Consider the following 72,089-nt stretch of genomic DNA (forward strand, 5'->3'; position numbering starts at 1 on the left):
CCTGTGACAGGCAGTGGGGATACAGTGGTGAACAATAGTTTATTATCTGTCCTCACAGAGGTTTTACTGTAGGGGGGAAATAATAAAAACCAGGTCAACAAACATACCAATAAAATAATTGTGAGTTTACCAAGACAGATAAAAGAAAGATGAGGGTAAGATACAGAGTAACTGGAGTCAGAAAAGAGAGACTACATTAGATCAAGTATTACTTTAATCTAAGGCTTTGCTAGTCTCCATCTAACCAGCAGATTTCAGAGACACATTTCTGCCCTACTTTGGTTGTTTTCCACTCATATAGATTCTGGCAGGATCTCATAATTCAGCGTTTTGGAGACTTCCGAGCTTGGAATATTGCTGATAATTGATATCTGGCACTAGCCTATTCCCCCCCCTCAGGACACCTCTCGCGGATACGTGGAAAACTTCATTACAAGTGGCATCAAATGGAAAGAATATGCCTGTCTCTTTCCCTTCTGCACTTCGGAATGGAAATTTCTGTGATGTAACCAGCTGACTTGCATCCATTTTGTCTGAATAGTTGGAGAACTTCTTGGGGAATCTCTCTCTCTCTCTCTCTCTGTCCCCCCCGCCCCCCACCCCCACTTTAAATAAAAGATATTGTTCACCGTGGAATCATGGCTCTCAGAATCCTAAAAATATAAGGTTATGAAAGAATCTTAGAAATCATCTAAAATAATTTAAGATAATCATCTCCTAGTTCTTAAGCATGACTTGTTAAAAATCACATATGCCAGATTTACTGAATTAGGCTCTGGGGATGAAACAATGCCAGATATTTTTAAACACTTCTCAAGGTGATTTTGATTCAAACAGTGAAAGTCATCCACCGTTTTACAGAGAGATAACCTCAGTTCTATAGATGTTTAACAACTTAGCTGATGTTACAGGGTTGGTTTGGATGAGTGTGAACTAGAACCAGAACTCCGGACTCTTGGGTCAGTGAATGTTCTTCCTAAAACATCAACAAGTTAGACCATTTAAAATGTAATTTTGTCATCATTGTGAATGTACTAAATTCCACTGACCTTTACACTTTAAAGTGGTTAGTTTTATGTTATGTGAATTTCACCTTATAAAAACAATATTAAAAAATAGAAGAGGGAGGTGGGGTTATGAACATTGGGGAAGATATGTACTATGGTGAGTGCTGTGAAGTGTGTAAACCTGGCGATTCACAGACCTGTATCCCTGGGGCTAATAATACATTATATGTTAATAAAAAATAAAAAATTAAAAAAAATTTAAAAAAATTTAAAAAATAATAAATAAAAAAATGAAAGATATTGTTCATTTAAAGTTAAAGTTATCCAGCATAGAAAATAAGAAAATGATCCTAATGCTGATATAAATATTGGGAAGAGCATAACGTTGGTGCTATGAAAATAAATAACCTGGAAAACACTGCAGTGTTTTCTAGTCATTAATGCCATTTCTGAGTTTCTTGAGTTCTTTCCTTACCCAAAAGACCCTCCGCCTTTGTTCTCCATCAACTCAAACCCACCTCCTCTTTCATCTAATAGATCTCTGTCTCTGTCTCTCTTTAAATTTCCCAGCATTCCACAACTATTCTCTTTTTTTTTCTTTATTCCAGAAACACTCATGTAATTGCACGATTGGTTAAATACTACATCCTTAGTATTTTATAATCATTTCATCTCTGTTAAAAGAAGATGTTGTCTGGCTTACTCGACAGTCCCTTCCTTTCCCAGCCTCCCTTGCAGCTAAGGTTGAGAAAAATGACCCAGTTCTGGCCAGTGAGATGTAAGGGGAAATATACTGGTATCTTATGAGAAGATATATTCTCCATGACAAAGGAAAAAGCCGTCTCCTGGCCTTGGCTTCTCCCTTGTCCTTCCTTGGGATGAGGTTATGAAGGATGGAGTGCTTGGATCTGCCGAATATCTTGTGAACAAAATGGGAAACCCAGGAGACTCTTGGAGATGCCGAGCTAGTCCTCTTGAAAATGAACTGACGAACCAGCTCTGGAATGACCGCCCCTCTCATTATTTAATTTAATATCTTTATTATTTGTACCACTATTAATTAGTTCTGCTGTTCCTGGGGGCCAAACAGACCCTAGCCAACCCAATCTGAATATTGAAATCCCTCAAAACCATCCCCACCCTTTTAATTCGGTAATGCTGAGAACGTGGCCCAGTGCTCAGGACAGAGTCGTGCCTGAATGGAGAGATACAGTCTACCTGTTTACCTTCGTGGTTTCCACTTTCTCAAGTTCATCACCGAATGAACATCCAGAAATTAATCTCATGTGCTTGTATAAGAAACTGCTCCATTAGGACAAGGACATTGCTCCACGTGGGTCAAGACAAAACACATGTTATATCAGATGCATATGTGTGAGAGGGTAGTTTATGCTCAGTTTGCCATGGCAAATTTTAATGATAATGAGCTTCTGAAATACATGCTTTGAGAAGGGGAGGTTATTCTTTTTTTATTTATCTGCCAGCACCAACTCTGTTCCTAGTACAAAACATGCAGGCGGTGGGTGAATTGACTTGGGAGAGAGAGGAGGGAAGAAAGTTGGAGGCACTGGCTACAGACGTCGGCTACTTGGAAGGCTAGTTGGAAGTAGCTTTGGATTTGGCTACTTGAAAAGTCTGAGAGATTGCTGTAAGTTCCTTGAAGCAGAATTATCCTTTATTTGTCTTTGGATCTTCTATATTAGTGTTTCTTTTCTTTTCTTTTCTTTTCTTTTCTTTTTAAGATTTTATTTATTTATTTGACAGAGATCACAAGTAGGCAGAGAGGCAGGCAGAGAGAGCGGGGGAAGCAGGCTTCCTGCTCAGCACAGAGCCCGATGCACTTCTTGATCCCAAGATCCTGAGATCATGACCTGGGCTGAAGTCAGAGGCTTAACCCACTGAGCCACCCAGGTGCCCCATATTAGTGTTTCTAAACACTAGTCTGCTATATCTTCTAAACATTAGTCTTCCATATTTGTGTTTCTAAACATAGTCTGACCATTCAAAATCAACTAGAGCTTTGCTAAAATTCCTATTCCTGGACCCTATTCTGATACTACAGAAAGAAAACCTCTGCAGGCAGGTTTAGGAATCCATTATTTTACTCACCTGTGAATCTCTGCCCCACTTCCTGGCAAAGTGCTTCCCGTATGTTAGAATCTCAGTAAATCATAGAATGAAAACATGAATGATACAAAGATAAAGCAGTCTCTCAAACTCAGATCCAATCTCTGAAGCCAGTCCTTTAAAACCTAGTAATTACTGATAAGGCAGAATATTTCATTTAAAGTAGAAAAGCCCCCTTTTTAGATGGGCAAAATTTTTTCTGTGACAACCAAGAAGACAGACTATTTCAATGATTCTCTTGGTTTCAAATATAAATAAGTTGAGACCAAGAATAATATTTATTTAAAAATACTTGAGCACTTAGAAATGAAGACAAAACATTCTAGATCCACAACCCCTGGTATATCCTCGACTTCTTCTCTGTGAAGTTTTTCTCCACTATTCCTGAACCTGGGCACTGGGCATAACAAGATTTGGCTACCAGTTCACTGAAGGGTGAGCTCACTTTCTAGACAGGGATAGAATATACCTACAGCAAAACAAAATGGTGAGCACAGATTCCTCTTCCAAGTGGTAATCTGGCTGTCACTCTGCTCTTCTGAGCCCAGGGCGAGGCCGAATCATTGGCACGCCAGCCACAGCCCCATTTCCTTGAAAGCTGTGGTTCCAGAGACTGGTGCCTCCCTGCTCTGCTAACATGGGGTGATGCTACGTGTGATCCACCCTGGCATAACCAGGTCCGCTGTAGAAAGTCACAACATCTGGATTCTTTCAGGGCAGGAGGGGAGAAAGCTCTTGCTTAAGCAGCTGATGTTGAAGGATGTAGTGTGTAGATTCAGGGAACCGAGGAATCATCTGTTCGGAGGGAGTGAGACAAACTGGGTCATCTAACCCCACCATAGCTGTCCAAACTCTCTCTCCAACAGAGAGGCAAGCCAGTTTCCCCCTTTGGCCAACATGCCATACTCCTTAAAGACTAGTATGTATTTGCTTAAGATCTTTTAATTCAACTGGAATTTCTTATTCTCTTCTGGTCACCAATAAGAGTAAGGCTTCTCATAACCATGGAGTAGTTACTACGTGCTTTATATATATTGTTTCTTTGAGTGTTTGTTACAACTCCAGAAAGTAGTACTACTCCTATCCCCATTTTATAGATAAGAAACGGATGCCTTGGCAGCAGGGAGGGGGAGTGGTGGGTGGTGGTGCGGCGGGGCTGGGGTAAATTGCTTGGCTAAGGTCATCCAGCCAGCATGTGGCAGAGCTAGATTCAAATCCAAGTCCATCCTTTGACCCATCATGCACTCATTGGATTGTTATGGGGTTTTTTTTGTTGTTGTTGTTCGTTTGTTTGTTTTTCTGGGTTTTTTTTTGCATGCCATGTCTCTCATTTTCCATGAAGCCCTCTTTGACGTTTTACATCGATTATTATCAAACTATACATATTGTTACTTTAAATCATAACATTACAGAATGTCAGAGAAAGCAGGAATTCAGAGGTCGTCTAGATCACCTCATTTTTTTTTTTTAAGAGATTTTTATTTATTTATTTGACGTAGGCAGAGAGGCAGGCAGAGAGAAAGGAAGGGAAGCAGGCTCCCAGCTGAGCAGAGAGCCTGATGCAGGGCTCTATCCCAGGACCCTGGGATCATGACCTGAGCCAAAGGCAGAGGCTTTAACCCACTGAGCCACCCAGGCGCCCAATCACCTCACTTCTTTTACAAAGGAGGAACCTGAGGACCAGAGGAGGCTGTTCTTGTCAGAAGTCTTACAGAACTCAGCCATGTTTTAGGGCAGAACCTTGCTGATTCTGGGGCTTCCTCCTAGAGTTCCTGATTCATTATCAGGTGCAAGGGCCTGGGAATGTGCATTTTTTAAATATACTCATGACTGAGTTCAATCGTCAGACAAAGTCGGGAATCATTAGTATTCTATATCACTTGGTGTTTCAGTGGTGTTGGCTGTTTCATTTATTTTATCTACGTTATTTTCTCTCTCAAATCTTACTGTATTGAGACCTTATTCTATACTTCAGTGTACCCCTACCATGTCCAACCAGGAGCTAGACGTGTCTTAAGCGTCTAGTAAATGCTTGTGAATTGAAACGAAGAAAGTTTTAGATACTGAGTACTTGATGAGGAGGTGGCAGGGAAATGGATTATGGCAATTAGTTCCAAGGCCACATAGAGCAAACGCTCCGCGTGGGAGGCGAAATAGGTGGTGATTATAAGATTTGGCTTGTCTTATTTGCTTCGGCTCATAATGACTCAGAATCGTGGTTGGCCAAAGATTTCAGATAGTAGAGCTCGGATTTCTGATTTTTCTTTTGCCTTCTCAACTGGGTAGACATGCTTAATAAATATGATCCCCAGATGTTCAGGACATGTCATGTTCTGCTCTGAGCACATGGAATCAGGCCCCAGTGACACTCTCGCCGTGGAGCGGTAGTGCCTTATATGGAAACAAAGTGCACTTTTCGCTTTACTGGGGGATCTTTAAATAGCAGGGAACAGCAACTCAAAGCTTTTCAAAGAGCTACTTAAAGTTATTTTTCTCCATGACAACAGCCTGCCAATAAGGATAGAATTTAAAGAACTAGGACCCCAAGTAGAAAGAGAAAAGGAAAATTCCCCTGCAAAGCTGAATGCTCAGAGATGAACCACAGCCAGAGTGGAAGTTCCATACATTGACTCACATCTATCGAACAGATGAGATGAGCAATCAGAATGCACTCTTTAATTATCTGTGTGCAAAACCAGGAGGATATTTAAAGGTGTTCACTTGGCGGTGGAGATGGTGGAGGGTAACATGCACAGTCATGTTGTTGAAGGGATGGACTCATTTTCTTCTGTGTTACCCCTAGAGTTTTGGAGGGCTAATTTTGTTTTTGGTGCTTAAAGATCAACTTCTAAATAATCCTCTCGGGTTTCCTGGGCCTACACCTTGCAAACTCACCTTTTGCCCTGCTCCTGAAATCCGCCTCCCAGGCCAGACCATAGTGAACTCAACTCCCGATTTCCTCTTTTCCACCAAATGAAAATATTCAGATGTCTTCTCAGGGAGCCCCCACATTTGTTGTTTTTATTAAGACTTTATTTTTTTTTTTAGAGTAATTTCAAGGTCACAAGTTGGTGACAGGTTGGTACAGAGGTTTCCCATACATCCCCAGCCCCTCTCTCTGCATAGTCCCCCTCATTATAAAAGCCCCCACCAGAGTGGTACCTTTACTACAGTTGATGCCCTTACATTGACACATCATAATTACCCAAAGGCCATTGTTTGCCTTATGGTTCACCGTGGTGTTGCACATTCTGTGGGTTTGGACAATTGTACGATGACAAATTTCCATCATTATGCTGTCGTATAGGTATTTTCACTGCCCTGAAAATCCTCTGCGCTCCATTTTTCATTCCTCCCCCAATCTCCCAGCCCTGGCAACTGCTGATCTTTTTACTGTCTCCATAGTCTTGCCTTTTCCGGAACGTCATGTAGTTGGAACCATAAAGTATACAACCTTCTCGGACTGGCTTCTATCCCTTTGCATGTAAGTGTCCTCCATTTCTTTTCACGGCTTGATGGCTCCTTTCATTCCAGTGCTGGATAGCAAACTCTCCGCTGTCTGGATGGACCACCGTTTCTTTACCTGTTCATCGATGGTAGGACATCCCAGTTGCTTCCAAGTGTTGGCAGCTGTGAACCCCAACTGCTGCTATGAACATCTGTGAGGAGGTTTTGATAAAGACATAAATTTTCATCTCCTTTGGGTGAATACCAAGACTGGCAATTGCCAGCGCTGCTGGATTGTATGGTACGAATATGTTTAGTTTCACAAGAAACCGCAAACCGTCTTCCAAAGCGACTGTCCCTTTTCTGCCTTGTCCCCAGCCATGAAGGAGAGTTCCTGGCGCTCTGCCTCCCTGCAAGCATTTGCTGTTGTCCGTGCTCTGGATCTGGGTCATTCTAACAGGAGTGTGGCCGGATCCATTATTGTTTTAATTTGCGTTTCCCTGATGACGTGTGATGAGGAGCATCTTTTCGTAGACTTGCTTGCCATTTATCTCTCTTCTTTGGTGTGGTGTCTATTAAGGTCTTTGGCCCCTTTTTGTAAATCGAGGTAAAATTCGTATATAACATTATACACATTTCAGGCATACAACGTTATTAGTATCTGTATGTAGTATTTTCAGTTGGGTTGTTTGTTTTATTATTGTTGAATCACATTGGATTTTTATTTCTCTGCCACATTTATCCCCCACATTGGAGGGATTTATGTGAATTATCTTCTATTCCTCTTTGGCCCCAAAAAGGAGAATGGACTTGCCCTGACAACCTTCTTACCCTTCCCCTCCAGCCATGTCCTAGTCAGACATTAGCTTTAGAAGCGATCAATTTCAGAAATGGAGCACTGGGTGTGGTGCAAAAATAATGAATACTGTTATGCTGAAAATAAAAAATAAATTAAAAAAAAAAGAAATGGGGGCGCCTGGGTGGCTCAGTGGGTTAAGCCTCTGCCTTCGGCTCAGGTCATGATCCCAGGGGCCTGGGATCGAGTCCCGCATTGGGCTCTCTGCTCAGCAGGGAGCCTGCTTCTCCTCATCTCTCTCTCTGTCTGTCTCTCTGCCTATTTGTGATCTCTCTCTCTGTCAAATAAATAAATAAAATCTTAAAAAAAAAAAAAGAAATGGAATAAATACAGTTTGCCGTTATAGGGATACCTTCCACAGTGTTTCTTACAAAGGCTTGTCCAGACTTTAACCTGTGACAGATAGCTCTCTCGCTTGACAGTGGCAGGTTTCACCAGTGACCAGTATCAGGGATTACCATCCATCTAACAAATATTACTGGGTGCCCTTTATATGTCAAGCTCTGAGCCAGGCACTGGAGCAGTGAATCAGTCAGGCAATTACTAACATCTCCCTGATGGGGTAAAAGTGGCTTTTCCAGAATGACCAGCTCTAGTCCTGCCATTTGGAACCGCATGATTGGCCATCCCATTTCTCCAGAAAATTGAAGATGGCAGTCAGACCCCCTCAAAGCCCATTGTCATTATGGTCACCCCTTTCTTTGGACACACTCCACTTGGTCAATGATCATTTCAAAGGCGACTGCTCAGAATTTCTACTTCTGGGTTCTTCTGCCTCTGTTGGGATTCTCAGGTCTTAATACAGTTGCCGAAGTCTGTGGAGTTACATTGCTTGACGTGTTTCTGGAGTCTAGAGGGGCAAGCATGCGTATGTATATGTCCCTTGGGGAGAAGGAGTTGAAAAGATTAACTTCGACCTAGGGAGTTGTTTTTCTTCTGCTTTTTAACCAGAAGCGTAAATGCGATTGTAGCTTTGAAAACTGAAATGCTAGCTTTTAAACAACTTGCAAATAATAGACTTAGAGATTTCAAGGGGAAAATGGGCTCCATAAAAATTCTGTGATAGGAACCCCTACATTGTCCTTTTAGTTGGTAAATTGAGAGTAAATGGTAAACAGAAAGTAATCGCCTCTAACTACACTTCACTGGGAACTAATATCCCTCTGACCAGTCAATAATGTTAACTTACAAAAAAAGTGAGCCAGGTTTCTCCATGGTGACAACTTAAATCGGGAATGATTACAGTCCTTGAACTTTGCCCCCCCTCCTTTCCAGCTTGACTTTGCGGGAGCGGGGGAAGGAACTTGGGGCCAGGCTGTCACACTAAAGCCCACCGTGCTGCCCAGGACAAGGGTTTGTGGTTGAATTACCAAGGATGAGACAGTCCCTTTGCTCTCTGACTTGGTTTCTTCCAGGGCTGAGAAACATCCAGCTCACTCCGGGAAGAAGAGTCGACTGTTTTCTCCTACCTCAGAATTCGGAAGGAGTGATTGATTGTTCTCCTGACGGATTATTCTCTGCTCCCATTTCCCACCTTGCTCTCATCCCTGGATGTGTTCTCTGCCTTCTTCTGCCAGCTGCTAGCCCAGGACACCGCCCCACCCCCATCCCCTGCCTTGCTGCTCACTCGCGGTTTCCTTTGGCCAGTGACAGGCCTGGCCCGGATAAGAGGATGGGAAGAGAGTGAGATCAGTGTAGATCTTCCAAACCCTGTGCTTCTGCAGTGCCTTTAGCAGGAGCTGTGATTTGGCTTTAATGTCATAGCACAGTAGTTAAAAGCACGTCCCTGGCTTTGAATCATAGTTCCGCCATTTCCTTGGCACATGACTTGGGCCAAGCAGCGTAATTTTTACATGCCTCCATTTTTCTATCCGTAGAATGGAAACCACATCATTGGGCTACTGGGGAGATTAAATGAGCCATTGTATGTAAGGGGAGAGGCATAGTGCCTGGTGTCTAGGTTCTCTGTAAGTGGTAGCTGACACTGTTACCATTCCTGCTATTTAAATTTATACTTATAACTTTGGAGGACTCGGCAGAAGGAAACATAGCAACAGTTTCAGATATAGAGCTTCCAGGGATTTTCAAAATCATAATGAAATTTATGGACTGCTGCTGGAGAAATTGTAGAAATTAAAGGCTACAGACTCTGGGGGATGGGCGATCCATGCGAACAAGACAGTGCAGCTGACTCCCTAGTTACTGGTCGTGTTGGACAGTTCTGGCCTACCGCACCAGCCTGGGTGGAAGGCCTGGTTGGATCTGGAACTCCTCTTCCCCGGCTCTGGCCTGGACTGACATAAGCAGCCCAAGAGACTGCTTTGGCGTGTGGGAGGTGACAGTGAAGGGAAGAGGGAGTGCGGAGGGCACTCCTAAATCACACAGAAAAGACAACATGCCGAGACGGCCTTGGCTTACGTGGGTCCATTCTCAGCCAACCTGAGGACACACGGCTTCATTTAGCAAACTTGACCTCATGTTCCTGTCAATTAAAAACTATGCAAATGTGTTTTGAATTTTCTAGGCAAGGGTGTATTACCTCCTAACGCTGACTATTAAAATTCCTGATAAAATCCAATCTCCGAAAGTTGGATAGCAGGAGAGAGGGGTTAAGGAGAAATTTAGGCTTTTTCATAACTTAGCATAAAAACATAGATTAATGAATAATTTTACCCCAAAGAGCACCTCCTTAAGCCCTCCTTTGGCTGGGGGGAAAAGGCTAACCTTTCTTTTCCTCACACCTAATCTAACCAAACCAATATACCTGTAGACTGCCGATTGAGAACCCCTTGTTTAAATGTCGTAGCTTTTTTTTTTTTTAATGCAGAACTGGCTTTAGAGGAGTGACTTGCTCAATGACATAAACCGATATAGCCTGAAACTAATGTCTAGCAAATGGCTGAAAGCTCGTTCTTCCTTAGACAAGTATGTCTTTGCTCTGAAATGCTGGGCACTTTTACTCTTTGGGATCTTCTGTTATTTTTTCCTACTCCTTGCAGCATTCATTTTAAAGTCACCACCTAAGAAAAGTCAGGTCTTCTGTCATTCATTTTGATCTGTGAATGGCAAGGAGATGTGCAGTCATAGTGCAAAGACCATCATCTGTCCCGTTGTTATAAAACCATCAGGGGATCAAACTGGGGTGGCTGCCTGCCTTACAACATGACCCCGTGGCCCTGGCTGCACCCCAGTCCTTTCTGTGGGGAAACGACTTTTCTTCACAAGTTCTCATGCTTCCACTCTCTGCTCTGTCACGTGTCTCTGCTCCTTGCGTGTCACACTGCCTTGTGGGCCACAGTGGAAGGGTTTAATGGGAGGTAAGATGACCCAGCATCTCACACCTCACTTCAGGTCGGGGCTGGGAGGGGCACCCAAGCTGGTCCAACCGGAGTCCTTCCTCAGGATTTAACTCCCCATACCCAACACTTTACCATGAGAATTCTCAGACAAATTCTAAAAGAATTCTATAGTGAACACCCACCACCTCAGCTCTATCATTTAACATCTTACTACATTAGTTTTATCGTCTATCTATCTACCCACCCTTCTATCCAGCTATTAATTCAAATTGGTTTTCGTGCATTTCGGAGTAGATTGCAGACATTTGTACACTTTGTGAGAATTTTAGAATGCATTCAAGAAGGGTTCGATATTTGCTCACAGTGGGTTTTCCTTTTGACATAAAAGTCACATACAATAAAATGCACATATCTTAATTGTACATTTGCAGAGTTTTTCTTTTTCTTTTCTTTCTTTCTTTTTTCTTTTTGCAAATATATACATTCAAGATTTATTTTCATCAGGAGTGGAGGAGTGGAGAGAAAGCTTCCTTCACTTTTGGAAGGTGAGGCTCAAAGATGTGAGCCCAGAGTGGGGCAATTATGACTCTAGCTTCAGATTCTGAAAGCCAGCTGGAGATAAGAAAGCTGACATATCAATGTGGAGGCAGAGCTAAGAGACAAAAATAATTTTGAAAGTATTGTAGTCATTTGTACCCTTTTTTTTGGCAGTTTGGTTACACGAGCCTATAAATTCTCATATTAGTCTAAACTATTTTAAGTTGTTTTTCTTTTACTTGCATCTAGTCCTGACTAATACATACGTGTGCGTGTGTGTGTGTATATATATAACTGTCCTCTTTAATTTTAAGGGCAGCACTACATGTCTTTTGCAGGGACTGTGTGCATCTGGTAAACTGAAAGCACTGGCCTTACCTAGGTTTTGGCTATGGATCCATCCAATGTGGGGATAAGGGACAGTTTTGAACAGGCATTAGCAACTTGATTCAACATGGACTCTTTAACCTAAAAATAGAAGCAAAACATGACATGCGTTCACCTTGATATTGGAAGTACAGTTACTGATAGAAGTAAGGATCCTCAGAAGCAGGACCCTAACACATTTGGTAATTATTTTTTCTAACTTTGAACATTACCCAGTTTTTGTGGGTTTAGCTAAATAATTACAGAAACAGAGGCAGTATGTTTTCACTGTTAGAGGTAGAATCGGTTACAAAATGCCAAAATGGGTCCAATCTGGAAAATGTTGAGTCCATATGTGAGAGAAGGCCAGGGAGAAGAAGGCTCTCCATCATCCGAGGGGGAGTAAAGGAAACATTTTATTGCCCAAGAGAAATTTCTATTTTTTTTTTTTTTGGATTTGGGTTCATACATATGATACTATTTATCAGTTGTGTTATTTTGGTATTCTATGGTAGGATTTCTTTCTCTTTCTCTCTTTGTCTCAAATCAAAATAAAAAGTTTCTCTTTGATGAGTTCTAGAAAAGTGTTGCTTTCGGGGGAAGGGAAGGGCTTGTGGGTGGAAAAGGGTCCATGGAGGCCATCCACCGGTAGGTGCCCAAGTTCTGTTCTTTACCTGAACAGTGGTTACGAGTATGTTCCTCTTGTATTAAAGTACTCATTCATTTTTGTGTTTTCTAATTTACAGTAAAAATCTTGAAATCTGAAGCAAATATATAAAGACAAGATTTGCTCAAACTATGAGGTAAGTCCATTATTAGTGCTTCAATTCATCATAGACTTTTACGTACCATTGGAATATTTCATAATACAAAAGTTTAATTAAAACAGTTTCCTCCTCAACCTCCAACTTTTCTTTGAAAGGACAGAATTTTTATGTAGGCTTTTATTTCTGAGGTCTGTCCAAAGTGACAGTAAATGACGGTCATCCCCAAATTGTCACTAGCACCTTTTCCCTTTGCACTGTCCCCTGAAATGTGCTCTTCAAATCTCCAGATTTTCTTAGCTCCTCAACTCTTTTGTGTCTTAACCTGATTCCTTTTATGTAGAACATCTGACCTTTATATTTTTACAGCTTCATATTAAATTTTATCTGATCAGATCAGCTCATGGCCAAAGTGAATGGGAATGATAAAAGTAATTATTTGCGTAATTTATGTTAAAGCTTTCTTGTTCAGATAATTCAAAGAGAAGCAGAGAAAAGAGTGTAGTGGTGAAAAAATAAAAAAGAGTGTAGTGGTGAATGTCTCCCATTACATGATGGTTGCCCTGATTCCTCGTTTTGTTTGGATATTGAGGTGCTTTATTTTTTAACAAGACTTTGTTTTGTTTTTTTAGAGCAGTTTTAGGTTTGCACCAAATTGAAAGGAAGGTACAGAGGTAGCTCAGACACTTCCTGTCCTCATCCATGCATAGCCCCCTCTTATCAAGATCCCCTATCAGAGTGACCGATATATTTGTTACAACTGATGAACCTACACTAACAAGTCTTTGGCATCCAGAATCCACAGTTAACCTCCGGGTTCACTTTTGGTCTTGTACATTCTATGGATTTGAACAAATGTAGAATGAAAGAATTCATCGTTGTGGTATCACGTAGAGTATTTCCACTGCCCTAAAAGTGTTCTGTGTTCCACCTATGCATTCTTCCCTTTCTCCTGTAACCCCTGGCAACCACTGATCTTTTTACGGTCTCCATAGTTTTGGCTTTTCCAGAATGGCATATTGTTGCTGTCATGCAGTACACAGCCTTTCAGACTGGTTTCTTTCACTTTGTAATATGCATTTAAATTTCCACCATTTCTCTTTTGTGGCTCGAGCAGCATTGAGTAATATTCCATTGTTTGGATGTAGTGTGGTTTATTTACCCGTTCCCCTACTGAAGGACATCTTGGCCACTTCCAAATTTTGACAACTATGAATAAAGCCGTAAATGTCCATGTGCAGGTTTTTGGGTAAATATAAATTTTCAGCTCCTTTGGGTAAATATGAGGAGTGTGATTGTTGGCTCTGCTGGATTGTGTGGTAAGAGCATGTTTAGTTTTGCAGGAAACCACCAAACTGTCTTCCAAAGCGTCTGTACCTTTCTGCGTTGCCACCAGCCAGGAACGGGAGTTCCCATTGCTCCACACTCTTGTGAGTGTTTGCTGTTGTCCGTGCTTCAGACTTTGGCCATCGTAATAGGCATGTAGTGGTATCTCATTGTTTTAATGGAGGTTCTGAAGCCCATTATGATACCAGCAGTTATGGTCGGTAGCAACAGCTGATAATGTTTAACGCTTGCCATGTGCTGGGCACTGTACAAAGCACTTTACAAATATCATCTGATTCAATCATTCCACAGCTCTTGTAACCTAAATACTGTTATTGTCTCCAATTTAAAGGTAAGAAGATTGAGGATATGAGAGTGACATTTCCAAGTTCCACAGTTAGTGTGGGACTGCAGGGCTGGCTTCATGGACATGTGACAGGAGAAGTCACACTGGCCTGTGGTCATAAGAGCTCCATATTTGGTTTAATGTTTGGAGGTCACTATCTTGAAATTCATTCTTTCTTCCTTCCTTCCTTCCTTCCTTCCTTCCTTCCTTTCTTTTTTTTCAGAGAGGGGTAGAGAGAGAGGCCAGGGGAGGGGCAGAGAGAGAATCTTAAGCAGGTTCCACACAGAGCACAGAGCCTGACACAGGGCTCGATCTCACAACCCTAAGATCAGGTCAGATGCTTAACCAACTGTGCCACCCAGGGGCCTCACTGTCTTGAAATCCGTGCTCATTTGTGCACAAAGAGCCCTGCACTTTCATTTTGTAAATGAAAATGGCAAATTATGCCCTGCAGGGTAGAGCTGGGTGTTTGACTGATGTTAGCCTCTCCACAGAGGCTGTCCTCTTAACCACGACTCTGCCATTCTGCACCTCTCTAAATGAAGTCAGGAGAAGGAAAAACAAAGAAACAAAACAACAAAACCCAAATACCTCAACAAAGAAATAAATGAACAAACACAAACCCAGTAACAGAGGACCAGCTGACACAGCACACGCAGGTAACTAAAGACGGCAAGAAACCAGTCTGGGGAAACTAGTTGCAGTAAGGGTGACTTAGATACCGTTCTTGGTAAATAAGATGAATATGTGTGCCTCGTTCTACCTTAAGACACGTACACTCTCTCATGATACAAAGATCATTTCCCTCCATTCACTGCATGTAGTTGAGACAAGGGTCTTTTCTAAAACAAACCCTTATTTCGGGAACAAGGGGAAACTCATCACATCTGGACATTCTCTCATTGTTTTCTCCGACTGAGGAGAGCCGCTCACTGCTCAGCGTTGAGACCGACCAGCTCATCCATCCCTGTGCCAAGTGACGCTTCTGGCACTACAGGAAGTACCAGAGAAGCAGTAGCTGCAGATTGGGCAGGCGACACGGGGAGCGCTCCCATACACGGGAGATCGAGGGAGGGGCGGCCATTGCTTCTTCCTGCGCCCTTCTTACTTCCCACCTGTTCCGGTATGGGTCCTGATGCTCTCTTTCGGCCAACCGCTATTGGCGTTATTTTGCTTATGGTCCCCGTTCGTGCTTGCCTCCTCCCTCGAGTTGCTCAATTTGAGCTGCTAGTTGCTAGTCTGTCTCATTTAGCCTCCAGGGTCTTCAAGGCTTGGCAGTGAGATGAAGCTTGGCTTCTACTCCTCCCTAACACAACTGGCTCGGTGGAGGGTGAGGGTGAGTGCTGGTGGCTGCAGAATCGTGAAAGTTGGGGCAGGGCTCTGGCCTTGGTTCCCTGTGGCCAGCTGAGGCATCTGCTGCCTGCCCCTGGACCGCTTAGAGGCTTCGATGCCTCGGGAGTTTAAAATCTTAGAGCTTAACATGACTTCTTAATCAGAAAATGGAATCACAGGAGAAACAGCTTTGCTTGCTGCACAGGGGCTTGGCTAAGGTTCACGGGTGGTTACCGACGTTCCCTATCTTGCCCCACCCAGCTCAACAATGCCCATCATTGTTTCTGAGAGCCGTTTCACCTGTGTCTGGTGAGAACCTGTCTAGGCAGATCAGCAGCAGCGCCCAGCTGAGCCTTCTGTCTTCTTAGAGCTGGAACAAAATTCCCAACGACCCACATTCCAAACTGAAGGATTGTCATGCTTAAGTAATCTGTTCTTCACTATGGATTAAGGATGGGTTTTTAAAAATAAAAATCCTACCTGCCCCTCGCCCCAAGGTTTATCTGTTCCTCACCACACACCTGTCAGGTCTATATTATCAGTCCAGAAACTGAGTTTCAGGGAAGTTGTGATTTGCCCAAGATCTAAGATGTCAGCCTTGATATCTCTATGCCAAGAATGGCGTTTCTCCCTACTGCATCGTATTACTCCCATCATGAAACAGGTTCAGAGTAGAAAGGAAGAAGTTATATGAGAAAGCTGTGTGTTGCTTTCAGGATGAAGGTGGGAATATTAATGGTAGTAGTGATTTTAGCATATGGACTTAACTATTCAGTGATGATCAGTTATGGTCTAGGCTGACCAGAAGGATCAGCTCTGTGTCAGGAACCAAGAAACTTGTTGGGGAGGAAACACGCTGATCCTTCTAGGAAAATTAACCGTCACTCAGAATAATGAACTTGCATTTCTCTGTTAACTACAAAGCAGATCTTGGGCACCTGGGTGCCTCTGCCTTTGGCTCAGATCATGATCTCAGGGTCCTAGGATCGAGCCCCGCATCAGGCTCTCTGCTCAGCTGGGAGCCTGCTTCCTCCCCCTGCCCTGCTTGCCTCTCTGCCTACTTGTGATCTCTGTCTGTCAAGTAAATAAATAAAATCTTAAAAAAAAAAAAAAAAAAGCAGATCTTATTCTCTAGACTTATACTGACGAAGGTTGAAGGAGTCTTGGGAAAAATTCTCAAAGTGGAGTACATGGCATTGTGTTGGGGTCCTCGAAGCTACATATGAAATTATGGCACATCTCCCCATATTGTGAGAAAAAACAACAGACAAAGAGAACAAATAAGCAAAGCATGTTTATCTATTAAAAACACCAAGATCTTATGGAGGAGAAGGCAGTTTGGGCCTGAATTTTCTTTTTTGCGGGGGGGGCAGGGGTCGAGGGAGAGAGAATCTCAAGCAGACTCCACACCCAGCCTGGAAACCGGTGCAAGGCTCCATCTCACATCCCTGTGATGGTGACCCAAACCGAAATCAAGAGCCGGACGCTTAACTGATGAACCACCCAGGTGCCCTGGGCCTGAATTTTAAAGAAGAGAGAAACCTTACATCTGCAAGGAATCTTTTTGGGTCAATACATCCCAGGTACTAACCCTGGGAACGAATTTCACATTCTGGTATCTTTGAACTATTTCTGTGAAAAGTTTGAAAGTACCAGTCATTTTAGTAGATGAGTTGAAACTAACAGATGATAAATGATTCTGCTGTGGTCACAGCAGAACTGGGCCCAAGATCCCCTAAATCCTTGTCTCCCATTGTCTACCATTCCATAAACCCATTCTTTGTCGTGGCAGTGTTTCTAAGAGGAGAGTATGTTTTCCTGCCTCAGGCGAACTAGAATGCAGAAATAATGACGTGTTGGGTAATGTAGACCACGTGTTCCAGCAAGCGTCACTTCCCCTGGCCCAGCAACATGGGACATGGGTTGTGGAGTAGTTTGAAGTGAATGTGAATGGAACCCACACAGAGCCAATGAGGGGCTTTCCCAACCATGTTTCAGCTGCCATCTTGCTTCTAAGGTTTTGCCTCTTCTAAAGCAAAAAATAAATTCTGGTTTTTAAGATAAAAACACTCAACCTCCTTAGACATCAAGCAGTGCAAATTAACATAACAATACGCTACAACTTTTCCCCTTAATTTATTGGTAATGCTTTTTTTTTTCTTTTTAAATAATGAAAATACTCAGTGAAGGTGAGAAAAAAGTGAATGGAATAGATATTTATCCAACTTCTCTGGTAGAATAATTTGATAATATATACCAAACACCTTGAAGTTTGCATATGTTACCGTTTGACAAAACAATGCTACTCCTAGAGATTTTTCCCCAAGGAAATAGACAAAAAGCATGCAGAGAATAATTGTTCATTTCAAGGTTCTTGAGAACAGTAAAAAACTGGAAATAATTTAAATGTCTAATATTTGGGATTTGGTAAAATAAGTTATAAGTATACAAATTATAATAGAATATGGAATATCATTCCATCTTGAATGGCACATTTCACAGCCTGAAATGAGGCTGTGAATGTTAAAAGGCATTAGAGGAAGGTAGTTAAGAGTAGGGATTCTAGGACCTGATGTCTTGGGTTAACAACCTGGTTGGCCTACTTACTAGCTGTGGGACATGAGACAAGTTTCTTAAATTCTCAGTGCCTCAGTGTCTTCATGAAGATAATGCTATAGTGTTATATCTCCCTCATAAGAAACAATTTAGGTATTCATCAAATATTAGATATTGTTAGATAAGCACTACCAAGAGGGAAATTATTTTTTACTTGTTATTAACTAGAAACGACACGCTAACAAAACAGTTTGTATAATATAACAGAGTATTTTGCTTTAAAAGATCCTTTTGGAAAATGTAGACCAGTGGTTCTTAAACTGCATGCCAAGGCACCCTAGGCCACTGTGGGGAATTCACATGGACCTCACAGGGTATTTCAAAATTTCAAGAGAATCACAGTGACCCTTCTGGACACGGTGTGAACTACTACAATTAGGTTGTTGGGACCAAACTGCATAATAAACATAATTTCTATGGGTTTAAAGTACCAGAAAAAAAAATTACTGGTACACTAAGAGTGCCATGAACTCAGGAAGTTTGAGAACCTCTAGAGTAGCCTACGGAATTTACCAAGGGGTTAAGTGTTACTGAGAGGCGGCATTATGCGTGCTTTACATTCTCTGCCTTTGATGGACCCTAAATTTTCCTAATTTTTCTACCATGGACTCTTATTGTTTTGGTAAGACAATAGAAGTTATTTTTAAAAAATGATTTCTTCCTGAATGTATCTGTGCAAGAGCTGTTGACTGAGTACAGTTTGGACCCAATCTCTGGGTTGCCACACTGGAGGGAAAAGATGCCACCCCCTCGAGGAGCCCATAATGAGGGCGAGCCAAGAAGGTAAGCTAATGGTTGCTGCTCAGTAGACCAGGCTGTGAGTCAGAGGGGCCCGTTGACGTGAGAGCTCTGACACTGCCCTGGGAGCCTGGAAAACCTTCCCAGAAGGCTGGCGTTAGCTGGGTCTTGGCAGAATAAATGGAACTTTCCTAGATGGGAAAGGTGCAGAAGAATGGTCCCCCTTATAGCCCATGGGGAGGGACTTGGATGCCATTGGGGGTAGAAGGAGACTGGAAAGGCAGGCCAGATCAGAATGGGAAGGCTCCAGCGGGTCAGGTCCTGGACCGGGCACTTGTAAAGGATGGGTGAGCACTGACACGTTTGAAGCAGGGGGGTGTGGTCAGTGTGGTGGATGGGGAGAGACGGGAAAGCTGGCGTGGAGCTGGCCAGGGGGAGGGGACCAGCCAGGATGATTTTGTAATCATCCAGGGAAGAGGTCACCGAGCCCTGATTGACTAATGATGGAGGTTATATAATGGGCCCCTGTGGACCAAATCAGAAAAGCAAATGATCCAGATGAAGCATGTTATTCATCTCAAAATATGTTGGTATCTTTAAAAATAAAACCCTTTTTTTTTTCCTGATGCTAGAGACAATATGTGATCGGTATAAATATTTGGAAAATACAGAAATGTATAAAGAAGAAAATGAAAGCATTTATATCCCATGAACTGGAGCTGAGATAGGATATAGGTACATATGCCACATACAAAATACAAAATATTACATATTATATATAAATACTGATATCTAAATCTCATATATATACATATAGTTTATATAAAAGATGCACATTTGGGAAGATAAAATCTAACTTACAAGAGGATAACAAATACAAAATAATAATTACTGAGTGCTCACTAAATGCTAGGCACTCTTAGAAGCACAACGTATGGGCACCAGGGTGGCTCAGTTGGTTACACATCTGCCTTCGGCTCAGGTCATGATGCTGGAGTCCTGGGATTGAGCCCCCAAGTTGGACTCACTGCTCAGCGAGAAGCCTGCTTCTCTCTCTGCTTTTGCTGCTCCCCCGGCTTGTGCTCTCTCTCTCTCAAATAAATACATAAAATCTTAAAAAATAAGCACAACATATATAATAGTTCATTATATTTTAGCTTATTTAATACTCACAACAACACTGTAAAGTTGGTCTGTGTGTATTTTGCCATTTACAAGTAAGGGAGTTAACATACAGAAAGATCAGTAACTTGCCCAAGGTTCTGTAATTTGCAAGTGTCAGAGCTGGGATTTGCGCTCGGCAGTTTATACCCAGGAATTATACTCTTAAAGCCCTATGGTACAATTATGAGTCGTATGGTATTTAAACTTCTGTTGTTTGATTGATTGACTTTACATAGTGACACATGACACTACCCTAGTGTTGTCCAGCTGAACTTTCTGTGATGACGAAAATAGTCTACAATTGCCCTGTCCAATAAGAAGCCACCAGATAGATACCTGTGGTGTTAAGCCCTAGAAATTGTGCTATTGTGAATGATGAGCTGGATTTAACATTTCACTTCATTTTAATTAATTTAAATTTGAATAGCCACCATGGCTAGTAGCATTCATTGGGCTGCACAGATCGATAGAAGATTTAAAAAAATGGACACCTCATCCCTTTGTCATACTTTCTGACCAGCAATGATGGATAAACTACCTTTGTTTGTTTCTGATGCTAGTCCCTTCCCTTACTTTTAAGTCCGGAAAACATGCCTCTATTTGTATCTCTTGATTGAGACATTGGATTGACTGCACCGTGCAAGATGGGCAATTCATTTGTGGGCCCCTCCCCCACATCTTTTTCTCCGTCTAACTTGCATTGGTTATTTTAGTTTTCATATCAGTTAGGATTCTTCTGATTGCAAGTGGGAAAAAAGAGCCCAATAAACCTGATTTGAGTAATAAAAGGGGATTTTATGGCTCATATAAATTCCAAGATTAGAGGCAGCACTGCCATTCGGGAGGCTGCATTCAGAGCTCAAACACTGGGAGCCGGACTTGAGTCCAGCTCAGCTCTCCTTGGTCTGGAAGCTTCATTCTCAAATCCTTCATGGTGGCCACAGCTGCAGGAGCTGTAACTTCAGATCCTCGTAGAGTCTAGACTAGCGGGAAAGAATGCATAAGCCTTTACTGTTGTGCTGTTTAACTGTGGCCACTGTAATGCTGAGTGCACACACAAACACACACACAGAGTCTCTGTGGTGTACAGCAATCATGTATCTTACAATCATGTGGCTGAGGTCTGCTGATCTAGGTTGGGCTTGGCTGAGTGACCCTGCTGATCTTGGTTGGGACCTCTCACACCTCAGGGCTGGGATAGCTCAGGGATGCTCCATGTGCCTCTCAAGTTTTTCCTGGGCCTAGAGATGACAGAGGCCCAGGAGCAGCCACATAAGTATATCCCATTAGCTAAACAAAGTCCCATGACTGCACCCAAAATCAACAGAATGGGGAAGTATATTCTTCCCATAGAAGTGAGAAGGAGGGAGGGAATATTTATAAGCAGGTAAGCTTGACTTGCTTATTTCAAAACCAGTAACTGTGGCCAAGGGCCTGGGTCATACAATTTGGCCTAGGTCTTAGGTCCACAGTCCATCCTGGAGATAGAGTTTGCATTCAGATTCACCCAAAACATGTAGCCCAAGAGTGGAAGAGGTATGTTTACCCCCTGCGAAAGATCAGAGTTCTACTGGCCACACAGAGAGGAAATGATTGGGAGATGGCTGACCACATGATTATGACTTTAAACAATATTTTAAACTCTGTTTCTTGAGACTTTGGTTCTAGATTGTATCCCCAGACCTCATACTCATGAGTTCTTCAGTCCACACCGCCCACTTGAATCACCTTGATCATATAAGATACTTGTGTCTATTTAGGAAGGAAAGACTATGTGATTAACAAAGGTGGCTTGGTGTAGGTAGTTAAGTTCTCTGCCACTGGCGAAGCATGTTTCCTCAATCAGCATATCTCTCTAAAGGTGGAGACCACCTGTGTAATGGACAAACTTCAATGGACAAACTTCCCTTTAGGATATTAGGGTATTAGGGAATCATGCAGATGGTGTTCTTTATCCTACCAAAACACCAAAACCAAAGAACTTCCCTGAGGAACACCAAATACCCATACGAAAGGCCTTAGTTCTGTCTAGGTAGCAATCTTATTTTCTTCATAGGGGAGAACCCAGGGAGCAAGTGAAGTCTCCGAGTCTTCTCCTGCCAGCCTATTTGCATGCATAGAAAGGCGAAGAAGAATGAGAAAGGCCAGATGATACAGCTGGTCTCTGAACAACCTTTTGGGCTCCTTTTCCAATTCAGAGCTGGGACTGTGTTAATGCCCAGTGTGGAGATTCCCCCAAGGCTTCTTCAGAAAGAATATCTCTATCCGTTTTACAACCTTCTCTTGAGTAAACCTGGGACGCTGCTTCCTCTCTTCTGCTTTGGCCATCAGTACCATTCACTTCCTTTCCATCTTACAGAAAATTCTCAAATCTCAGCAGACTGTCCCCTTTTTATCTCCGGTTATCCATTTGTTTGTTTTGCTGACTCTTCAGCAGAATTTTGAGAATATAGAAAAATGCATGTGCTCAGTCTTGAACACACACACACACACACACGTAATATTGTAGATAGAATTTTTAAAACAAAATTGGATCTTGCCTATTTTGCCACTGGCTTGATCGGATACTGTTCTCAAAGAGTCTCAAAAGTTGTTTGTCAGAGTCACCCTGGGAAAATGGGAATTTCTTTTTACTCCTTTTTTTTTTCTTTTAAATAAAATTAACAGGGTTTTGGCTTGCTTGTTTTGCTATCCAAATGAATGAATGATTCAGATTTCAACTTTAGGGATGGTATGATCTATTACACAGAAATTAAATTGAGTTGGCATTGAAAAGCAGGAAATGGTACACATGAAAATCAATTGATTCTAACCTCTGGAGGTTAAAGTGTTGTTGTCATCGTTTGTTTGCTAGTTTTTAATCCTGAGCAATTCTAAGCCATGCCTTTTCAAACTAGAGCTTTTACTTCAAGTCCTGAGGGAGGTTGGTGAGGAAGGGTAGCAAGGAACCCCCAATTAGAGTGGGTGAGTGACCCAGGAAGGAAACAGCTGTTTTATGTGGGATCTAAAATCCAGCAAATATCTATTAGTAGGACTATGTATATATTTACTGTATGCCAATGATATTCAGAATCTCTAGGTCTACCGAGGATGGCTAAAACACACAGAGAGTAAGAGGAAGGCTCTCTGTCTGGTGGGCTTCAGATAGAAGAGATGCACATCATTCGGATAGACACTTTCCAGGAGAGAATGATGACTCACACGGGGATGACTTAAATGGCATCTGGTTTCCATTTTCTTTGTTTCTTCTCTTGGACTCCATTCAGAGGCACTTCCTTCCAGCTGGAGCTTTTAATGGCATAATGTGAAGGCAAGATCCACAGAAGTGGGTTTAGAGGAGGGACTTGAAGGAGAAAATGCAGATCGTCAGGGGAGACTATGGAAAATTACACCCAGATGGGTGGTAACAGAGAATGTACACACATCCAGACTAAAATATACCAATTAAAATATTTAGGGAAATGCAAAGAAGTATATAATTTTTAATATGTGATAACAAAAATTTCAACTGAATAAAAAGTCAAAGAGATATACTCCTGATGATAATTAACAGCACATTAATGCCATTTCTGTTTCCGGCCTCGGAAAATATGTCGGCTTTCTTTATTTAAATGAATGTAGCATAGCACTACTTGTGGTTTTGCTATGATCTATCTATTCGTTCTACACACTAGCTCCATTCACGGTGGTGATACCCTTCTTCCTACTTCATAGCTGGAGAAGCACTGTTGAACCTTGTCTGCTGTTCCAAACTGGTCTGGGAGGTCGGGTAGGACCATCATCTGGGTAGAGGGATTGGCTTGTGTTGTTATAATAACCAGCAACCCATCAGAGCCCATACAAGACTGGAGGGGTATAGCAAACAATTGCTTTCCCTACGGAAGCACTCATTCTCGTTCCTCTCACTCTTTCAGCAGCAAGGCGGGAGCTCATTTCTCTTTTAAAAATGAGAATCCATCGTATTCTACACTTTTCTTTTGTTTTACATTATGTTTCTTTCAGATAAGTATCACCTCAAATGAGTGATCTGCCCCGGTCTTGTCCTCTTCCCTATGCCCCAAAAACACTTGCAAGAGGCCATATCCGTAGAGGTAGGTATAATGGCATTAGAAGTTATGACAATGGTTCTGTTCTAGACACTATGGTGGGTAGAGCTAATTAAAACTAAGAACAAGTCAAAGAATAATTATTGGGCATTTGATGAAGACATGGCATTGTCCAGGTGTCTGGGGAAATAGGGTTTAATGAGTAATAGTACATATATACAAAATGGTAATATGATACTGATTGTATTACACTCTAAGAGAGGTATAAATAAGGCTAATGGGGATAATAGAGATTAGTTTTGATGGTGGGGGTCAGAGAGGGGAGTACAAAGTAGAGAATACTGGTCAAAGGAGAATATGGAATGTGTGGGGAGGATTCTCTGCCTCATTGATTTAGATAAATCCAGAGGGAGTGCCAACTTCCCACGTAGGCCCTGGGGTCCATGAACACAGATGCCAAACAGATCAGGCAGGTACCGTAAATACGTGAATCCAGCCATGTGTAAGGCAGTTGGGAATGGTAGAACTTGTGATGAACTGAGGGTATGTCTACCAAAATTCTATTTCATATTAAAAATTCATAGTCAAACAATTCAAGTCATTGCCTGCAAATCTTCTCTGTCATCCAAAGGTCTTCCTGTGCCTCTAAGTTTAGACCCAACCACCTCCTCCAGCCCAAAGAGAGACCCAAGCTTTCCTCCAATGACACAGTCACATCTGCATAACTAACAGAGTCCTCTAGAATTGGTGCTCTGGAACTATGATAGAGGTAGGCCTCAGAGACAAATATACTTTTCCACAGTGGAAGACCAGATTCGTTAAAAGTCAGTTTTGTTAGCCTCCACAGGATATTCCATCACTCACGGGCCACAAAACCAGCAGTGGAAGAGCTGGCAGAGTTAGCTCAGTCTGTCATTGCTCCAGGGGTGTTTCTGGAATCTGAGGGCTGCAGCAGGCTGAAGAGAAAGAGGAATGCCACTGCTTCATGTGTTGGACTCTTGAGTAAGATCCTGTCTGAAGAAAGAAGACCTTTGAATATTTTTACAATGGAGACAAGCAAATTGCATCCACCTCTTCAGAGAAGAACTTGGCTGTGATGCCCTGCCTTGGTCTTCCTTCTAGTATTCCTGTGAGGGAAAACTCCACTGCTCTCATTTGCTAATGACCCTCGACTCAGAACCCTTCACTCTTGGTCACCACATATGTAGGCATTTCCTCACACCAAACCTCTAATTCTTGGCAGAGACTGACTGGGTGGCTTACAAATTTAACCCAATTCTGACTTCTAGGAGAAGGGCTCAGTCCTGCAAGGCCGCCCTCACCTCAGATGATAATCTCAAGTGGAGCTTGTCACCTGTACCCTTGACGGACCAGCTATAAATCAGGGTTCCTATGGCCCTCTCTTCAGGTATGATAATTCGCTATAATTGAGGGAAACATTACTTATGTTTACTGGTTTATTCTAAAATGTATAGTAAGATGGAAGAGATGGGGGGAGGGGCAAGATGGAAGAGATGGGGGGAGAGCTTCCAGGCCCTCTTCAGGTATGCTAAACTTTCCAGCTCCCTCATGTCTTTACCAACCTGGAAGCTCATCCGTTTTCAAGAGTTCTTGCATTTACTTTCCAGCCCTCTAATCATTTGGTCTTTCTGGTGACCAGCCTCATCTTGAAGCTATCTAGGGGCCCCACCTTCAGTCACCTCACTAGCATAAACTGAAGTGTGCCGAAAGGGCTTATATGAATAACAAAAGACACTCAAATTCCTTAGGAAACCCCAAGGGTTTTAGGAACTCTGTGGACCAGGAACCAGGAACAAGGACCAAATATCTTTCTGGTCCTGTAGCACAGTTCCACTCAGGGATCTTCTCCTTTGGCATGCAAATACTCGTCCCCGCCGACCCTATCCCATTCCAGTAAATACCATGCCTCAGATGTAGCTGCTCAACAAGGATAACTTATTGAAATAAAGTCACATCGGTCCTGATTAAATTAACAGCTGACTGTAAAATTTTCCAGAGTTGAAGAAAGGCAATCCTGGGATTGAACAGTGTCTACAAGTACTCTTAATAGGATTAGGAGAAAATAATAACCCATACATAGTAAAACTACAGAACACAAAAGAAAAGGGGGAAAACTTACAAAAAATTAAATTAGAATTGAATCCCTGCAAAAAAAAATCTAAATTCTTTTAATAAGCAAACCAATCAACATGTATTAAGGCTATATTAATTCAGAATGGTGTAAGTTTGGCATTTTGAATCTTTTGTATTCTCCACCATCTTCTTTTTACTACTAGGAGTTTGAGTTAGACATCTGAAAATAGACTTTCTTCTTGTTCCTTCTGTTACTGGTGGGAGAGTCTGTGTTGTGTGAATGGAGGTCTCAGTCCTCGGATTCCCCATGAGAAAATTTATGAGGTATCCACGCTCAAATAAAGACACCTGGAAGTAGCAAACTCAAAGCAGTTAATTAAAGCAAAAGTACACTTTCCAGGTTGGGGAGCTGGCAGGTTTCCCAGAAGTGGAGCCAGCCCCATGATTGTTTGGGGATTGGGTACTACTGGGACTCTCTGGGCTAGGAGGCGCTGTGACTGTATAGTGGGGGTAGTCTCTAATGGAGGCTGCTTCCACTCATTTGGGGAGCTCTTCCCACAGATTGGGAAGAGCGTTTTTGCCCCTACAAAATTTGTAGCAGAACCATCATGGCTGCCTTTTTCCATGGACGGGGAGTGGTTACACCCACAGTACAAATACATTATGCTGAGTCTAGGGGTTATCCTAGGGCAGAGGTGGAAGAGGAGAGCACATACTCTACACCTGTGGCTCTCGATCTGTCAACCCCAAAGTCTCGGAAGGCACAAGGGCAGGATCTTGTGTCCCTGGGCTTTCAACATGCAGCATATTGATCACAGTCTTGCATCCGGCTCACGTCTCTATCATTCTCCTTCAAGGACTTGGGACTCTGCCTCTGGGTGTTCTTTCCACTGTTCACGTCTGGCTTCTACCTAATACTTCTTTTGATTTAACTCAGCGGTTTTCAAACTCCAGTGTATATTTTGCACAGGGTTGGACTGCTGCCACCAGTCAATATAAAACCGGGATTTTGAATCTGTGAGATCCTCACCTCACAGCCCCCACCTCCCCTCCTACACACCCACACCCACGAGACACCCACACTTGCCCACCCACCCGCCTACACACACACACACACACACACACACACACACACACAGAGAGCTGACTGGTGAATTCAATCGTGTTTGCTTTTCTTATGTTTTTCACTTTCTCTTCATTTCAAACATGTAGTCAGGCTTGTTATTTCTTGCTTAAGGCAAGAAAGGAGAAAGCCTGCTTTTTTTTTTTTCCTAAGATTTTATTTATTTATTTGACACAGAGAGAGAGATCACAAGTAGGCAGAGAGGAGGAAGCAGGCTCCCTGCTGAGCAGAGAGCCCGATGTGGGGCTCGATCCCAGGACCCTGAGACCATGACCTGAGCCAAAGGCTGAGGCTTAACCCACTGAGCCACCCAGGCACCCCAGAAAGCCTGTTTTTAAAAGGATGAGTTAAGAAGGCTGGGGAGGAAGGACAGCCTTGTGGCTATGGTGAGTTGTGGGGCTCCACTCAGAGGGGAGGGTTGTGTGTGCCCAGAAGTAGGTTAGACCCCTGGAGCAGGTCTCCTCACTTCCCCAGAGAGTCTCACCCTCCATGTGGCCCCCGGAATCAGCAGAGGTGGAACCTGGCTGGGCCATGTACACTGGTGAGAATTGCGATCTCAACACTAGCCAGTGTAGACGGATGACAAATACTGGAGGAGTCTTCCCAACGCTTCTACCCTGCGTAAGCCCAGACTTTTGTAGAATCTCAGTGTGTGGGGCGTGGGAGCAGTCCCAGCATGGCTGGGTTAAATTTCCTGCCAGCTTGGTGGGCTGGTTACTCAGAATCCAAATTTAATTTGATGTAAGGAAATCTAAAATATTCTTGTTTCTTGAACACATGAATTTATAGACTGAGATTTACACCTATTTTAAGTATTTGTTGAATGCCTTGCTGATGGGAAGGATTCCCTGACAGCTACCAGAGATCTGTCTCTGCCAGCTTGGGGAGGATATGCAGGAGGCCATAAACGATGAGCCATACCAGTTTTTGTCTTTCCAAGGCCTCATTGTAGATTGTTTAGGTAGAGCTAGTACCCTTTTCCATCTCTGCCAATATCGGGGTGGGGGGGTGGGGGGAGAGTAAAAATGCACATATTCAAAGACAAATCAACAAACAACTTCACTCCAGCAAATCATTTTATTAGGCTCAAGATGAGTTCCTGCCTGCAAAGCTCTCAAATCAAGAAACTGTGGGCCGGGCAGCCGCCTACTTCCCACCCCAGTCACGCTGCTCAGGGTTCGCCTTGAATGGCTAATTACTGGTCACCTTACCTTCTTGTCAAAGCTGAAAGATTATACTTAACGCACAACTTAAGCCGTCCCCTGGACCTCAGTTGTTTGGACTGGCAATCACGTCTTCTGTTTGCTTCCCCACTTACCTTAAGTTTTAGTAATTGCCCTCTGGGCTCAAAAGAGCATCCCACCAGGCCATTGAAATGTTGAACAACCCCCTGACATGGGGAAATGTTTATCTGCACTCAGAGAAAGAACTGGGACAAATACGTACAGCTTTGGTTCATGACAGGATGCAGGTTTCTTACGAGCAATTTCCTAACCTTCAGCTTAATAATAACTATAATCAACTTGGCACGTTGAGAGTTGGTTAGAAGTGTCGTTAAGCAGTAACTAGAAACTTCCAAGACCATAAATAAGTCAGAATGGAGATCTTTCGCACAATGTAAACAATAATGCCCAGTGTTCCTTCGAGCTTTATAAGATGCAGGAATACTTCCTCGACCTATCTTTGCAGGCACAAGAAAGATAAAGCTCTTTGTCTAACACTTTACCAGTTCTTCCTGCTGTGGGATTCCTGGAAGACGACCTTGCTCAGCCTCAGACAACCCTTTCCAGGATGCATTTGTGTCATCAGCTCTTCTTCCAACAGGTGGAGACTCAAACTGTGTACATTTTGGGGCCACTTCAAAACCCTGACTCGAAGAAGTAGATGAAGTCTTCCCAAAGAGAAACCAGGCACACTTTATCAGGAAAAATTAAAAATCTCCAAACTCAAATAGCCCTGATATTAAACATCACCCCCAACAGCTAGACTTGAGACAAGTGACCTCAGAGATAAGTAGACATCCAGGCCTCTTCTGTAGCATAAGGATTACAATGTCCTTCGGACTTACTGTGTTCTTTTCTGTTTTGGGTCCTCATACACATCATTTCATCTGCCTGCTTAGGCGATGCTTACTCATGCTGACTATCTCATTGCAAACATGATTGTCTAAAAAAAGGGCAACTTTCCTGACATGACCTCCATATTCTACAAGGCCTCATTACATGATCTCCTACTCGAAGCACTCTAACCTGCTTCTTCACAACCCCTATGAGCATCGTGATGAAATCACAATTTGTGTAATCTGTCTCTACTGCTGGAATATAAACTCCATGCGGGTGAGAGTTTTTTATCTGCCCACAATGGCATCCCAAGCTCCTTGTACACAGCCAAACTCACAGCAGGTCAAGAAAAAGCTGGTGAAGTAATGGGTGTTGATCTGTCTCCTGGGGTTGGCGACACGACCTTATGGCAATGCCTCCAAAAGAGCCTGCGCCTAGAAGCAGTGGAATTGATTCATTTTAGCCTGCTTTCTCCCTCCTCTGTTTCACTGGTGTTTGACAGATGCATTCATTTTTTTTTTTCCCTGCTTTCTTCTGCAAACTCCAAATTGGTCATATCCTGCTGAAAAACCATAATTTTAGAGCTGGTGAGGAGCAGGATCACTACTTTATGGCCCCTCCTAGTAGACACCTGACAGCTGAAGTCAGAAGAGCACTTGTTAATTGTCAGGTCCCATAATCTCTTTGGTGACATGTTCAGCACAGTGTCAGTCTTCTGCCCCAGCCTCCTCCTCACACTCACTATATACTCTACTCTGCTTTCTTAATCTCCAGTCTTTTCTCAAGCTCTTGCCCACCTAGCCCGAGGCATTCAACATGTTACCCTAGTGGCAAACTGACAGAGGTCTGGCCTGGTTGAGGCTTTCCACAAGAAAAAAAAATTCTGTATTCAATTGAGCATATATTAACCATTTGCTGCAAGTAAAATAATCTAAGAAATTTGCTTTAAATCGAAAATGAAAAAGTAGAAATCGCTGGCCACAGGTAGGGCACCTATGATGAAAAAGGAAATAGGTTTTATGTTTTATTTTCCAAATCCAATGAGAAGTTTAGTGTTTTCTTCTCTTTTATGATTCAACAGAATTTAGATGGTAATAGTCGCAAATTAATTCATTGCATGAGTCAATGCAGAAAGTGACCAAGATTATGGATTTTCTTTGACCTTTGACAATTTATGGGTCATTTGGAAGGAGTGGAAGTTGACCATGAATGTTTGATTATTTTGACTGGTTAGATGACTGAGTGGCAGAAAGTTGTTGAAGGTATTTACCAAACTCCAATCTAAGATCCCTGGGGATTCATGAACATCCTAGGAGAATCAACCTAGCAGGCCTCAAAGAGAAGCTGGACTTATTTTCCACCGTGACCTAGTCTGAACTTCATGGGATCAGAAATTCTGAAGAAGTACAGAACTATTTGAGAAAATGAAATCACTCTTTCGGAAGCAATTCACTCATTTTGGTGCTATGAATCATGCTGTAAGCTTCTTTGCTTGCTTGATGCTTGAACACTGCAGGTTCCTAAATGATCAACTATCTGTCCTAGCCATGTCACTCAGTTTCTGGAGTCTTGGTGTTCAACCCTGGGGCAATGTCTGTGTTTTCATGGCTCTGTGACAGTACACTCCATTTTGTTGACACAGAGACCCGTCCTCCATAATGTAAACCTAGTGTCAAAACTGCAATGGTTCCTGACTGAATATACCCTCAGTTCTCAAAAAGATTGAGTTATTGAGTTGGTCAAATACTGGTATTCTTCCCTGAACTCATCGTTAAGGATTGACTAACCATAGGCTAAAAGCTATGTTTTTATGTGTTGAAATTTGGCTAACCTGCCTTTTTTTTTTTTTAAGATTTTATTTGTTTATTTGACAGAGAGAGATTACAAGCAGGCAGAGAGGCAGGCAGAGAGAGAGAGAGGAGGAAGTGGGCTCCCTGCCGAGCAGAGAGCCTGATGCGGGACTTGATTCCAGGACCTTGAGATTGTGACGTGAGCCAAAGGCAGAGGCTTAACCCACTGAGCCACCCAGGTGCCCCATTGGCTAACCTAACTTTTTGACACACTTTAAAATTGTTAATAAAATTCATTCTAACTTTGGCCATTTGAATATAAAAAATAATAATCATAAAAATAAGAAACATATAGAAAAGCACATAGAAAAAATCCACCGTCTTATCACACAACATGCGCAGGCAATATTTTTTTGTATATTATTTCCCATTTTTTCTATGTCTATAAAGATAAGTGGGTGTGAAGATTTTTATATGTATGTTTCATGTGCCTATGTGTTAAAATGATAGAGCATATTGTTTTATAAACTCATATTTTATTTTATTTATTTTTTTTAAAAGATTTTATTTATTTATTTGACAGAGAGAGATCACAAGTAGGCAGAGGAAGGCAGAGAGAGGGAGAGAGGAGGAAGCAGGCTCCCTGCTGAGCAGAAAGCCCGATGCGGGGCTCAATTCCAGGGCTCTGGGATCATGACCTGAGCCGAAGGCAGAGGCTTTAACCCACTGAGCCACCCAAGCTCCCCTAAACTCCTACTTTAAACTTTTGAAGATTGATTGATTGATTTTAGAGACAGTACACATGAATAGGGAAAGCGTCAAAGAGGAGGGAGAGGGACAAGCCGACTCTCCACTGAGCACAGAGCCTGACCCAGAGTTCCATCGCAGGATCCTGAGATCATGACCTAAGCTGAAATCAAGAGTCGGACACTTAATTGACTGAGCCACCCAAGGCACCCCCATATTTTACACTTTATAATATATTAATGTATTTTAGTATCAGTGGTGACAGTGATGATTATTGTTACTGTGTGCCAGGCATAGGGCTAAGATGTCATCTTCATAATGACCCTAGGAGATGCTAGTGTCACTCATTTTTCATATGAGGGAGCAGACACTGAAGGGGCTAAGTGCTGCTTGAAGTCATGAAGCAAGTAGTTGTTGGAATCAGAACCTGAAATGAGGTCTCATTCCAGAACCTGCTATTTAACATTCCACGATACTGCTTTCCTTCTCCAGACAGTAAATATTCTTAGATCATATGTTTTTATTAACACTATATTTGTTAGAGAAATTTAAAGTTCATAGCAAAATTGAGGGGAAGTTACAGAGATTTCCCATGTAATGCCCCCACACGAGTAAACCTCCCCAATTATTCACATCCCCCACCAGAGTGGTGCGTTTGTTACACTTGATGACCCTATGTTGGCTCACCATCGTCATCACTCAAAGTTCGTAGTTGACCTTAGGGTTCACTGTTGGTGTTGCACGTTCCATGGGTTTGGACAAATGTATAATAACATTATCCATCATTATGGTATCATGCAGAGTACTTTCACTATCCTAAAAATCCTCTGTGCTCTGCCTATTTGCCCCTTCCCACGCCCCCTTCTATCATACTTTAGTGGGTATATACTGTATCAAAGTATATAATATTATTATTGTTATTAATATGTGATACGTTCATTTTCCAGTAATATGAATGACACTGTGATGAATATCCTTTTCAATAAATGTTTGCATATATCTTTGGTGACATGGAAATAAGGAAGTGAGCATTGGTTGCTTATTTGGGAGTGATCCAGAAAGGGAAGCAGAATCAGTAAGGGGAGTGAGAAGGGAAGGGAAGAAAGTCAAAACGGGGTATTAACGAGCAGGTTGCCACAATGGGCAGCTGAGGCTCATTTCCACCATGACCTTTGCGGGTCTATATTGAACTCCCCTCACTGTTGTCCCCCCTGAGGCTGAGGAATCCTTAACTTCTGTGTATAATTAGTTGAGAACTCCTTCCAGGGGTGTTAACTTCTTGGAACTTCTTGCCAGCCTCCAGTGTGATCTGGCACACTTCCTTACCCAAAAAATATCCCAGGCAGAGTGTGACCAGTGCTGGCCACTGGAAACCAGCTTGTGTACCCAGAGGGATAGAGATGGGTGCTGACAACATCTGCTACTGCAGATATCCGTGATCTTTTCTTTCTGGATAAACTTAGGATATTTCAAGATATCCTTGCCAAATTGGCCCACAGAAATGTTGCACCAGTTTGTAAATACCTTCTGTGCTACAACCAATGTTGGGTCCGCCATGCTTACTCAGTTCATTATGTATAAAAAGTTACCTTGCTTGCATTTTCTTAATCAGTGTTGCAGTTAAATTTTTTCATTTGCTAATTAGTATACGTAGTATTTTTTTTTACATTGTCCTTCATTTACTTTAAGCATTTTTCTGTTAAAATGTGCTATTTTCTTATGTGTTGTAAATATTTTTTCCTAGTTCATTCTCTGGATTTTAATTTTTATAATTTATTGATGTGGAAAGTTTTAAGTGTTTGTATACTCTTATCCATAGTTTGACTCCTTAATGGACTCATATTTTTCATGTATAATTTCTTTAACTTTCAAACAGTTTATGTTACTATATTATGTTAACATATACCAACATAGGAATCAAATAGCCTATTTTTCCCAAGCTGACTTGAAATTCCACTTTACTATGTTCTGTGACAGATCAATTTATTAAGAAACATATTAATGGATTTTTAATTGATTTGTATTTTCTTATTTTTACTGGTATCCATGTTCAGAATACTTATTAATTTTAATGTATATAACATATATTAATTTTAATATGTATAATAAATTTTAATTCACTTATTAATTTTAATGCTACTCACAATACTCATTAACTTTAAAAATTCAAATTTCCTTTATTCATATTAATTTCTGACCATATGGCTCACTATTGCAATATCTTGGCTACCCATTGTATACCCACACTTGCCTATAATCTGGCATGGATATATAACAGTCTTCATGATTATTCTCTAACTTCTTGTATTCTTTAACATTCCAACCTTTAAGTCACACTCTTAATGTCAACCAGAAAGAAAACATTCCTTTAACTTGAATTTTTATTATAAACGTAACTTGAACATGATTTTGAAATGATCTCGTCTCTGCACAAGGCAACGCTGTCTTCAGTGGGATACGTTATTTGATTATAAAATAAAATTCTAGAAATTGGTGCATGTTGAATCAGCCACCAGGGACTCCTTATGTTTCCCCAACTGCAATATCAGTAGCATTAGAGTGGAGATTGCCTCTAAGCCTTCGAGCTTCAACAATATGCCTTTTCTGATTTTGTAGCTACATGGAGGAAGTGAGCCAGAACTGGGGCACACAGCATCATAAGCTGCCTGTCGCTTAGATACCAGACTCCCTGATTCAATATGTGCCTGTCACGTATTACACTTACCACTTGCCAAGCTGTGCGCCTCAAAGCCCAGTCTGTGTGGTCTCATCCCACTGTATCGAAATGTCAAGGGGTTGCTTATTATCAGGACTTGAAAAAATTGAGTGTTCTAAGACAAGAAGCCTCAGAATGGTTTCCTGACTATACAGTATTGAAGGAATACATCTTCTTCAGAAAGCATTCCTACACATCCTGTGAGGGGTTGAATTGTGCTCCACCAACCCTTAAATTCACATGTTGAAGTCCTAACCCCCAGGACTTCAGAATGTGACCTTTTTGGGATACAGGGTCTTTATAGAGGTAATGAAATTAAAATGAGATCGAACGAGTGGGCCCAAACCCAGTATGACTGGTGTACTTATAAGAAGCGGGAATTTGGACACAAAGGCAGACATGCACAGAGAGAAGAGGTCTGTATATAAACAAAGGAATGCCTGAGGCCACCAGAAGCTAGGAGAGAGACCTAGAACAGCTCTTTCTCTACTTTTTCAGAGCGAGCATAGACTTCTGAACATGCTGATCTTGGACTGCTGACCTCCAGAATTTTGACACAATAAATTTCTGTTGTTTAAGCTACCTAATGCATGGTACTTTGTTATAGCAGCCCTAGCAAACTAATACCTTGTCCCTGTCTTTTTTACTTCCTTGTACTCTCAAAGCATTTTGCTTATACCTCTACATGGATTTGTCACGTTTTATTGAGTTTTAAACTTTTCTAATTATTTTTGAATAGGTAGTACATGCATATGGGGAAAAATTCCAAGAGTACAGAACAGCATAAAACAGACTTGGAGTGGAAACAGTCCTCCTCAGCTGCTTCCCTACAGCATTCCACCCTCACTCCCCCAAGTGCCTTTCCAAGAGGCAACCATCATTATCTATAACTTACATCCTTGGTTTCATGATCATTCCTAGTTTCATTTCCTGTTTCCTCTCAATGACCATAAGCCTTTGGGGGAAGGGATATTGCTTCCTTTTGTGTAATTTCAGCTCTTGATAAATCTTATTTTAATGAACTGTTTACCAGCTAAGTTCAGGCACACTGATACATAAAATTCAAGCTGGGTTGAACGCTCTGATTGTGATTAATATCTAAACACTCCTGTTACTTAATCATTTATACCATTAGTATGAAGCAGGACTTGAGTGAAGATTTTGCCTGGGGGGCAGAACCAGAAGATAGTGAGGAACCTGGTGATGTCGCACAGAGCAAGTGGAAAGAATTTCACTGAAAAGGAAGTGAAAACTTTGTTAGTCTGACTTCTCCTTTGCTATTCATAATGATTCTCAGTAATGGGGTTTGAATAGGAGTAACCCAACTCCTGTTGGTTAATCTGAGAGGTATTCTAACTTCCTGGTTATTGGAGCTCTGATTTGGGGTCCAAACTGTGCCTATCTTTGTAATATTAGTTCTAGCACTAGTTAGGCCTATGACATTGAACAAGTGATTTAACCTCACTGTTACAAAGTTCTTCATCTGGAAAATGAAAACAATAGTTCCTCCTGCTTATAGTTGTTACAAGGATTAAATTGGCTAAAACTCTTAGAACCATGCCTGACAAATAGTAAGAAGTGTTGGATTTATTATTAAGTCACTCATCAACTGTCCCAGTATGCATTTATTAGTGTATCATTTAGGATGCTTTCTGGCTACAAGTAGCAAGAAAACCAAGCAAAAAAGCTTACAAAATAAGGACATTCATCATCTCTTATAATGGGAAGTCCTGAGGGAGGTTCGTAATTCAGTGGCTCACTGACAGCATCAAAAATCAGGTTCACTCTATCTTTGGAACATGAACATCTGAGGGAGAAGCATGTTGAGTTTTGTCCTCAGTCTTGTCTCCTCAGGGTCACAAAATGTGTATCACTGTTCAAGGAAACACATACAGACATTACAAAATTTAGAGAGTCAGGCAAGGGAATACCCCCACCACAGATCTTTTTTAAAGAACAAGCAAAAAACTTTTCTAGAAGGCCTCAGAAGTTTTCTCAGAATTATCATGTGTACATGCTTAACCAATCATTGGGGTGTAGAATGAGAATCCTGTGATCATTGGTTGAAGCCATTCTTCCTTGAAGGACATGACATGACCACTTGAACCAGAGTTCACAAAATTAAGGTTCTGTTAGCCTGGAAAAGGGGCAGTGTTTTGGCAACAAACGTCTCTACTGTAATTAGTTTGCCTTTCAACTCTTGTTGGAGTTGTTGAAATTTCAATTTGTTTATTTAATTATTCACATAATTTTTTTTGGTCTTAATATGTTTCTACAGACTCAGTTAATTTGTCATGGAAAATTATGCTCTTTGCTGTGTGTATGTATGTGTGGTGGGGGAGAAGAGGAGAGACAGGAATGGAGTATATTCAACTTCTTCATGATAGTCTTTATTTGCCTATCCTGTGGGAATCTCAAGTTCAAAATGGAACATATTTCCCCCTAAATTCACGTAACATCAAGGGAGAAGAGGACACAGTTCCATCCTATAGAGTTCATAGCACCATAACACCGCTTCACCTTGTCTTGTCACCCTTAATTTCTTTATGTTCTGCCCGGCCAACTTAACCAGTTTTTTATTAGCTATTCTCACTGCCAACCTTCCTATCTGCTTTCTCAACCTCAAATAAACAGTGTCCCTTTAGACAATGCCTGTTAGTCTATATCCTGATGAGGATGAGTTCCACCACTGGCCTTATTCCCTTCATGAAGTCCTCAGGTCCACTCTACCAAGATGTAGTCTTGCTCCATGGCCAGCTTCTTTTCCCTGTCTCAGTTGTAAAAGACTAAGAGTTTACTATCATCTCTTCCCTCTTCACAAAGGGGTCAATCGAATGGGTTTGGGGCCATCCCATTTGCTAATGGGATGACTTGAATCTAATAAACAGAAACTTAGAATGGCATATAACTGGGACTTCCACTAATGCAGGCTTCCCTGTCATGAACTGATATTAAAGAAAACCACTCTCACCTCGTGCAACCTTAAAAAGCAAATCATACAAAACTAGAGAGACACTAGAAGACTCAGGGTAGAAAGGAGGGACCTCGCATTCTTCTCTCAAGCCCACCAAGCTAAGACCAGATTCCTGGCATGGAGCTCCATCTAGGAAATGCCCCAAGTTCTTTAACTGGAGAAGTGGGAGTCACATTTCCTCTCAGTGAGTTCACTGGCCCCGAGGGCACTGTGCAGGATGGAACCTTGTATCTAAAAGGAGCTGGCCTTCCTGTGACAGGCCCAATTAAGCCACCAGCTGTGATCAATTATCCAAAAGGCCAATCAGGTGCAGGCATCTGGGTAGTGTGGGGGCTGTACTGGAATCTTCCAGAAAGCTAGCAGATTCTTGGCTGCCTAAAACTTGTATTCAATTTGTATTGATGGAGCCCCTCTTAAAACTCATATGGATCTTATTGAAGCTCCTGCATCTAAGGGTTTTAGGATACTACAAGGAGGTAGCCAAGGTCGGGGTTTGCCCTCTGAGAAGTGGTAAAGAGATACATTGAAGAACATTTGGTTACCTGTCCCATGTCTATTTTCTGTGGGGTGAGGAGAGGGTCCCTATGCTTCAAAGACCAGTGTCCATTATACTTTATTTGCACTCAGGAGAAAAATCTCTTAGGAAAGGACCTCAAATTCCTCTACCTTTTACATATCACTGACTGGTGCCATATTTTAGTTGTTTTCTACAAATATCTCTAGGTGATATAGCCTTGAGCTTTGTACTGGTTTCAAACCACATTCCTCACAACCATCTAAATTCCATAGTTTCCACAGATTCTGGTTTGAGAGGCAAGTATGCCACAATTAGAAGTTTATGTAACATTTCTTTCCAGGTATTTAAAAGTTGTTTTTTTTTTTTTTTAAACTTTCTATGCTGAAGATGAAAGACTTAATTTGGGGGATCAGCCAACAAGTAGATAGATATTTTGAAGGGATGTGAAGTTTTCTTAAAGCTTTGAAATTCCAGCATACACTTTTCACTCACTCCATCAAGCCCTAATTGAAGTTAGATCTAGAGAAAGATATTGTTCTGGTAGATGTCAAAGAAGCCGGTAAGATCACCTAAGATCTTGTGCTAGGAAGTCCAAATACAGACTCCTCTAATTCCTCCTCCTTGGAAGCTCTGGAGAAAGGCTGGAATGTTTAAGTCAGATAGTTCATAATTATTTCTATAGTTGAAGCAGCCCTCATATGAATACTATTTCAGCATGGCTGGATTTTAGAAAGCACAGAAACATGGTATACTGCTTCATGCTATTGGAGCATCTATACATTGGAATTATGTTTCCTATCCTGCTTTGTGGGTATTAGTAGACATTGTTCATCATTCATTACTGAAAGCTGAAGATACTTGTCTCTCAAAATCTAATTTACCATTTTATGATTAAGTATTCTTGTCACAGGAAGCATATAGGAAGTTAAAAAAAATGTAGTATCTTGCTATTAAGTTTATTCTCTGCCCTAGTTACCATGCTATGTGAGGTGTTGAAAATGGAGAAAGACTCGGTCCCTATACTGAGGTACCTCATAGTCTAATGGAAGATATAGATCCTAGCGTAATTCTAAGAAAACTGCAAGTGGGAACATAATGTGGAGAGCTAAATAATGAATGCAAGTCTGTGGTAGGTTTTTGAGATGAGGTAGTGGAGAGAAGGAAGCTGTAGTCAGAAAGACAGTGTTAGACAGAATAAATGAAAAGAGATCCACTTTTAAACCCATCCTGATGAAATTTCTGAACACCAAGGATAAAACAAAGATCCCAAAATTTCCCAGGGCAAAAAATAAAGACAACTAGAAAGTCCAGGAAAAACCAAATGCTGTATAAGAAAAGTCATAGTTCAAACACGAAGCAAACAAATGTAGCATTTTGTGTGTCGTTGAATACTTAGAGCTTTCTCTCTTAGGTATGTGGGCATACATGTTCTTCTTTATAGGTCCAATCACATTACTTGGGATTATGGTGAATAATCTTTACATAATCTCAATATTGTTAATGTTGTTTATGGGCATGATAGAACAAGCTAGGTTATACTGCCAATGACCCCAAGTCTCAGCTGTTTCCAGCAATAAAAGTTTTTTTCTTGCTCACCTTAAATGTCCATCGCAGGTCAGCTGAGGCTCAGATGTATGTCCCCTCCATTTTAATATGTCTGGAACATTGTCAGTCTCATGGCAGAGAGAAAAGAAATTTGTGATCCATGTTTCTTGATACTCGGCCTAGGAATTCATCACTTTAATCCACATCTTATTGGTCAACATCACTCCTTAGTTGAACATAAGGGGTGTGTAAAATCTTCCCACGGGGATGAAGTAAAAATATTTGGTGAATCGCAGTACAAACTCCTGTAGTCCACCTTTCTAGTATTCAGTTACTCAGTAACCTCCTTTTTCCACACGCTGAACATATTCACTCCATCTCCAAGAGAGACACCTATGAGTCCCAAACAGGACTTGATCTTAACTTAACTTCTAAGGTAAAGACCAGTATTTCTAGGTGATATGAGGTACTCTCTGTATCAGGTCTGGACGTAGCTCTTTTTGACCCAAGCTGCAGGGACAAAGGGAGAAGCTATCTGTCTCTCATATAACCTATACGCAGTGGTGGAATAAGAACAAGGAAACTGTAATATATACTCCTATTTGGAAAGGCGAAGAATGGGAGACGCACAGATGTCACCAGCCTCTACAAATTCTAAATTCCCCTTGGACCTATGTTATCTGGGAGAGGAGAGTATGCCTAGATTAGACCTTGATTCCATTTCCTGCGAATATCTCCTAAACATTTTTCTCCTTAGTCGTTGGCTCTAACATTTGGGAAGTCTTTCTTTCTGCTGTTTTCTTTTTCTATGTCACACAGAGAATTGTAGAACATGGCTTCCTGGAGGCTGAACTGTTAGTCCCCACCTCAAGCTCAAGCAGGAAGGATGGGGGAAAGGCAAGCATTGTTTTAAGTCCTGAACGATCTCTTTTAATCTAGACTAGTGGGTTCTCCTGGTCGCACAACGCTTTTGACTTTTAACTTACCAATTTGATTCTTGTCAAAGAGTTCCTATTCTGTTTTGAAATATGTGTCTGTAGATGTTTAATTGCTTGTATCTTGTCTCTATCTGATTTCTCTAGAAGATGCATTGTTGATCTCTTTTTGAGCCATTTTGCGTGATTCAAAGGATTTACTAAATGCTATCTTAATAAGTTAAGAAGTTTCAGCCAATGACATACAGAAACCCTTTAATTTGGTCCTTGACATAAGGCTAAGTTTTAGTAGGAATTTTTTATTCAAAGGTATTCTTTTCCTATGCTTTATTGAGTAAAAATGAGAATCAGTTGTATCTTCAAAACTATAAAAATCCCCAAGTTTCTGGATTTTCTGTCTCTCTTTTTTCCTCCTTCCAGACTGACCAATTCTTTTTGAGCTCATCTTCTTTTTTTTTTTTTTTTTTTTTTTTTTTTTTGTCAAATGCATCTAATAACAGCCAACTAAAGCTTCTAAAATATTGTTTGCTCACATCTTCTTCTAAAGCTACAGGTTTTTAAAGGATATGGTTCTTCATCTTTTCATCTCCAATAGCAATTTCCTTGCTTTCCACTAATGAGCCCTAGAGTCAATGCAACTTATTTCAGTTTTTGTTGTTGCTGCTGTTGTTTACAACACTTTGTGTCCATTAACAACATTTCTATCAGTCAGGATGGGCAAGGTTATCCTGAGGTAACAAATGGCTCCAAAATATCATAGCTTACGATAACAAAGTTCTCTTTCTTGTTTTCATTAAATGTTCACTGTGGGGTGGCTGTCATTTTGCTTTATGTCACTTTCACCCTGGGACCAAGACTGTTGGACAGCCACTAGCTGAAACATTCATGATCTCAGAGAAGAAAGAGAAGAGACAGTGATACATATGTTATTACTCTAAACTTCTGCCTGGAAATATCACTTATCACTTCCACCCACATTGGGCAAAGCGAGTAATATGACTTCCTTCTGACTTCAATAGACAGGGATATATATTCTTCCCACAGAGAGGAAAATGAGAATATTTAATAATTGGTAATATTACTTACCCATTATTACTTACTCTTAATTTTAGAGTCAACAGGTAGACAAAGCACAGGAGTTAATTATAGTTATATCCTATAAAATGGAAATACTAAAAACGTTAACCACATGAAAAGAACACACCTACAAAAGTGAGGTAAAAGTGTGTGCCTTCTCCCTCCTTAACCAGAAGTCCTGCCTCAGGTTTCTGGTTGAGCAGGCTTTAGCCTCTACTCCTGGTGATTATACAATTTATCATGTGGATCAGCGCACTCTTGAGAGGGAAAGTTGGTGCTACCAATAATGACATCAGGAAAACAGGTAAACACAGAGAGCGTCCCGTTCAAACCAGGTGGATGATTCCCTTCCTGAGCTGCCTGCTCAGCTTAAGTGCCCAGGTACAGGTTTTGTTGGAACAGTATGAATTCTCAGTTGTGAAAAAATAACCTCTATGCATCAATCATCATTTGGCAGCGCATAAGTGAAGGGCTGCCAGCACAATTGTTGGCCAAGACCCATGGCTGAATCCACATTTTTTACTGTTGCTGCTGGCACCTAGATCCCACTTTTAACTGTTCAACCTTTGCTCTTGGTTTTTATGACTAGAATTCTGCAGTTTTGGAAGAATGAACTTCAGATGGTATGGTTTTGCATGAGGCCTTAGATCAAGAAAATCACATGTTCATGGTGTCTGAAAAGCTTTTATTTGCTCAACAAGGATTAATTAGGTATGTTTTACATGCTGGGTGCTTTACAAGACACTTGAGCCAAAACAGAGTGGGTTCAGGCTTCCAATGCACGAGTTTCAGGTAATTTTCACACAGCTGTGACTTTTCTGCCTAATGATGCAGATTTCTTAAGGGCACAAGCCTGTCCACATGCTTTATATTATTCATAGTACCAGTCCCAGTGAGTAGAAGAAACTTCAGAATATCTAATCCTATAAAATAAGATCATACTCTATTTAGTTTGGGACATAGCAGGTGCTCATTTATTATTAAATGAATGAATATTTACATGTAACTTATTTATTCAGTGCTGTTTCCTGGGTAGAACAAAATCTAGTATCTTGCGCAAAGAAAAATAATCAATTGCATAAGGAAGTCCAGTTGAGCTTGTTTCAAAAGTACTCTTACCGGGGAAGTTGTGGGCTACGCTGATTCCTCTCATGAGGTAACACTATCTTGCTCTTCTCAAAATCAGCAACCTTATAACAGAGGTCAAAGGGGAAGTATTTTCCCCTAAGCCATATTTAGCACAGCCTGATTAGAATAAAAGCATCTAATGTAAGTTTTCTCCATCTCTTTTGAGATGTTGGTCAGGAATCCATCATGACAGAGTTGTGCAGTATTTATGAAATTCTCAAGTTGAGGAACACATTTGCTCATTTTTTTTTTTACTCTGAAGTTGCTTCCCTTAACAGAGGGGCTGGATTTGGCTGTTCTCTCATGGTTTAAATTGCCTGCACCTCATTAGTGTTACCAGCATTTATTTAATAAAATCAAATCAGAATAGCATTTAATTTAGTTTTAATAGGATAGTTAATATATGTTAACTAAATATCAATTGATTATTAAAGTGGAGAGTGCTGAGGTATAACAAATATGTGAGATATAAATCTTGTTGCTGTGCCATTAATTCAGAATTACATAAGCAATAAATGTCTAATTAGATTCTTAGTAGTGATGAGTTGTAAGCATTTATTGAGATTCCATAAGATCGATGTTACAGACTGGTGCTGAGGGCCACAGCTTAATTAACTCCTTCATTCTTATTTTCACTTGCCTTTGCCATTGTTTGCTGTATGGGTCGCTTGAATGGAGGAATGATGGTGGAGGGGGGAGGTTCTGAGCACAGCACCCTAAATGATTCCAGACCGACCAATAACGAGAGGACAAGGATGGCCATTCTCTCCTAGGCTTGGATCCCAGGACTTTTGCTAATGCAGTCACTGATTTCTAAGGTCTTTTTCCTGCAGATAAGTTTGAAGATTCAGCATGAGGTGGCAATAGAGTCAGACCATTTGCATCAGGTGAAAAGTGGGCCCGGAATGAATCCCATCCTGCATGGGGGAAGAACAGAAAATCTCTTATGCAGTGTGATTTTAGGAGTCCTTGCTACTCCAAAAATATCTATCCTACTTCTCTCTCACACTGCCTAAAAATCATTATGCAATTATTCCTTTGGGCTCAGGTTACCCTTTGATTTCTGGATTTTACAGGATGGGCAAAAAGTCTGGAAACATAGGTAATTATAGAAGATAAATGGGTAAATGTCATAAAAAGACACGACATGTTCAATGATTTTGCATAATGTACTCACTGCGTTGTTCCCTGTTAAAAATATATATCTCAACGCACTGTGCAAGATTACAAGAAACGAGATTTGTGAATGCAGGGTTTCCATCAATCCCTGTACATGCGCATGTGATCTGTTGCCTTATTTGTGTCTCTGATTTGCATCGAATAAACTTGTTTCTTTAACATGCCCCAGAAAAGTAGCCAAGTGGGTTCAATCTGTAAAAAAAAAATAATTTATCTGTGTCACCAGATTTTTGTTTTTTGTGTGTGTTTTGTTTGTTTGGTTTTTTTTAGCTCTTCTTTTATTTATTTATTTATTTATTTATTTATTTATTTATTTTTTTATTTCCAGCATAACAGTATTCATTATTTTTGCACCACACCCCGTGCTCCATGCAATCCGTGCCCTCTATAATACCCACCACCTGGTACCCCAACCTCCCACCCCCCGTCCCTTCAAAACCCTCAGATTGTTTTTCAGAGTCCATAGTCTCTCATGGTTCACCTCCCCTTCCAATTTCCCCCAACTCCCTTCTCCACTCTAAGTCCCCATGTCCTCCATGCTATTTGTTATGCTCCACAAATAAGTGAAACCATATGATAATTGACTCTCTCTGCTTGACTTATTTCACTCAGCATAATCTCTTCCAGTCCCGTCCATGTTGCTACAAAAGTTGGGTATTCATCCTTTCTGATGGAGGCATAATACTCTATCCCCATGTGTCACCAGATTTTATGACACCTTTATATGTTAAGCTAATACTAGACAGCTCTCTAACACCATTTGGAAAATTAATCAATCAGTTTATTTGGCATAATGTCATGGAGACTTTGGCTTTGGAATCAGACACACCTGAATTTGAGGTCTGTGTCCCATTCCTAGCTGTATTAGCTCCTGCACATTAATCAGCCTCACTGAGCAAATAATACTGATCCCATAGCTTTACTGGGGGGATTAAATGAGATAATGGATTATCAGTGCCCAGCATGTAGTTTCTCACATTTTCTGAATAAAATTGATGTTGATATCCTTTGTTCTTCACTGTTCCCCTCCAGCCCCTTCCTGACCCCTGACCTCCCAACCTATCTTCCTGTCTTTATTTTTTTTTCTTTTCTTTTTTTAATTTTTTTAAATTTTTTATAAACATATATTTTTATCCCCAGGGGTACAGGTCTGTGAATCACCAGGTTTACACACTTCACAGCACTCACCAAAGCACATACCCTCCCCAATGTCCATAATCCCACCCCCTTCTCCCAACCCCCCTCCCCCCAGCAACCCTCAGTTTGTTTTGTGAGATTAAGAGTCACTTATGGTTTGTCTCCCTCCCAATTCCATCTTGTTTCATTGATTCTTCTTCTACCCACTTAAGCCCCCATGTTGCATCACCACTTCCTCATATCAGGGAGATCATATGATAGTTGTCTTTCTCTGCTTGACTTATTTCGCTAAGCATGATATGCTCTAGTTCCATCCATGTTGTCAGCAAATGGCAAGATTTCATTTCTTTTGATGGCTGCATAGTATTCCATTGTGTATATATACCACATCTTCTTGATCCATTCATCTGTTGATGGACATCTAGGTTCTTTCCGTAGTTTGGCTATTGTGGACTATCTTCCTGCCTTTAATGCGTGAACATTTTCCCTTCTCTTTACTTTCTTTCTTTCTTGTTTTTTTTTTTGCAGGGTGGCGGGGAGGTACAACACTATTTCTTAGATGGGTGTAGGGGTTAGTGCCCTGGAAGCCAGAGATGGGAAGTAGAGGAAGGACCCAGAACCATGGAAAGAGAAGGGGGCAGAATACTCAGAATGTGATTCTTTGCTGCTCACATTTTGTCACGGCCAATCCTGGTCTAGTTCAGACTTCCAAGGGACCCAGCTACAGAGGTTGTAGGCAACCCATTGTTCTGTTGACAGGGGTTAAGTATATCTCAGAGCAACTGCTTTCTCTGCTGGAGCTTCCCTGGGGGTAGGCTACTGCCTGCAAATTGCATACCTAGATTAGGCAGCACTGAAGGTAGACCTCAGAACCTGCATGGGGGTAGACATTGGCTCTGGGCTTATAGAGTGGTTTAGGCATCGCTACTTTATTCATTCATTTACTTATTCATTGGCAACATCCCCTGGAATCTTCCTTTGTTTCAGGCCATCTGCTAATCTCTATGGATAGAGAGGTGATACAGAGAGGCAGCTCACAGTTCCACATGCCCACATTGCCTTTCTTTGTACTTAGGAAACCCATGCCTGCTATAATAGGAACTCTCCCAAAGGAAAGAAATCATTCAAATTCTCACCTGCAAATTCAAACTTAGTGAATAAGAAATTTAACTATTTTCCTAGGAAATTTAGTATCGGAAGCTACGGACAAATATTTGTTTGTTTGTTTTTCATCCTATTTGTTTATTTCTCTCCTTGTTCGTGAGAATTGGGGACAGGAATCCAGCTGTGGAAAAAGGTCTGATTACCCAGGATTTTTTTTTTTTTTTTAGTTTTTCTAATTAGGTTATTTCCTCTGCTAGTTATAATCTCCACCAAAAGTTAAGCAAGAGAAGGGCACCTGGGAGGCTTAGTGTCTGCCTTCAGCTCAGGTCGTGATCCCAGGGTCCTGGGATCCAGTCCCTCATCCAGTTCCCTGCTCAGCAGGGAATCTGCTTCTCCTTCTGCCTCTGTACTTCCCTGCTGCTGATGCTCTCTCTCTCTCTCTCACATGACTAAATAAAAAAAAATTAATAAAGTTGAACAAGAGAAGAAGAATTATTTAGGCACATTTTATTTTATTCCCTTTATCAACAAATATTTTCTATGTCCTCTCCTGTAGACTCAGTGTTCTTCTGAGCTCTATCAGAAGGGAATATTCCCTGCCTTCATGGAGTTTTCTCAGACTTCTAAAAGAGACAGAATTCACTAGTCTGCAAAGATGGAAACCAACTTTGTACAAAATGTGGTGGTTCTTGCCAATATGAGCCCAGAGATGGAAAGCAACAGGATTTACTAGGTTCTCCAGGTAAAATATTGCAGGAAGGAAACCAAGGAAATAACTAAGTTCTAGGAGGATCCCATTTTTCTTTAAATTAACTATCCTTAACCCTCCAAACAAATCTCTGAGACAAGCATTAGCCCCATTTAATCGATGTAAAAACAGGCACAGAGAGGATATAGTCCTATTTCTTAACCTCTCTATAGTCCCACAGCAATTAAGTGTGAAACTTGAATTTGATTCTGAAACAATTTGTCTTCGGAGCTTTCTTACATAGATCACTCTGGACACCGAGTGTCCAGAACCAAGTCTTGACAGATGGGTAGAGTTTGCCTCTTTGTGCAGGAGGATAAACATTTCAAGAAGCACTGGTCATTTGGAGGGTAGTGAGTTTTTAGGCTGATGAGACCAAAATGGACTGGGGATAGTGAAAGAAAACATTTATTTTAAATGAGCTGTATTTCCTGGCATATGTCAGAAGAATCACTGGTATCAATAAATAGTGTTTCAAATAAACGATAAAAATAAATTTGGAGTTGTTCCAATGTTTAAGGGTTAAATGGTCAATAAACATCTAAACATGTTTATCTTCTTTATATGATGTAGTTTTGCACGAGTTATATAAATCCATTGCTACGGCAGCTCCACTTAGAGGGTGCTGCACAGTGTGGCCCAAGTGAGAAGTGGATCAGCTGCACACTGACACCAGCAATTTGAAATATTTTGTGATTTATGTGATTCAGGAACAAACAAATACTTTCTGGGGAATGTGGACCTTTGAAAGTGAGGGAGTAGTTTAGCAATCAACCAGCAAGATGTATAAATCATGAGCCTACGTCCTCCTAATGAGCCAGGCTCAAACAACATAAAACAAAATTTAAGAGAACCACAAAGAGAGGCTAATCCAGAATCATAGCAGAAGATTCTAATATATTTCTCTCAGAACTCTACAGATCAAGTAGACAAAGGAAAACTAGTAAACGTGTAAAGGATTTGCACAACCTAACTTAAAAGCTCGATCTAATGGAAGATACAGAACCTTGTACACAATAGACCAAGAATGCATTCTTTTAAAGCACCCATTGAATGTTTATAAAAATTAATCACATACTAGGTCATGAGAATAGTCTCAACAAATTCCAAAGACTATATTCATATGGTCTATGTTATCTAACCGCAAAGAAATAATTAAATTAGAAAAAAAAACAATAAAAGACAGTTATAAACAGCAGCAGCTGTCATATTTAGGGGGTAGACATGCTTCTAAAAAACTCAAGTGTTAAAGAGGACAAGTATAGAAATTAAAAACTATTTAGTACCCAGTTAAAACAATAGTATTACATTTTAAAATGTAGCTAAAAGTAGTACTCAGTAGAAAATTTGTTGTCTCTAAGTTCAATTCTGTGTCAATAAACCGTGAATTGGATTTTTTAGGAAACTTAAAAAGTTGTACTTTTCATAAGGAAGTCAGAAAATACCAAAACATAGTCAACAGCTTAAACTATTTTCAAATAAGAAGAGAAAATGCAGACTTGTGCTACCTCATATCCAGATTAGTTATAAAGCTGTAGTAATTAAGGTAGAGTAGGTTGGTATTAGTACATGGGTAGAAAAATAGATCACCAGAACAGAATAGAGAGTCTAGGAATGAAGCCAAGCAGATGTGGGCCCTAGTTTCATAATAGAGGAGGGGAAAAAATGAGATAAATCAGAGAGGGAGGTGAATTAATAAATAACCCTTCATATGAAAAATTGATTTTCATATAGAAAACGTAAAATTAGATCACCACCTACATTATGCATAAAAACAATCTCCCAGTGGATAAAAAAAACCATAATATGAAAAAAAAAACCCTAAAAACTATTAGAAGGTATTAGAGAATATTTTAGAATCTCAGGATAGGGAATGGTCTCTCTAGGCAAAATAGTAAAAGCTAAATCGAAATAGAAAAAAATATTAAATTTGACTACTCAACGTTTTTTAAAGGCACAGTAAATTTAAAACAAAACTGACAAAGTAGAAGGAACAAAGGTATTGTATTTTAATGCATATGGCAGACAAAAGACTGTCATCTATGATGACCTATATTACATATAAATTAAAAAAAGACTAAAAAAAAAAAGCTTAAAAGAAAATCATCAAGGATACAAATAGTCACCTCCCAGAAGAGTAGATCTGAATAGCCAAAATAAAAAAAGAAAATGGCATGCACGTAAACGTAAATGAGCACAAGTAAAACTGGGAAAATCTGAAGAAAATCAGTGATATGTCACTATCAATATCCTGGATGTGATGTTATATTGTAGCTCTGCAAAATGTTACCACAGGGAACATGACAAAATGTACAAAGAATCCCTTCACTTTATTTCTTACAACAGCAAATGAATCTACAGTTATCTCAAAAAAGTTTTTCTATAAAAATATAAATATAAAAAGATACTCTCACTGGTAATCAAAGAAATTCAATTTTTAAACAAGATACTATCTTACACACATAAAATTGGTAAAAATTAAGAACTGTGACTATAACCAAGGTTGGCAAGGAAGTGTCTATTTAGAGAAAAGGGAATTCTAGTATTTTGCTGGTGGGAGTGTAATTTGAAGAACAATTTTGCAATAACTCTTAAAATTGAAAGTGTGCAGACTCAACAAATTTCCTTGTAGGTGTATATCTGGATGTAGTATTTTGCACGTGCCAAAGGGGACATATACAAGAATGCTATGTAATATTAAAAAATTGAAAACAACTCAAACACTCATGAATGAAAGAGTGGTTATGTAAATTGTGGCATATAATGGATTACAAGACAATAATTTTTAAAATGAATGAACTGGGTTGTTATGTATGGACGCGATAACTCTTACAGGTACAACACTGATTGAGAAAATTAAACTGCAGATGTTGCATTCACTATGCAGATGTTGCATTCAGTATGAACCCATTCACTGTAAGTTTTTCTGTATTGCTTATAAAATCGTATGTAACAAGGTATTAAAGAAAGTTTCTTTCTGTTTCAGTTTAAAACTGGAGTCCCAAGTCAAAAAACAGATGTGGTCCCACATTTTTAAATAAAGCCCAGCTTTCTGGTGATTGATCCCAACTTTAAACTTTGAAAAAAAAAAATGGAGAGGTCAAGAGAGAGCATGGGGAATAGAGAAAGGTTTGCTTTGGAATAAGCATCCAGCTTGGAATAATGAGAGTCCCCCTTCTATCATTCTGAGAAAGGTGAGGTGCACAGTTCCATCTTAAGTCAGATGAGAGGAGCTTTTGTGGGACCTCTTGGAGGTTGGTGGTCTCCAAGCCATTTGTTGAACACAGTGGGCTGGTATGAGGCAGAACCTGAGCAATCAGGGATTCAGAGGACATGGCTGGGGCTCAGTGTTCCAAGGGCCCAAAAGGAGAGAGGCTGTTCTGGGAATGGCCTGGACCAGAGTCAAGAGTGCATGAGTATTTCCCAGAGACAAAATGAGCCATGAAAAGGAGCCTGCCATTGATCAACTGATTGATCAACTGATTGATTCATTCATTCATTCAACAAATACTTAACTAAATGCCTATTATGTGCCAAGCACAATTTTAAGTATTTAAATCAGTAACCAAATAGGTACTGATCCTCGATCTTAGGGAGCTTTTATTTCAGTTGGGAGAAGCAGACTAGAAATAATAAACATAAGAAATAATTGGATGATACAGTGTAATACAATGTGATAAGTAGGACAGGAAAAATAGAGCAGAGTAAGGGGCATTGGAAGTTCTAGGGAAAGGTGGGTGAATGGGTGCAGTTGTAAACAAGGGCAGCAGAAAACGCTCTATGGAAAAGAGAAGATTTGGGCAGACTTGGAGGGGTAAAAGAAGCTGCCTGCTATGTTTTGGGCAGAGAGACTAGCCAGCTAGAATGCCCTAGAAGGAAGCAGGAACAGCATGTTCACAGGGCAGCATGGGGCCAGAGGCTGGAGAGGTGAGAGCAGGGGTGACAAGCAGGAGCAACAGTCTGAGGTCGGAGAGGTAATGGGCCAGCAACGTGGGGAAATGGGTGAGCAGGTTATGAAGGACCCTGTAGGCCCTTCTGAGTTCTTTGGCATCAACACTGAGTGAACCCTGGATTCCTTCAGGGCTTTGAGCAGAGCGGCTGGTATGATCTGCTTGTGTTTCAAGGACCTGCTTGTGTGTCACTAGCTGCTGCACTGAGAATAGACTGTGCCATTGCCGAGGGTGGATGAAGGGTGACCGGATGGGAGGATTTGTCACAGTGAACCAGGAGAGAAATGGTGGAGTTTAGGTGACGGCAGTACGTGTGAAGGCGGAGTCTGGGAAAAACCCAAATGCAAACGAGTGTGAACTTCCGTGAGAACAACTGGATGGCCCCACAGAAAGATACAAAAGACCACTAACAAATAGAAGACATACCATAGCCTAGGAGAAGAAGACCACATCACACAGATGACAATTCTCTGGTAATTAATCTGGAAATATAATGTAATCCCAAGAAAGATACCGACAGTTTGTAAGGTTATTTAAATTAGACAGACTGATTCTAACATTTGACAGTGTGATACGAAGAACTGTCTTCATGGGAAAGCACATCAGAAATGAAGAGAAAAGATAAATGACAAATTGGGAACAGAATTTCCAATTGATATAACTGATTTTGTTAATATAAGACCTTCTATAAGAAAGCAAGTTGACAACTCAATGGAAAAAGGGGCCAAGAAAAAGAGAAAGAAAAGAAGCACATGAAATGCTACTCAAGCTCACTTAGAATTTGCTTCCAAACAAACAAACAAACCACCCACAGTGTGATACTGTTGTCGCCTGTCAGGTGGGCAGAATGAAAAAAAAAAACAAAAACAAAAACAAAAAACCACTGTGGGTCAGATTCCAGGAAACGGGCTCGCTCCTCCATAACTAATGGAGGTGTCCACTGTTGTTCCCTCTGAAGACTAATTGAAAATGACTATCCACAATCAAAATGCCTCCAATGTCCTTTGATCTAGAAATACCACTTTTTGGACTTCCCTGGAGTTGTATCTTCATTGGAGAGAAATAACAGATGTATTGGGGTCTTCTCTGCAGTATTGTTTTGAATATACAGAAATTAAAAGCTTCTTAAATATCTATAGAAAAGGGACTGATTAAGTAGGGTCCATCACAGCACTCAACGAGGGACCACGAGAGCTGTCCAAAACCATGAGGCAGTGATACACGCCAATGAGCAAATCTCTCTGAGATACAGTCCGTGGAAAAAGCAGAACAGATCAGTGTATAAAACACGTGCAAGTTTGTTAAAGATATACATATGTGCCGTACATTCCTGGAATAAGGTAACGGGTGGTCGCCTCTTAGAACGGGAACTGGGCAATCAGAGGGAGAGACTTTTTCCACCATGGGCACCTGTTGAATTTTATATCATGGGCTCGATTTGCTGATTTAAAACTGTAAGTGATTTTTAAACAGTCAGAGTCAATGTGTGAAGAGCACAGGAAAATGGATCAGAAAAGATCAAGAAAACTGTGGCTTTAGGGGTGTCATCACGATTCTCTGAGGTGAGTCCGGAAATGAAAACTAGTCAACATTTAAGCGGAACTGGGTGGTTTTTTTTTTGTTTTGTTTTGTTTTTTTCCCCTTCTGGAAATTCACTTGAAATCCACCAGATGGCACAAGAAAATACAGTCTGAGCAGAACTGGGGTGGTTGGTGCAGGTAACAGATCAGGGTACATGAGAGACCAGACTAAGGAGAACAAAGTCGCTCCAGACTGAGTCCTGATGCCTTCAAATTTCAGTCTAGCCAAGAGTGGGGAGGGGTGGAGGCTGCTCCTGTCGCATGCCAGACAGGTGACGCTGGGGCATCTTCAGGTGCTTCTGGTGGTCACAGATGTGGAATTATCTGTATGTCACAGCCTTGGCATGAATGGCTTATTGAGAACTCAATTCTTCCATGTAGAATTCTCTTTCTTTTTTTTCTTTCCTCCTTAATCCATACTTAATGCCTTATGAAAAGAGGTATTTGTTTCTTGGTAAGCCACGTTTCTTTAATTAAAGGAGGAGGGTTGGGAGAGGTCTACTGGAAAAGGAGAAAACTCTGGTTTCACAATATGCACTATTTATGAGGGTGCTTTGCTGTTGAAACCTATTAGAGGCCAGCCCGGCCCCGTTTGCCTCTTGCCCTCCCAGGAGACAATTACTGTCCTGCATAACAATTTGAAGCAAATATCGGATGTGGTCGGGAGAACAGTTGTGGCCCTCTCTCCGGCGACCGTTTCTGCTTAGATTTCTTAATTGTTTCCACCACTTCCTTTCCTTGGCTTGTGGCCTTCTGGGTTCCGCAGGATCCTGAATTTTAATAAAAGCCTCCCATCCCCACTGGAATTCACATATGCAGGCAGACGCCCCCTGGACCTGGAGACACAGCACCTTAGAGCTATGCTATTCGTTCAGCTCTGGGGCACTTGGGCCGTCTTCTCAATGCCACACCTTCGCTTTCTGGGCCAGAGGGAAGAAGAGACAACGGGTCCAAGCCACCCCTTGCCTCCCCTTGTCAGCACAGCTCTCCCTCCTTCCAGCCCTAGTGTTCTGGTTTGTTCTTAGCCCCCGAGGAGACGTTTGCCAATTGCTCTCTTCTCTCATCTTCCTTCGAGTCTGTTTGCAGTGTGGCCTCCTGGGAGACTCTAGGAGGATGGTAAAACAGGGCATCAAAGAAAGAAATCAGGCAGGACGATTGTTTAGTGGTGCGGTTTTTAGCACTGAAGTACCTGGGCAGGGAGACGTGTTGGCGGGGGGGGACACTGAGAGCTACCACACCGGATGACCCACTTTTTTTTTTTTTTCTTCGCTCAAATGAGAGACCAGCCCTGCGATGGCTGCTGCCTCTGATTTGCAGGCAAGATGCTGTAACAGGATTTGGGAGCAGCCTGGACCAGGTGTCCGTGTGCGGGACCAGGAATCAGCCGAGGCTCACCTCAGCCCTGTGACCTCAGTCTGGGAACATCCTTACTGCACTGGGCCTCGTTCTGCTTATCTCTGCAATGGGGCTGACTGCATCAGCCAAGCCCTTCTCAAAGAAGTATCGAGAAGAGGAATGCAATCAAAGAACTTATTTTAAGAGATTCTGAGGTTGCAAATGTTCTGCATCCACAGGATGTCAAAACAGCAACTAAAACCACCCTGCAACTGGCTTACATAGTGGGAGGGGCACTGGTCAAAATCTTAGGGCTACGGTGGGAATCTACAAACCTGGCTTGGTGGCTTCAGCGGGAGGGGAGGCGAGCAGAGCCCAAAGAGCCAGGCACGGTTGAGACCAAGTGCTGGGTGATGCTCCGTCGGACTGGGCTGCACACAAGTGAAAACTCCTGCTGGAAATAAAGAGCTACCTTTTAGGGAGCTGAGACCTTTTAGTGAAAATACCATGCAAAATGATGCTGGAGGTGTCACAGCAGTGTTCCTTGCCCAAGAATGACAAACCAAAATGCAGAATGTGCCTTTCCCTAGTAGTATCTTAAACAGTTCCGAGCATCTGCCAGCGATGTGCCCCATTTCTGTGTTTTGCAAAGGGTTTTACAAAGGTAGTCATTAGCCAGTCTGGAACTGCACACACACACTACTTCTGCAGAACAACCATCTAGGCAAGTAGCGTCAGGTACGCTTCCACCGTCTGCAGCGGGATTTTTTTCGGTTTATTTTCCAGAAACCATCTCACCTTCCCAGCAACAGTCGTGGGTTCCCTGACGTGTTTCAGGAGCACTGTGTAGATGACAAGGAGCTCTGGCAGATAAAATCTGCCACCCCGCACGGAGCACTCCACAAGATAGACGTTACCTCTTTTACAGATGAGGAAAAAGGCACAAAGGGATTTGCTGATGTGTCCAAAGTTGTAGCATATGCCAGAGCCAGAATTAGGACTCAGGCCTCTGTTCCACCTGTCCTTCAGCGATGCTACGTAAGAAGTCCGGACAGTCCCGGAAGCATCGAATCTTCGCAGTGCTGAATGGGAGAAACGACACGTGGCATCTGTCATGTGACATTTCATCCTGATTCATTCGATGCTGTGCACCAGCTTTTCTAAAATGTGTTGGAATGTGTAGCCCTAAGACTCTGGCAGGAGTGGTGGGGGGCCGAGGGGAAGAGGTAAGAAAGAGCCTTTCCTTGTCCAAATATATCTGGAAATGCTACATGCTATGCCCCCTTCTTTCCCACAATGCACACATAATCATCTTAAAGGCCTCGAGATGTCTGTTTTACCTTATTTGACCGCATATTTCCCATGCTTCTTTGGGCACAGACTTCTTTATATAACATCTATTAAAATCCTGCAGAATTAGTGTGCTGTGCATGAAATACACTTTTGGAGAAGGGTATAAAAATGATGTGAGGGAAGTTGAGAAAGTCAGAGAAAGTAATCAGAGGAGATGTAAACTAGGCAAGAAGAAGCCTATGAGGACAGAGGGGCAGCCTGGGTGAAGGACATTCGCCTGGAGTCTGTGGGCTTGGTGCTGCACCTGTGTGTCCTTTGCCTCTGACAGACACTCTGTTCTTGTCTCACTCTCAGCTTCAATCTCCCCACCCCTGAACGGAACAGGCTTGCTGGGGAGATCTCCAAAGTTGTTTCTCACCATAACAGTCTGTCAGTTTTTCCCAGGAGATCCTGAAACTTAGCTCTGTGTCAAACATTTTACTTGATCTAACTTGACACTTAAAAAAGTTGTGAAAATGATCCACAAGTTCCATATCCTCCTTTCCCAGATTCATTCATTGTTTACATTTCCTCCGTTTGCTTTATTGCTCTCTGTCTCATCTTCTTTTTTCTGAACTCTTGGAGGGTAAGTTGGAGACATCATGTCACTTTATCCTTAAATACTCCAGGGTTAATTTTCTAAGAAATAAGGCATTCTCTTATATATGCACAGTACATTTACCAAAATCAGGTACTTACATGGATACAAGACTATTAGGTAAGTGACAGTCAATAATCGGATTCCATCAATTTTCCCAATAAGACATTTATAGCTCTTCTTTCCCCCCTGATCTCTGCTACCTTCTCATAGTAGGTAAGGTTTAGATGGAAATTCTTTATCCACCTAAAATGAAGTCAATGGATCATCCTGTTTCCCCTTTCCTCTTGTTTTAGTACTGGATAGAGGGGCAGAAGAGGTGAGGTGAGAATGTTTGAAAAGTGTTCAGAAATAAACCATGGCCTCATATTGCCCTGCACAAAAGCACATGGCCCCCGTGTTGATCTGTCTTTATTGAAAATCACAGAGATTTACAGTGATAAAACCTGTTTGGTTCATGTCGAAAATTAACACTTTCTGAAAAAAAATTTTTTAGTCATTCATTCCTTTATTTATTTTCACTGGGGATAGATCTCTCCTTAGACTGCAAATAATTTTGAATTATATCAGGCAGTTTCAAGGCATGGTGAGAGACTCAGTTGGCTAGAGAAGGTTTATAAGAAAAAGAGTGGAAGATGTGCCTAGAAAGGTAGGTTTGGGACAAGCCTTGAATTAAGTAGGTCACATAGGATTTTAGTCTTTCTTCTTTTCCCTAGAGAGAAAGACTACATCAAGATCTTCCAGCACTATAGGGCAGTTGAAAGAGCACAGACTTTGAAAATCCTAGGGACCAAATCTCAGTTCAGTTCTTTATTAGCTGAGTATCTCCTCTGACCTCTCTGAACCTCATTTTGTAAAATGCAGCTGTTAATAATGCAGACTCAGAGTGGGATTCGATGAGCTCACATATACAGTCCTAGTCTTCCGTTTCCCCAACTCTGTATCTCTCATATCCCCAAGTTCTCTCCTATATATTTTTAAAAATATTTTTATTTATTTATTTGACAGCTCCCTGCTGAGCAGAGAGCCTGATGCGGGGCTCGATCCCAGGACAGGATCCCAGGATCATGACCTGAGCCGAAGGCAGAGGTTTTAACCCACTGAGCCACCCAGGCACCCTAGTTCTCTCCTATATTGAGTGCTGAAAATCTAATAGCAACTCACAAGGGTTTGTTGTTTACCTGACACCTATAACTTGGGGTGTGGGGAGGGGTGAGGAGGAGCTCTGGAATAAGCATATCCTGATGCTGTAAAATACCTCAATATTAGTGGCAATTTTGACATTTCAGCCCAGAGTTTTTTTATTTCCCTCCGATGTATATTTGGTCGCCATCCTCTTTACATTTTTCCCCAGATTCCTTCAGTCTGGTTGGAGACCTTAAACATGCTAATATAGTCTCGTGATAAAGGGTCCCACTGCAGGTGCTGAGGAAATGGAGCCAAGGCTCTCCCTTCCCCCTTGAGGAGACAGGCTGGGTCGGGTGCTAGGGGGAAGTGCATTGGAAAACGTGTGTGCGTCTAGTTGGGAAGCCTTCCTTTTCTTGCTCCAACTTTTGCAGAGGTTTTTACTCTCCTCAGAGTCCCATTTGGGAAGAATTTTGGCCAGTTCAGGGGTCTGTGGGAGACCATTCTTATCTGGAGCTGGAGCTGGGACTGGAGGCCAAAGGAAGCATCATTGCAGGAGTAATCACGTATATTGTGTCTTTGGCTCTGGAAAATTAATTTCAAAAGGCACGTGTAACCACCATTCTCATCCTTTTTTAAAAAAAGCAAATAACGGACACATAGCCAGCAATAGCCAACAAATGCCAAATATACCCAAGTCCATAATGTTAATGGACTGTAGAGAAAAGCCAGCGACCCTTGAACCCTTCTTTTGGCTTCAGGTGGGTGGTAAAATAACAAAGGGGGGATCAGAACAAGATGAAACAAAAATGATAAATGGAAACCATTTACCTTCAAGGGGCTCTCAAAAGAAGCAGTGTTTCCCTAGCACCACCCCCACGCCTCTCAGCCCGTATAGACTTGCTCTACACAATGACTGGCATTTCCGTTCTCAGGTAGAAATACTCCAAGTAAAAAACTTGCTCGTGCAATTGTGTTGTTATGGACTCGTGTGATATGTTTGATGAATTGAGTTAATTCATTCTTTAACTTAACTGGCAAGATGTGATGGTTCACATTGAAAGCATGAATAACCATTTTGTTTCTTGAATGACTCCAGTTTAATGCCTCCTGATGTCAGTATATTTTGCCCAGGGTAAAAATTGCCAAATGAATTATTCACTGCTTGATGGAATGAATGGGACCATGTTTGCCCACAAAATGTTAGCTGTGGTTATCTGACACGATGGGGCACAGCAGATGCCTACAAAGGACAATGGATAATTTAGAATGTGGTTCTAAGGACCCAGCCATTGCAGTTAAGATCTTTAGAGGAAGCATAGCACCTTTTTGTCTTGTGCCACACATTGAGATGGCCTCAGTGAGCCAAGAAAACTCTTGGCCTTTAACAAAAAATAAAAAAATTAAAAAAAAAAAATCTAGGTATGGTTCTGCAATGGACATTTTTGTCTTTGGTTAAATCTTAGATAGTAGCGAATAGAAAGTAGTGGGGGGAGGGAAAGTATTTAAGAAGGATTTAAAATAAGTGAGGAAATTAGTGATTTCACCAATGTGAAAATTAAATATTTTTGGTGAAGGAGAAATAATGTTTGACTAATAATAAAGAATCTGAACTTCGATTCTTGAACCAGACTCCGTTGGCTTAAGAGCATTTGGGGTGAGTTATCTTCCTGATTGTAGTGCCTAGCCTTGCCACTGAAATGCTTCTGGCTTAATCAGAACAATTTATAATCTGGAGAGGCAGTTAATGCAACTTAGTGGGAGCTGATAAATGAACCACTGAGTTTACTTATACAAATAAGTGGGACATTAATCTTGACTTTGTATTTCCCCATTGGGTTCACTTTATAACCATTTGTGATATTATGAGTGACAGGAAGGAACGATTGGCAGGTTTTAATGGTTGACAAAACTTTTCTAAATGTCTTTGAACTTTACAAACAAGACAAATAAGCCCTGAGATTGAAATACAGATTAAACTGGCTTCCATCCTTTCAGTGTTCATAACTTACTATAACTGGTGGGCAACTTGTTAAGTTAGCATAGCATTCAAAATCCACCCAGAGACAAAGCTGAAATCACAGCTGGGTTTTAGGGCTCTCCACAGCTGAGTTGGCTAACTCCAGCTGGCCTGCTGGCAACTGTGTCTTCATTATAAATCTGCTGGAAAGAAATTGTCCACCCCTGGTTCAAACAGTTCTGGCCAAGAGTTAGAGTACACGCCTGCAAGTTTCCATCTCTGTTGTGGACGGAGAGTTAATTCTCAGAGAAGGGAAATCAGGGCTGAAAAGTCACCCATGAGAGCCAAATAATGGCCCCCAAGAGATGTCCACGCACTTTCCAATTCTCAGAAGCTCTGAGTCTTACCTCGTTTGGTAAGAGGAACTTGCAGATGATAGGTTAAGGATCTTGAGATGGTGAGATTATCTTGCATTATCTGGATGGGCCCTAAATGTAATCACAAGTGTCCTCATGTGAGGGAGCCAAGAAAGTCAAAGGAGGAGGTAGGAGAAGTGAGAACAAAAGTAAGACGCTGGAGTGCTGGGAGGAAGGAGCCATGAACCAAGGAATGCAGGCATCCTCCAAAAGCTGGGAAAGGCAAAGAAACACATTCTTCCTCAGAGACTCTAGAAGGAACCATCCCTGCCCACACTCTGACTTCAGCTCAGTGAACTGATTTTGGTTGTGTGGCCTCCTTTCAAGCCACTGAGTTTCGTGGTAATTTGTAACCGCAGTGATAGGAAAGGAATCCAACATCCAAAGGGTTCCTACTTCATTCCTTCCATTGTCGTCATCCTGCTCCACACCCCCACATCAGTTCTGAAGCCTAATTTCTTGGTGTCGTCCTATAGTCTTGTTAGTTCACTGCAAAAGAGCTATTGAAATATAGACCTTCGTGTCACTTCCTCCAAATCAGAAGACTCTTAGTGTTTGTGGTAATACTGTGCTCAACCGAAAGGTCTATGTTTCTGAAAGAAATAGAGCCTTCCACTTTACATGGGGTGAGGCGCAAATAACTGTTGATGGAAGGAGAAATAAATGAAGGAGGGAAAACAGAAAAAAGCCATTGAGAATCAACATGTAACTCGACTGTTTCTGTTTTAATGTTAAATGGATTTCAGTGCTACATCTCCCTGGAGGAGAGAGTAAATGCGGAAATCCACCCCTGGGTTTTAAATTAGCCTTTGTTTTCATTTGAGTCTAATAAAAATGCTTAAGGAAAACTTGATTTTGTCCTCCATAATAACTCTTTGAGCATCTTTTGGATATGTCTGCAGAAGATATGTTTTCTTTTTACTTATTTCCCCCTGCGTCAGTGTCAACTTGATCATATGTCCCTACAAAAACCCACTTTGTAGGGAGAAGCCTGTCAAGTCATTAAATGATCCTGCTAGTCCCGTCGGAACAGCATGAGACCTAGTGTTGGGTCTTTGATTCTCAGCTATTTTCGTGTTCCTTTTTTCAAAGAGAAGGAGAGAGAGGCCGGGGAAGGGACAGGGAGGGAGAGAAAATCTTAAGCAGGCTCTACGTCCAGCGTGGAGCCTGACCTGGGACTTGCTCTCACAACCCTGAGATCATGACCTGAGCTGAAATCAAGAGTCAGATGCTTAACTGATTGAGCCACCCAGGGTCCCCTATTTTCCCCATTTCTTAATGGGGGGGGAGGAAGAGTTAGCAATTATTAAACACTCTAAATCTCCTGAGCTTTTATTGACAAATTCCAGGCCTTCTCTGATCTTATTCTCCCTCAATAATGACCATCTTGAAGCTGTCTCAACTTCTATCCCTGTCGCTTTCTTCTTCCCTGACTTCCCTCCAACCTGCCCAGTCGTCATGCCTCCACTCCTCTTCCGTACCTTGCTCTTTAACTGTAGGCCTCTCTCCCGTTCGAGTACTCACTTCCTGCTCTCTTTCTTTGTGCTCACTTTCATTTAGATGACAAGGTAAGACTCTCTTTTCATCCTGATCTCCAACCCAGTATCTAAAATCACCCATCAACCGTGTCTCGGTGGCTCAGGAGGTTAAGTGTCTGCCTTCAGTTCAGGTCACGATCCCAGGGTCCTAGGATCAAGCCCCATGTCTGGCTCCCTGCTCAGTGGGGGGGCCTGCTGCTCCCTCTCCCTCTCTTTCTGTCTGCCACTCTGCCTGCTTGTGCGCTCTCTCCCTCCCTATCAAATAAATAAATAAACAAATAAAATATTTTAAATAAATTAATAAGTTAATAAATTAATTAAATAAATAAAACCACCCACCAGACAATGTTACTTGGGTAGGTCATCACCTATCATACACCAGCAACCGTCAATACACACAGGGTCTCTTCTGTCCTAGGCTCCTTGCATATGCTGTTCCTTCTCTCTGACAGTCCTTCTTTGCAGATCAAAATTTAAATATCACTTCCTTGTGGAAGCAGTCTCTGACCACCCAGACTACATTTGCTCTCCATGTAGGCTCTCTTAGCACCTGGCCGAGAAAAAGAATTATTTAAAATATTTTTTTGAGGGAAAAAGGAAGAAATAAAAAATAAAAAGTAGTCCCTCTTTAAGAAGGAAGTCAGTTTCAATTAAAGGGAAATCATAAAGCACATCAAATGGGACTAAAAATATGTTGTTTTTCAGAAACCATGTTGTAAAATACTTACAAGGAAGCTGAATTTACAACTTAGTGAACTGGACCAAGAGCTTTGGTTAGGTGACTCAGTGACTAAATAAAGGTTCTAAGAATGATCAAATATGATATGCTCTGCTTGCTAGCATGCAAAGTTGTTATGCTCTTTTAAGACAGAGCTTGTCATTACCCATCTGACATTTAAACCTCAATGTTTAGATAATTGTGGAAAAGCATAAACCATGGCTGGTGTAGAAGACTGTTCATGAATTATACCTATTGTTAACCATTTTAGATAAAACTGAACTTAAAATGAACTCTCTTTGGTTTTTAAAAAATATGGCTCACCTCTTCTGCCATATAGGTGATTTTTGAAAAAATCTCTTTTGGGGTGCCTAGGTGACTCAGTTGGTTAAGTGTCTCCCTTTGGCTCAGATCACCATCCCACAGTCCTGGAATGGAGCCCTATATCAGGTTCCCTGCTCTGTGGGGAATCTGCTTCTCCCCCTCCCTCTGCCTTCCCCCAACTCTGCTCATGCTGTCTCTCTCTCTCAGGTAAATAAAATCTTTAAAAAGTAAACAAATAAAAAATAAATTTAAAAGATCTCTCTTATGATAGAATTTACATACCATACAATTCACCCATTTAAAGCATATAATTCAGTTCAAAGTTATGCGACGGTTACCATGGTCAAGAAATCCTGTACGTCTCTACTGCCATTACCTAATCTTTCCAGCAATCCCCCTCCCCCAGCCCTAGGCAACCACTAATCAGCTTTCTGACTTGTTGGATTTGCCTATTCTGGACATTTCATATAAATGGAATCATACAATATGTGATACTTTGTGACCAGCTTCTCTCACTTAAGAAAATGTTTTCAGAGTTCATCCATGTTATGGCATGATTCAGTACTCCGTTCCTTTTTGTGACTGAATAATATCTTATTGTATGGATGTACTTACTACATTTTATTTGCCCATTTATCAGTCATTACCCATCTGATGGACCTATCTGTTGCCTCCACTTTTTGCCTTTTGCAAATAATGCTGCTGTGAATGTGGGATGATTTCTGAACTCTGAGAGCTGCTTGCTCCTTTCTTTCCTCCCTGTAGTCATTTAAAAATAAAAGATGGCTTGAATATTTCTAAGTCTGAAACTACAACACAAAATATTTTTTATTCTTTGACAACCCTACAGAATTTATTACACCTATCGTTAGGTAGTAAATGACATCTAACTAGGTAATGTTGGTCTTTCCCCTCCTCTGTGAGCTCCTTGAGACCAAGGGTCACGTGCTTGTACCCCAGGCACCTGGCCCAGCAATTAGCATGTACTAAATGTTTCTCACCTAATTAATTTTCCTTGGCCCCTAACCCCAGATCGGCCACTCCTCTCCAGTTCCCCATTTCTATAAATGGCATTACTGTCATCTCAGTTACTTGAAATCCAGAGCAGAGCTAGAGTTGACTCTCTTCCCTTTTGCATTCTTCCTCTACATCTGACCAGTCAGCAATTTTCTTGAAATTGTTTTTCAGAGATTTGGAGGATGAGTTCTGATGGGAAAGGTATCTATAAAAGTCTGTGGGAGAAAATAAAAAGGTTCAAAGAGGAATTTCCCGAGGTTGATTCTCAACATTTGTGTTCAACCCTTTTTCACCACACTACCCAATCTAGATCCTCACACGTGACCTTCCTCCTTATCTTCTCTCCACGTCTAAGCTATTTTGTAGAATTTTCAAAGTAATCTTCACAAAAAATAATTATATCACTTCACTTCCCTTTTCATGAATCACAGTGGTTTCCCACTGGCCACAGACTAGAAGCCCTCAACCCAGAGCTGGAAGCTTTCCACAGCATGATTCCTTATATTGTGGAGCAAGTAGCCACCTCAGTTTTTTCTAGCACTCCCTGCTCCTAGTTATCAGATTGATTCTGCCTACCCAGCTCATTGGTCTGTTGGACCTAGATTGTTGGATCAATCGCTTACCATTGCCTAGGCAAGTACTAGTAATTTGGAACACTTTTCTATCCAGGTCTCTGACCAATACAAAGATATATTTGACTCAATATTGTGCATGTTATATTCCAACCCAAAACGGTTACCTTGATTTTTCCACCTTCTTTCCCAAAAGTGAGTTACTCATAACAACATTCTATAGGAAATTCCCTATATACAGGAACTCCCTACTTGCCCCTCACAGAGAGGATCAATAGTGTATCTCCAACAGACTGTGTCTTACACAAGCTCGTATCTTCCACAGCACTTGCTATAGTGACTTGTATATGGTAAGAGCAAAGGCATGGAGAAAGTCCCATTTTTTCTTAGCAAAGAATTTTTCTCTGCATTCCCCTAGGCCAGAAATGTTTGGTTTTGATAAGCGGATCATTAGATAAGCCATTCGGATTTGGAGATGACAACTTTACTTCAACGGGACTGTTGGGATGACCACAGACAGTTGCTTAACTGACTTCCAGAGAACTTAGTCCTTGTTGATTATGCCAGTTTTTGCTTCGCGAGGTAGTGCACACCACTTTGAACTGTTTGGAGCAGTGATTTGGAGAATGGGTTCTAAGGGAAAGGGAGGTCCAGTGATTGGTATCAAAAAAGGGCTGTAGGGGAAAATACAAAGTTTCAAAGAGGAGTTTATTAAGGATGATTTCCATGTGGCCTTCAGTCCTAACCCTCTCCCCTATCTGCTCACAAAGCTTCAGTAAAATCTGCATTGTCTCCAAATGCTTAATGGAATGGATTATTTGGGACTAAGCCTATGTTGAGTTAGACCTCAAAGTTTGTACAAGACAGCAGCGTCTGCCCATGGGAAGATAGCCATATAGAGTTTGCATATATATTAAGTAAATAAGTATGAAGTTAATGTGCTTGTTTTATATTCTTAAAAGGATATAATACTCCCTTTACCTCTAGGTGATTCATAGAGGAAGTGTTCAGTGAGGAATGTGCTGTAATCTAGTTTGTCTTTAAAGGAGGAAAGAAAGAAAGTTTCATAAGCATCCGCTGGATATCTTTTTGTAACAGATGTTCGCGTGTAATCTCATTTCATCTTTTCAACCTTTAGTATTATTCTAATGATAATTATCTTCATTTTCTAGATGAGAAAACTAAGGCTCAGTGGGCTTAGGTAACTTGTCCAGATAAGTATTACTAGGAAGTGACAGAGATGGGATTCTAACCCAGATCTGTTTGACACCAAAGGTTTCTTTGAATTATACCATGAACTTCAATAAGAGAGAGAGAGAGAGGGAATTGTGTGTGGGCGGAGGGGGAGGGAGATTGTTTTATATAAAGACAAGCTTCTTGATGTTCTTATGTCATTCATTTTCCCATGAATATTAATTATGTAGCAATAATTGGGGAGTCCTGGACTTCCTGGATTTAATTTTTATAGCATATTATGAAATATAGTTGTGAAATGTATACTTTAACTTGAAGAACCACGCCCCCCAACCCTCTATAATTTGTATGCCATGGGTAGGTTAATAGCCTAGCTTTTCTTTGCTGCCACAAAGTTAGAATATTTTACCCATTCCTGATTATTTCGTTTCCATAAGTAGAGAGTTGGAGATGAAACTGTTTTCTAGTTTCTTTAACAATGAGATGTCTTTGGATTTACTGCCTACCTCAAAAGTTAGAGCTTGCAAGAATTGTGCATAGTGAGTATGTTATAGCACTGGATCACAAAATTATTGAACTATCTTTAACAATGCCCTCTCCTGAAATCCATGAAAACTGAGTTTTCATTTCAACTCCAATGATGACAAAGGCTTACTTCTTGTAAGATAAACTTTTGGTAAATAAGTTACAAGCACGTGAAATTGGGTACATCTGGTTACAGGAGAAAGTCACTATCTATTGGTGACCATTCAAGAATGCAACCACAAGCCAGTGTTTGTCGTTAGGACCACACTAAGACCAAGTTGCTATTATGATTCTTTAATGGTATCTAGTCCAGTAAAAATGCCATTTTCAGAAGTCAGCTACCAACAAAGTTGGGGTGGATTTTGTGGTTGGTTCATTTGCAAATTGTTCTTGGGAGTCCTGAGATAAGATTCTAACTTCTTCTTCAGTAATTTGTGTGCTACTACAGAATCAAGTCAGATCTAGTTTTCTTTTGAAGGTACAATGTATTAGAATATGTATGAATACCTGAGCTGGCTGAAAAAAAAAAATTAGTTACCTTTCAAGAGAAGCAAGACAAATCACTTTGCACAGATATGACTTGTCTCAGTGAAGATCTTTGTATTCCTGATTTTGACCGGCCCGTGTTCACTGAGTTAGTATTTGACAGCTCTTGTCTGGGCCTAAATGGGCACAGTCTGATCTCTACAATTGTGCCGACCTCCCTTAGCTTTGCTCAGTTGGTTTTTCAATTGCATTTAATAGGCACCTATTACATGGTGAGCACTGCTTGGGTAAAATTTGAATGCACTATTGTTTCAGCAGCATAAGATTTAGAGAGAGTTTTCTTGTAGCTAAAAATGGAAAGCCTTCTCTTTTCAGCCATAGCCACACTAGATTTGGGGATCAGTCACCTTCAGGTGGGCAGAGATCCTCATTAGAACTCTACATTCCAGAAGTCAGCTTGAGTCCCTCCAGCCACAGACCTCTCAAGGTCTATGCATGTTCCCCAGGGCTGCAATTTCATCTTCCTTTCTGGGTCCAAGTTCTTCTTTCCATGGAATTTCACTCTAGCCTCTTCCATGTTTCCCTTCTGTCAGCCAAACCAGACTCTAAAGTATCCAGATATAAAGATAAAAAAACCTTTTGCACAGCAAAGGAAATAGTTGACAAAACCAAAAGACAACTGACAGAATGGGAGAAAATGTTTGAAAATGTCTTATCAAATTAAGGGCTAGTATCCAAAATCTATAAAGAACTTATCAATCTCAACAGCCAAAAAATAAATAATCCAATCAAGAAATGGGCAGAAGATATGAATAGACATTTCTCCAAAGAAGACATACAAATAGCCAACAGACACATGAAAAAATACTCAACATCATTTGGCATCAGAGAAATACAAATGAAAACCACAATGAGATACCACTTCAGACTGGTCAGAATGGCTAAAATCAACAAGTCAGGAAATCACAGCTTTTGTGAGGATGCGGAGAAAGGGGAGCGCTCTTATACTGTCGGTGGAAATGCAAGCTGGTGCAGCCACTCTGGAAATTCGTATGCAACTCAAAAAGTTGAAAATAGAGCAACCCTATGACCCAGCAATTGCACTACTGGGTATTTACCCCAAATATACAAATGCAGTGATCCAAACAGGCACCTGTACCCCAATGTTTACAGTAGCAATGTCCACAATACCCAAACTATTAAAAGAGCCCATATGTCCATTGACAGGTGAATGGATAAAGAAGATGTGGGGTGTGTGTGTGTGTGTGTGTGTGTGTGTGTGTATACACAAATACACAAGAGAATTCTACTCAGCTATCAAAAAATGAAATCTTGCCATTCACAATGATGTGGGTGAAATTACAGGGTATGATGCTAAGCAAAATAAGTCAATCAGAGAAACACAATTATCATATGATTTCACTCATATGTGGAATTTAAGCAACAAAACGGAGGAACATAGGGGAAGAGAAGGAAAAATAAAACAAGATAACATAAGAGAGGGAGACAAACCATAAGAGACTTTTAATCATAAGAAACAAACTGAGGGTTGCTAGAGAGGAGAGGAGCGGGAGGTGGGACAACTGGGTGATGGACACTAAGGAAGGCACGTGATGGAATGAGCACTGGGTGTTATAGGCAACTGATGAATCACGGACCTCTACCTCTGAAACTAATAATACACTCTATGTTAATTAATTGAATTTAAATAAAAATATTTAGATTTAAATAAATAAAATAAATTTACTTACATTATTTATTTAAAATAAACTAAAATATTTTTAAAAATATTTTAAAAAATACAAAATACAAAATACAAAAATAAACTATCCAGATGTAAAATGCGGCCCCCTTTCTTTGAGTTCACCAAAAGACCTACCCACTCAAGCATATGTACCTTTACTTTTTTTTTTTTAATTTATTCATTTGACAGACAGAGATCACAAGTAGGCAGAGAGGCAGGCAGAGAGAGGATAAAGCAGGCTCCATGCTGAGCAGAAAGCCCGATCAGGGGTCAGGATCCCAGGACCCTGGGATCACGACTGAGCCAAAGGAGGAGGCCTAACCCACTGAGCCACCCAGGTGCCCTCATATGTACCTCTACTATTAACTACAACTAAGTAGTAATTGAGTATCTGAGATATTGAGGGTCAAAGTAACACTTTATAACAAATATTCCAAACTGGATAAAAGTATTTGAATCTTTTGTTTCTTTTAGTACTCAGACAAATTTGATTATTATTATTTTTTAATAAGAAGCAGTTTATGATGAAGAGATTCCATAATTCTGTAACGAAATCATTAGCCAGACTATAAGTTTCATGCAGAGGTCAATGCACAGCTAACCCACATCTCATAGAAGCACTTCCTTTTTCTCAGTTGATGGACAAAATCCTAATGGAATAATTTCATGGCAAAATAAAATTTCTCAGTGCGTCTCTGACTTCTGGACCATGTTTGATCAAGGCTAATGACACACTATGCTAATAAATAGTATGCAGTGGAAAAATACATCTAATGAGGTTGTGGGTAGCATTTTATCCACTTTAAAAAGAGTTTGTTCTTATACCTTTCAGTTTTTTGTACATTCCAAAAAGAGCCATTTGATCTGATTGAAAGCAACTGTGAAAATCAAGTCAATTTAACATCAGTTATAAAAAATAATCTTAAAAAAAATAATAATCTTTTAGAATGAAATGAGTGACTTAAGGAATATGCAGTTTATTTCCCTTTTTTGATCACCAGAACAAAGTCACTGTAATTTGCATAGATTAAATTATAACTGAAGATTTAGCAGGGAATTGAGATTACTAGGGAGTGAAAAGAACACTCTTCTGTGGCCAAAGGATTTTTTCCAGAGCTGTTTTGTTGAAATTCTGTATACATAAAGGCCTAATGCATTTTGGCAACTCTAACCCTGAGATTTACATCTTTTGCTATTTCACTTTTAAAAATATTCAAAAATGCCTTTTATCTGCCTTTTCAGCCATTTAATTTCATTCTTTACAATATACCCTAGACATGTTGAACTTGATTGCCTGCAGAATGAATTAATGAACCTTTTATGTCAATGCGAGTTTATTAACAACATTCGTGACATTTTCAAATCAATCCTTCTGTGTTCTCCAATTATGGTCTCATTGTGGCCAGGCACCAGCCCAGGGGAAAAACAAAGGGAGAAAGGAAGGGGGGATTAACATACTTAAAACTGACTTCAGAAAAGCAAATTAATAAGGGGAAGTATATCTAAGTTATGTTTTTTGTTGTTTGTTACATTAAATGTAGAATGCAAATGCATGTTCTTTAAGTGTTTTGGCAATTGTTCAAAAATGTGAATTATTCTGCTGTAAGGCAAAAACGCTTCCCTTTAACCTCTATATCCATAGTTAATTTACTTTTTTTTTTCATCATGGGGCCATTTATAAACTTTAAAGTAAATATTATTTACACAGCACATGTACGAACAATCAACAGTCTTAAAACATCTCATGATGAAAATATAAAATGATTTGGGATGAAGGTATTTAATGCTCTACCCAGTTTTCATACTATGTAAATAAGTCTTAAAATGTGTATAGTTATACGTACATATTACATATATGACGCATATCTGTAATTTTGTGGTCCTTTAACTCTCCTGATCACTATACCCTCAATGTTCCAAATCCTGGCAGGGGGCCTGGGTGGCTCAGTCAGTTGAGCGTCAGACTCAGTTTTGGTGCAGATCATGATCTCAGGATCAGGAGATCGAGCCCTGAGTCGGACTCCATGCTCAGTGGGAAGTCTGCTGGGGATTCTCACCCTCCCTCTCTTTTTGCCCCTCCCCCATTCATGCATCCTCTCTCTCTCTCTCTCTCAAATAAATAAATAAAATCCTTAAAGAAAAAGTCACATCCTGGCATGGCTTTCTGGGTGACACTGTGTCCCTCACTATACTAGTGTTTCCTAACAGATAATTCAGAATACACTGACATATTTTCTCTTTCATAGGAGCACCACCAAATTTTCATTGTTGCACAAAATTTATTTGTGCTTCAACTGAGGACACATGTTACGTTCTGTGATAGGTTAGATGAAACATTGGCAGCCGTTCTTAACAACAAGATTTAGGGTATAGTGTTCCAAAAATAAGGGGTAAAAGGAAAATAATTGTGTCAACCCGGTGACAGTTTAGACCTATACTTTCCAATGGCAGCCATTCATCACATGTGGCTATTGTCTTGAAATATGGCTAGTCCAAGTTGAGATGTGCTATAAGTGAACAACACACACCAAATTTTGAAGACTTAGTGCAAAAGAAAATTATGAAATAACCCATTAATACTTTGTTATGTTGATTACATATTGAAGTGTTAATTTTAGACATATCACATTAAATACATTTTTCTGTTTCTTTTTATCTTTTAAAAATGTGGCTACTATCAAGCTTTAAATTCCAAATGCACCTCTGATTATGTATCTTTTGGACAGTGCTGGTATGGGATCAGATGTTTATTAGGACATGAAAGAACTGCCTTGTTAATATATAAGAAAACATGGTCAGGTCAAGAAGGTTTTCCAATAGCTGCCAAGTACTAAAGGATGCATGAATAGAAGTGCTATCACATTGTAGATATGACTATGTAAAAGTCACTTAGAATAGGTTTAGTCCTGTTCTGAACTATGCTTTATTTTTATTTATTTATTTGAGAGAGAGCGAAAGGTAGAGATATCACAGAGGGAGAGGGGGAAGCAGGCTCCCCGTTGAGCAGGGAGCCAGATCGTGACCTGAGCCAAAGGCAGATGCTTAACCGACTGAGCCACCCAGGCACCCTGTTCTGGACTTTTAAAACCCTTTGATGTGTACCCATCACAGGAGGCCAGGAACAGGCAATGTGTCCTTCCGTTGTAGGTCAATGTGGAAGCTCTGCATGTTCTCTATCCTATCTTCAGTGACACTTGGGTCTGTGACTTTCATAAGCTGCATTCTAATTCAGATGCTTAAGTTCAGGTGAGATAACAGAAAGATCAGGAAAAAACAATCACTTCTCCGGTCACTGGATCTCTAATTTAGACCATCAGCTGTGTTCTGGGGAGCATCATTGCTCCACTCTGCTCTTCCCTCCTCCTCACCGAGAATCACTCTCCTGTCCAAGGAGATTTACCCTTGACCTAGTGTCATAGGGTGTAGCTTCCATAGGTGTGCCTTTTTTGGGGAGTCGGCAATCCTTGCCCTTGGAACTGCTGTAAGACAAATAAGCATTTTTTGAAGGGGTTGGGTTTCGAAGTAAAAGTTGAGGGCCTGATGGTATTCCAAATGCACCTTAACTCTTCGAGGGCCAGTGGTTCTTGTAGGATGTTCTCACTCACTGTGTTCCAGTTCTCGGGCTGCTTCTCCCCTCTCATTTGTTCCATTCTGGAAAATTTCAAGCCAAAACATCTGTTTTGAAGTGCTGTGCTCCTTTCTGGACAACAGGTTTTTTTTTTGTTGTTGTTGTTTTAATTCTCGAGTTTGCTTATTTCTTCCTTATCATCCCCAGATGTTTTGTCTCCCCGCCCTTCACCTTATTAGTTCTCATTTTAGTAATTGTGCAAGCCCCAGGAGGACTGCCGGCAGATTTTTTTCCCCCTTTGGATCACCCTGCACAGCTCTCACCAAGAATTCTACCTTTGTTCTTTGCCTGTCTTTCAATAGACTTGGGTCAAAGTTTGTGAAGGATTTGGGGGATGAGGGGAAAATGGTAGGCAGTAATTTCTATCTTCAAGTTAATATGATTCTCCTTGGAACCATAGTATCTGCACATAGGTAGGATGGAAATATGCTTCACAACCTAAAAGTTTCTGTTCACATTTTGTCTATTAAAAGTAAAGCAGAGGAAGCATAAGAATGTGGGGTTTTTTAAGCAATAAAATTTTGCCATTTCTATTTTTAAAGAACTAAGGTAAGAGCATATAAATCAGCCATAATGTTATAGGACAAGAACCCACAATAATCCTTATACTGATTATAATTACAGTAATAACAATACATCCGACCTAGTGTCTTAACAGTTTCTAAGTGTTTTGACCTGCAGTCTGGAGCAAAGGGAACAGCTGGGAGTCTGAGGCCCTCCAAGTACAATAGTTGAAGCCTGGAATTTAGGTGGGACAAGACTCTGGAAAATGCTGTGTAGACCTGGGCAAACCATTTACCTTGCGTAGACTTCAGGGGCTTTATTCACACCAGGCTTTGATTTCGTGTTATTTCAGATTTCCCAGAAAACATAGATGAGGAAACATGAACATCTATGTCAGTATAAGAAAATTCCATTCATGCCCATTTCAGAGAAGAAGAAATAGAGAGGTTAAATTCTTTATCTAAGGTCACACCACTGGTTGGCATTAGACGAAGGGTCAGAGTTCATGTCCTCTGCTGAGGTCTGGCAGGACACTTGACGGGCAGTCAGACTTCAGGGCCGCTGATCTCCGAGGATGACTTCCAGACAGTGGCCATCCTCTGCCCGTCAACTTCAGGCTGTGGGTCACAGGAAACTCCATATTGGTTTCTTGTGACCTTCCCCCGCGCTCCTGGCTGTGCTGTGCTGAGGAAGACAGG

The 72,089-nt window shown here is 41.0% G+C and overlaps 1 long non-coding RNA gene across 2 annotated transcripts; it reads left to right on the forward strand.

Moving 5' to 3' along the window:
• Window positions 1–19,857: 19,857 nt before the first annotated feature.
• Window positions 19,858–31,109, forward strand: LOC116573183. Of its 2 annotated transcripts, none has more exons than XR_004278633.1 (3): window positions 19,858–25,379; window positions 28,878–29,012; window positions 30,330–31,109. It is a non-coding gene; the product is annotated as an uncharacterized LOC116573183 (long non-coding RNA). The 2 variants fall into 2 exon arrangements; XR_004278634.1 differs by having other exon boundaries at window positions 30,483–31,109.
• The last annotated feature ends 40,980 nt before the right edge of the window (window positions 31,110–72,089 follow it).

The sequence above is a fragment of the Mustela erminea genome, chromosome 14, assembly GCF_009829155.1.
Source record: "Mustela erminea isolate mMusErm1 chromosome 14, mMusErm1.Pri, whole genome shotgun sequence".
Classification (NCBI taxonomy): Eukaryota; Metazoa; Chordata; class Mammalia; order Carnivora; family Mustelidae; genus Mustela; species Mustela erminea.